Source organism: Apium graveolens, chromosome 2 (genome assembly GCF_009905375.1).
Source record: "Apium graveolens cultivar Ventura chromosome 2, ASM990537v1, whole genome shotgun sequence".
Classification (NCBI taxonomy): Eukaryota; Viridiplantae; Streptophyta; class Magnoliopsida; order Apiales; family Apiaceae; genus Apium; species Apium graveolens.
In genome coordinates this window covers 8886378-8949227 of record NC_133648.1, presented here as the reverse complement: position 1 = coordinate 8949227, position 62850 = coordinate 8886378, and the positions used below count along the sequence as shown (strand labels likewise).

Genomic DNA, 62850 nt, shown 5'->3' with positions numbered 1-62850 from the left:
TACCTCCTGTGGGACAGAGTCCCATATCTCCTCAGGAATGGCTGTGGACATGCCATTCCTGCTGCCAATCGGCACAGCTTAGCTCCATATTGAAGTTTTGGTAGTTCAAAAACATGTTGTATCTGACCATTGTGTTTTTGAAAGAAGAAGTATGAAGATAAGTGTGTGAGAAGAATTTGATGGAAAGACTGATGTGAAGTGGCTGCTTATATAGGCAAGAGAATGCCAGGAGACGCAAAGAAATTGAATGCTGACAGGTAGAATTAATTCTACCTCGTCTCCCTAGACTTTGAAAAAGAATAACATTCATTGGAAAGAGGAGACATGGTTTAAAGCGCACAAGAAACAAGTAACATTGGACTGTTCAGGTACAAATACCATTAACCCTAACCATAGTGACTATTAATCTTCCACTTCAACATATTCAATTATTAACTGAGGCTGTTATCAAATTTTATTCACAGATAAGTCAAGTAAAACATTAGACTGTAATATCAGAACTTAGACTTATATCAGAACTTAACAGTCATCAGAACATAATTTCTTAACTCGAAAAAGGAATGCCCATCTTAGTAAATCCTCATACAAGTTCTGAGTTATAAACTTCAGAACTTGATCATTAGAACGTGTAACTAGAACTTGTCCTCAGAATTTGTGCAAAGTGACACAGTGACTGTTTATCTAAAATAACATAGACCACCACAGTAATTTTCATCATTCATATGGAGTGATTAGTGTGTGCATTAAGCTAAATAACAGACAAAGAGTAAAGTCTGAGTCACTTCAGTACATCTTAGAAATAAGGCATAACTAAAATTTTGCTAAAGAGCTGTCATTGTCCTGAAACCTACTGATGAATGAGTTCATGCTTGAGTCCACCTCAACTGTTTTGTGCTAATTTTATGCATCTTTTGAAATTCTATTTTACAGTGGCTTCTCAGTGTAAGTGAGTCACGACTGTTTATCAGAATTTATGCTATTATCAGAGTATTTCTCCAGTAATCATAGAGTGTGAAAAGTCACCAAGAAAATATTTTGCTTTTCTAATGCATATTTACTTAATACCAGCAATGCACTTGGGTCGTCCCTTCCATATTTTTACTCTAGATCTCAAAGGAGTACCTGATTTTATTCTTTGATCTTTTTGCTTTTTCTTTTGATAAGTGAGGTTATCAGTACTTAGTACATTCAGCAGTTTTACTAGTATCAGAACTTAACAGATGAGTAGCATTATTCTAATTTGTGACTTAGTAATAAGATATACAAAGTAAACTTAACTAAGCTCAATTATCAGAATTTGCTAGTGTCATAAGATTTCCACTGAAATAATTACTTCTTACATGGAATCATTTGTTTATTGAAGACTACTAGGTCAGTATCTAGCACAGTTATCCTCATAGGATTGAATAGGTACTTGAACAGACATATCACTTATCAGAGTTTAGAAACATATATCAGACAACAGTCAGTATTTAAAGACATTTATCAATTAAGCACAGAATACACAATGAGATTAATTCTGTAAATACTGAGCATAAAGTCTGATAACACAGAACAAGACTAAGCAGATTTAGAGAAAGAACCTGAAACCATTCCAAGTTCATTTACCAATCTTGTAAAAGTAGCTTCACACAGTGGTTTTGTGAAGATATCTGCTAGTTGTTAATCTGTGGGAACAAAATGTAATTCCACTGTACCTTCATCCACATGTTCCCTGATGAAGTGGTACCTGATGCTGATGTGTTTTGTCATAGAGTGTTGAACTGGATTACCTGTCATAGCAATAGCACTTTGATTATCACAGTAAATAGGGATTTTGAAATATGTTAACCCATAATCCAGTAACTGATTCTTCATCCAAAGAATCTGTGCACAACAGCTTCCTGCAGCAATATACTCTGCTTCTGCAGTTGATGTGGAAATTGACTTTTGTTTCTTGTTGTACCAAGAAACCAATCTGCCTCCAAGAAATTGACAGCTTTCACTTGTGCTTTTCCTGTCAATTTTACAACCTGCAAAATCTGCATCTGAGTAACCTATTAGTTTAAAATCTGATTCTCTAGGATACCATAATTCCAGAGCAGCTGTTCCTTTAAGATACTTAAAGATTCTTTTTACAGCTGTTAAGTGAGGTTCTATTGGATCTGCTTGAAATCTTGCACAAAGACAGGTAGCATACATGATATCAGGTCTACTAGCAGTTAGATAGAGTAGAGAGCCAATCATACCTCTGTAGTCAGTAATATCTACTGATTTACCGGTATCCTTATCCAGTTTTGTTGCAGTGGCCATTGGAGTGGATGCACTTGAACAATCTTGCATTCCAAATTTCTTCAGCAAGTTTCTGGTGTACTTGGTTTGACAAATAAAAGTGTCTTCCTCATTCTGCTTGACTTGAAGGCCCAGAAAATAGCTAAGTTCCCCCATCATACTCATCTGATATCTTGACTGCATTAGTTTGGCAAACTTCTTGCAAAGTTTGTCATTTAATGATATCATCAACATAAATCTGGACCAGAAGTAAGTCTTTTCCATGGTTGAGGTAGAACAGTGTTTTGTCTATTGTCCCTCTATTGAATCCACTTTCCAGAAGAAACTGAGCTAAAGTCTCATACCATGCTCTAGGAGCTTGCTTAAGTCCATAAAGTGCTTTATCAAGCCTGTAGACATAATCTGGATGTTTGGTATCTACAAAACCTGGAGGTTGTTCAACATATACCTCTTCCTCCAATTCTCCATTGAGAAAAGCACTTTTCACATCCATTTGAAAGACAGTAAACTTTTTGTGAGCAGCATAAGCCAAGAATATCCTTATGGCTTCTAACCTAGCAACTGGTGCAAATGTTTCATCATAATCAATTCCCTCCTGTTGAGAATATCCTTTTGCAACCAGCCTTGCCTTATTCCTTGTAATTATGCCATCACTGTCAGTTTTATTTCTGAATACCCACTTTGTACCAACAACAGATCTATTCTTTGGTCTTGGCACTAGGGTCCAGACTTTGTTTCTTTCAAATTCATTCAACTCTTCCTGCATTGCTTGCACCCAATCAGCATCTTGAAGAGCTTCTTCCACTTTCTTTGGCTCAGTCTGAGAGAGAAAAGAATTGTAAAGACATTCATTTGAAGTACCTATTCTAGTTCTGACACCTGCATCAGGATTTCCAATTATCAAATCAGGTGTATGTAATTTTGTCCACTTCCTTGCAGATGGAAGGTTTTCTCTAGAACTGGATGCTCCCCCATGATCCATGCTATCTTCATTTTCATTTTCTGATGCTCCCCCTGAAACTATGCTCTCTGAGTTGGAGTCTTCAGTATTTAAATTTTCAGCACTATCAGAACTTGGCTTATCAGAACTTGACGAATCAGAATTTGAAGAGCCAGATGTATGTTCTGATGTTTCTTGAGATGTGGTAGGATCTTGAGTATGCTCCCCCTGCATCGGTGCATCTTCCCTTGGCGTAGCCACCACAGTTTCAATAACATCAGAGTTTATTCCATCAGAGTTTACAGTATCAGGACTTAGACTTTCAGGATTTTCAGTATCAGAATTTAAGTCTTCATTTTCAAATCTCAGCTGATCATGGTCAATGAAATCTTCAAGACCAGTAATCTTCTTGTCATCAAAAGAGACATTGATAGATTCCATGACTACTTTTGTTCTCAAATTATAGACTCTGAAGGCTTTTGTGGAAAGTGGATATCCAACAAAGATTCCTTCATCAGCTTTTAGATCAAACTTTGATAGCTGTTCAGTATGAGTCTTGAGAACAAAACACTTGCATCCAAATACATGAAGGTATTTCAGATTTGGCTTCTTTTTCTTCACCATCTCATATGGTGTTTTTCCATGCTTGTTAATGAGTGTTGCATTTTGAGTAAAACAAGCAGTCTGCACAGCTTCAGCCCAGAAATAGGTTGGAAGCTTTGCTTCTTCAAGCATTGTACGTGCAGCTTCAATGAGAGTTCTATTCTTCCTTTCAACAACTCCATTTTGCTGTGGAGTTCCAGGAGCAGAAAATTCCTGCTTTATTCCATGGCTTTTGCAGAACTCTTCCATTATCAAATTCTTGAACTCAGTGCCATTATCACTCCTTAAAACTTTCACAGAATCTTTGACCATTTTATCCAGATGTTTGACATGATCAATCAAGATTGATGCAGTTTCACTTTTTGTATGCAAGAAATACATCCATGTGTATCTGGTGAACTCATCCACTATGACCAACGCATACTTCTTCTTTGCAATAGACATGACATTTACTGGACCAAATAGATCAACATGTAGTAGATGATAAGGCTCAAGAATTGATGATTCAGTCTTGCTCTTGAATGAAGATTTTCTTTGTTTGGCTTTCTGACATGAATCACAAAGACCATCAGGAGCAAATACTGTGTTTGGCAATCCACTCACAAGATCTTTCTTGACCGGTTCATTTATATTGTTGAAATTTAAATGAGAGAGTTTCTTATGCCAATTCCAGCTTTCTTCAATTGATGCTCTACTCATCAGACAGATTGCAGAACCATCAGTACTTGTTGAAAGCTTAGCTTCATAAATGTTACCACGCCTGTATCCTTTCAGAACAACTTTGCCTTTAGATTTACTCACAATTTCACAGTGTTCTTCAAAGAAATCAACATGATAACCTCTGTCACAGATTTGACTTATACTCAGTAGGTTGTGTTTAAGTCCTGAGACCAGAGCTACTTGTATAATTATGACATTTCCAAGATTGATATTGCCATATCCCAATGTTTTTCCAATGTTGCCATCTCCATAAAAAACACTTGGGTCAGCTTTCTCCACAAAGTCTGATAGCAGGGCCTTATTTCCAGTCATATGTCCTGAACATCCACTGTCCAGAACTAGAATATTTTTCCTGTTGCCCTGCAATCACAAAGACCACTAATTATTAGTTTTAAGGACCCGGACTTGCTTGGATCCTTTGGCCTTATTAAGTTTGTTAACATTTGCAGCGGATTTAGCATCAGAGTTTATGTTAACATTTTTCTTATCAGAACTTAAACTATCAGACTTTGAATCAGAATTTACACTAGAAGGAACAATGGAAACTTTCTTCAAAGAAGGTTTTATTTGATAATAATCATAGTACAAGCTATGATATTCCTTACAAGTATAAATGGAATGCCATAAACTACCACAATGAAAACAAGGATTTTGTGGTTTGTATCTAACAGACTGACTCTTAACTCCTGACTTTGAAGGTAAGGAGTTAATATTCTTATTCTTCCTGCAAAAAGAAGCCAGATGGTTAGAACTTCCACAGTTATGACATGTTTTCCTAGAAGCATCAGGAACAGGTTTATAATTATTGTTTTTATTCACACCTTCCTTTCCATTCCTATTTTTCCTAGGTGATTTTACCTTGTTTGCATTCTTAACATCTTTCAGCTTATGCTTAAGCTGCTTCTTTGTCATTAAGCCTATGTTCACTTCAGCTGTCTTTTCCTGTTTTAGTTTGTCAGAAGTTAATTTCTTTGTAACTTCTGATTTTTCATTTTCAGACTTTACAGTTACAAACTTAACAGGTTTTAACTTTGGCTTTGCTTATCAACAGACTTAATTTCTTCAATTCCTTTATCATTCTTATCTTCTCCATAACCTAAGCCTTCTTTCCAGTTTCCACTACTTAGCAAATTTTGAGTTATTTTGCCAGAGTTAGTCCAAGTCCTAATAATTTCTCTTTCCTTTTCTAACTCAGTTTTTAGAGATTCATTTATTTTTAGCACTTCATCCCTAACATAAAAAGCATCATCTCTATCCTTCTGAGTTTGATGGAACATGACTAACTCTTTTTCTAAGAAATCATTTTTTTTCTTAAATGCAAGATTTTCAGAAGTTAATCTTTCACATGTTAAAGTTTGATCTCTATAACTAACAAACATGGTTTTAAGATATCTTCTCAACTCATTAATATCATCAGTATGAAAAGCATAAGTAGTCTGAGGTACCTTTGTTTCAGCAACTTCAGAACTGCTCTCAGCACTTTCTTTATCAGCATTTGCCATCAATGCATAGTTTTCCTCACTTTCAGAGTCTGAGGTGTCTGTCCAGCTTTTCTGCTTTGTGACAAGAGCCTTGCCTTTGTCACCCTTTACCTTCTTGTAATCAGGAGATATGTGGTCTTTCTCACCACAGTTATAGCATTTAACATTGGTGTAATCTCCTCTGTCAGACTTTCCTCCTCTGCCTTCAGATCTTCTGAAATTCTTCTTATCAGAACTTATGCCTTTCCTGGAAAACTTCTTTCTCTTCCTGAACTTCCTGTATGCAATCTTTGTGATTCCTTTCACCATAAGAGCACACAGCTTCATCATCTCCTCATCAGCATCAGTCTCAGGCAAGCTATCAGAATCTGAGTCATCATCACTCTCAGAACTTGATGACTCAGTATCAGACTTTATGAAAAGAGCTTTACCCTTGTCTTTCTTTGAGGAAGCTGCTTTGGGGAATTCTTCTTCAGCCTTAAGAGCAACTGTCCTTGACTTTCCTCCTTTCCTCTTGCTTCTTTGTTCCATCTCCAGCTCATGAGTCTTGAGCATTCCATAGATTTCGTCAAGAGTTGTTTCATCAAGATTGTAGTTGTCTCTTATTGTCGTTGCCTTCAAATCCCAGCATTCAGGAAGAGCTAACAGGAACTTAAGGTTTGAATCTTCAAGATAATACTCTTTATCAACCAATGACAAATCATTCAAAAGTTTGACAAATCTATCATATAAATCATTCAATGACTCATTAGTCTTTGAGTCAAAGTGTTCATACTCTTGAGTGAGTATTGTCTTCCTGTTCTTCTTAATTGTGTCAGTTCCCTGACACCTTATTTCCAGAGCATCCCATATCTCCTTAGCAGTCTTGCAGTTGATTACCCTGTTTGACATTACATTATCAATGGCACTATACAGTAAGTGTCGTACCTTAGCATCCTTAGCAATTGATGCTATGTCTTCAGCAGTATAATCACTCTTCTCCTTTGGTACGGTCTTTGCTGCTTCACCTGCAACTGCAACAGCGAGCTTGGTTGGTTTGTGAGGGCCTTCCTTGATTCTATCAAGGTATTCTGGATCTGTTGCTTCCAGGAACATGGTCATCCTTACCTTCCATATGGGATATTCAGATGGTCTCAGTATGGGAACTTTGATGGTCTCATACCGACTCTGAATTTGTGTTTTTGGTGGTTCCTCAGTTTTGGTAGGCTTAGTTGGAGTTTCTGTGTCCGACATGATTATGTTTGGATCTTTAACTGTATGTATGTTAACAGATAGGCTCTGATACCAATTGTTAGGTCACACACACACTGTAGAGGGGGTGAATACAGTGTATAGTACACTCAAATCGAACTTTAAGAACTTAAGTAACATAAAACAAACTTTATTGAAACAATAAACTCTGTTACAGTATGGAACTGTTACCTCTCAGTGATGAACAAATATCACGAGAGCTGCTAGGGTTACGATGAATAATCTTCTCTAATAATGATAACACTTATAGTGTAAACCCTATGTCTGTGTTTATATACTACACAGTTACAAGATAATCGCTAATTGATATGGAATATAATTCTGCTTCCTAAAATATATCAATCAGATATCTTTTCTTCCAAGTATTCCATTCTTTACAGAATTCCTTCTTCATGCATATCTCTTCTTATGTTTATCTTGATCTTCTTTCCTTTAATCAGCTACTGTCCTTATCTGATCGTCATTTAGCACTTAAGTTCTGATATCTATCTTCTGATGATTATCTCCTGATAACATAAGTACTGATATCCTTAAGTCCTGACTTCCAGTATAAGTACTGATCAACAGTTAAGTACTGATTTATCCTGTTCAAATAAGATCTGAAAGCTAAACATAAAACATATTAGCCATGACATTATCAAATATATCTAACATATCTGGCCACCAATAATTCTTCTTTAAATCTCTGTACATTTTGGTACTCCCTGGATGGATGGAATATCTTGAACTATGTGCCTCTTGTAAAATTTCATTTTTCAGCTCCGTCACTGGTGGAATCCAAATTCTTGAGGAAAACCTAATAATACCTTGATCATCTTGTTGCGTGCATGATTCCTCACCTACCAAACTATTTATATCTTGATCCATTACCTCTTTCTGGCATTTCTTTATTTTCTCCAATAACTCCGGTTGGAAAATCATACCGTACACTTTTGCTTTCCCAGGCTTGCAAATTCTAATCTCCAATTCCAATTTTTGAAATTCTTTATATATCTCTTCAGGTACGGATAATACATTTAACTTTTCCTTCCGACTTAATGCATCTGCTACAATGTTTGCCTTACCGGGATGATAATTAATCGAGCAATCATAATCCTTAATCAATTCTAACCATCTCCTTTGTCTCATATTAAGTTCCTTCTGGGTAAATATATATTTCAAACTTTTGTCATCCGTGAAAATCTCACATTTTTCTCCATACAAATAATGTTTCCAAATCTTCAAAGCGAAAACTATAGCTGCTAACTCCAAATCATGAGTAGGGTACTTCTGTTCGTGTGGTTTCAATTGCCTTGACGCATACGCAATCACCTTGTCGTGCTGCATAAGAACACATCCTAATCCTTTGTAAGAAGCATCGCTATAAATTACGAAATTCCCTTGATCGTCTGGAAGTGACAAAACAGGTGCTGTGATTAATCTCCGCTTCAATTCCTGAAAACTTCCTTCGCACTTGTCATTCCATATAAACTTTTCATTCTTTCGTGTAAGCTTTGTTAATGGTGTTGCAATTCTTGAGAAATTCTGAACGAATCGTCGATAATATCCTGCCAATCCCAAGAAACTTCTTACCTCAGTGGGTGTTCTCGGTCTTTCCCAATTCGTAATTGTCTCGATCTTTGCCGGGTCCACTTTGATCCCTTCGTTACTGACTATGTGTCCTAAGAACTGAACTTCCTGTAGCCAAAACTCACACTTCGACAATTTAGCATATAACTTCTTTTTCCTTAAAATCTCCAAAGCTGTCCTTAAATGTTCCGCATGATCCTCCTCCGTCTTTGAATAGATCAAAATATCGTCTATAAATACTATAACAAACTTGTCCAAATATTCCTTGAAAATTATGTTCATCAGGTCCATAAACGCTGCTGGGGCGTTGGTCAATCCAAAAGACATCACTAAAAACTCGTAATGTCCATACCTTGTTCTGAAAGCTGTCTTTGGTATATCTTCTGGTTTGATTTTCAGTTGATGATATCCCGATCTTAAATCGATTTTGGAGAAATACTTGGCTCCCTTCAATTGGTCAAACAAATCATCAATTCTGGGTAACGGATACTTATTCTTAATCGTCAACTTGTTGAGCTCTCTGTAGTCGATGCACAGTCTCATGCTTCCATCTTTCTTCTTGACAAATAATACCGGTGCACCCCATGGAGATACGCTGGGTCTGATTACTCCTTTCTCTAACAGCTCTTGTAATTGCTTTGCTAACTCTTTCATCTCAACGGGCGCCATTCTATACGGGGCCTTGGATACTGGTTCGGTTCCAGGTGCTAAGTCGATTGCAAATTTAATTTCTCTATCTGGAGGAAGTCCTGGTAACTCGTCGGGAAATACGTCTGGAAATTCCTTCACAACTGGAATATCTTCAAGTTTTGCTGGCTCCTGACTTCTGTCGATCACATATGCTACAAAATGCTCACATCCTTGTCGTAGTAACTTCTTGGCTTGAATCATTGTTAAGAACTTCTTTACCTGCTTCTGTCCCTTGAACGTTACTATTCTTTCGTCTGGCGTTTTCACCATTACTTTCTTATTTCGACAATCTATCTGTGCATCATGCTTAGATAACCAATCCATCCCTAATATAACGTCAAATTCTCCTAACTTAAACGGTATCAAATCTACACAAAATTTACTACCAGAAATCTCAATCTCACAATTCCCACAAACTTGGTTAACAGTTACACGTTCTTGATTTGCTAATTCCACCGTCATTATTTCATTTAAATACCCAACTAGACAATTTAACTTACTAACAAAATCTTGTGAAACAAACGATCGAGTTGCTCCCGAATCTATTAACACTTTGGCACAAAAAGAATTCACATTAAGCGTACCTGCCACGACATCCGTATCCTGGATCGCATCCTTCACCGACATGTCAAAAACTCTAGCCCTCGGAGTCTCATTCACTGTTGGGGTAGATCCCATAATCCTTAATGCATTACTGACTGGGGCTGGTGTCTTGCAATCCCTGGCCATATATCCTGGCTTCCCACATTTAAAGCATGTAAATCCAATGGCTGGAACCTTCACTGCTGGATTCCGGATAGGCTGATCCTTATTCGCTGGCTCTCTTGCTTGCTGATTTCGGCACTCCCTCGAGTAGTGCCCTTTCCGGTTGCATTTAAAACATACCACATTCAACTTGTTACAAACTCCTCCATGCTTCTTTCCACATACTTGACAATCTGGAAAAGTTAATCTCAACTGATTCGGCTGATTCACATTAGCTGGACGATTGCCCTGGCCTCCGTCTCCTGCATTTTGTCTCATGAAATTAAAATTTCTCCCTGGCTGAAACTTGCCCTTCTTAAAATTTAAAAACTTCCCTGTTTGTGACTGACCCTCACTTCCCTCAACTATCCTTTTCTTGTTTTCCTTTTCTTTCTGGAACATCTCACTCTCTGTCTCTGCGATCATAGCTTTCTGTACAACCCCGGCATAGGTATCCAATTCAAAAATAGCTACCTTCCCTCTGATCCATGGCTTCAAGCCTTGCTGGAATCTCTTAGCTTTCTTTCTATCAGTATCAACATACGACGGCACATACCTTGACAATTCCTCAAACTTTCCCTCATAATCTGTTACCGACATGTTCCCTTGCTTTAATTCTAAAAACTTCAGCTCCATTTGATCCTGAACAAACTGAGGAAAATACTTTTCTAAAAACAATTCCTTAAACCTTTCCCAAGTAATAACATCTGTGCTTTCCAATGTCTTCACCATCTCCCACCAATAGGTGGCCTCATTCTTCAAATAGTAACTTACAAATTCAACCTTCTGCTCCTCTTTCACTTTTACCAAGGCAAATGCCTTCTCTATTTCCTTTAACCACACATTTGCTTCAATTGGCTCTAAGGAACCCTTGAATTCTGGTGGGTTTACTGCCTGAAAAGTTTTGAAAGTTATCTGGGGATTGGTCTGTCTCTGCTGTTGTTGTGCCAGGTGAACTGTTTGTTGGGCCAAGATTTGAAGAATCTGGGCTATTACTGGGTCCATGGGTCCTGGGTTCACATTCTGGTTTGTCTCATCTTGGTTGTTATTGTTATTGTTGTTGGTTTCTTCATTCTGGGTGTTGGTGCGGGTATTTCTTCTGGGAAGCATTTTCTGTAAAGAATCAATCAATTTATTTAGTTTTTGAATCAAATCTTTGTATAAAAGAAAAGTTTTGTAAAATAGAAATATCTCTTTTTGAAAACAGTTGTAACTAAGTAAGTTGCATGCTTCTTTACAGAATATAAACAGTTATGGAAAACAGGGTACATGGTATCACAGGGTATACTGGTGCAATAAATAAGGTAAAGTAAAACAGGTGCGGTAAAGTAAATGACAGTGTTGGAAAGGAAAAGGTACTGATATATAGATCAAAAGTTTTAGGTAGTACAAGCGTAAAGACGCTTCGAAAGTAAAAGCAAAAAGGGTACAATAACCTACTCACTAGTCAACATCGCTAGTCTATAAATACAACTCAAAAGTCTACTGATACACACTACACACTACTGTCCATACTACATAACCATAACAACACTGCTCAACATCTCCATCTCAGAATCTCTAACTTATGGCAAATCTGGACCTCCTATCTCCTCAAGCTCCTCTAGAACCCACTTAGCCCACTCCACTAGGAAATCAGGGGTGATGTCCTCATGTGTAGCCTCAGCAATCCTCACAGCAGCTGCTCTACGAAACGCCTGGAGCCTCTCCCTAAGTCGCCTCTCACCACTCCCCATCTCTCTGGTACGCATGATATGCAATAACTCCTGGATCTGACCCTGTAGGAATCGCTGCTCCATAAGGCAAGCCTCAAACTGATGATATGGGACAGGATAGGAAGAGAACTGGAAAGGTACTCCTGTGACTGAATGACTAGTAAAGCCTGAATCAGCAGGTGGGGGTCCTCTGACAGGTGGCCTCAAGCCTGGAGGTGGAATAGCCTGCAATGGTACGGGCTGTAACACCGGTGGAGGTAGAATAACCAATGCTGGTGGAATCACAGGACGTGGATCCGATGCTGGTGCTCCAACTGAAGGCTCTGAGTGATCAGCTGATACGGGAATAAAAGAGCCGTCCATCTCTGCTATCTGAAATCATATCGTAATATAAGAATCTCGTACCACGACGCAAATTATACTAATACCGGCTATACCATAACACTCAACCTCTCGACGTTCTATCATCCTATACCTTACTTCTAATCCTATCCCTCTACCTATTCCCGTCAACCTAGGCTTGTGTCAGTGACTTATAACCTGTAGCTCTGATACCAAACCTGTGGCGCCCTCCAAACCCGGGTCAGAAGTTTGGGGTCCACACACACACCTTAATTATAACCTGTTTATACCAATAATATAGATAATAATAATATATGCAATGACCTTACTTACCAACCACTACGGACCGCAACAGGTTAAAGTATGCACACAAGCCAAACACACTAATATATTACAAACCGTTCAAATCCCAACTATTTCAAACTCAAACTGAGTATTAAACATTATTACAAACTTTTACAAACTTAAATTATTCCAAAAGAAGCCTACTAGCTCCGCTTTCTCAACCTGAACCCCTAGCTCTCGCGCTGGACTGGGGATCCTCTTTACCAATTGGTTCCTTTTTAACTGGAAAGAATATAAACAACATCGCACAAATGAGCTAACTAGCTCAGCAAGTCACAATGACAAAACTGAGAATAATGATCATCAGATGAATATGGTTATGATATCAAGTGAACAATGGATTATGATTTAGAATTGGATATTATACTTTTAATTTAAAAACCAAGGTTAGGCTGCTGATCAGTCACGCACTAACCCCGAGCAAGGCACACAACATTGCTCTAACTACTGGATCCAAGGCTCACATTGGCCTAACTTGACCATTATATGGTCTGACCACGAATCTGGTCCACAATTTTATAAAAACAATCCAATTCTAACATAATAACATAATATGCAATAATAAACAATAACCGAAATCATTAACAATAATAAATGTTTAACAATGAAAGGGTTTCAATCCTTGTAAGGATCAATAAGGCAATTTAAAAGCTTGGATGTTGGGTAATGAAAGAATTGGATAACAAAGGAATCAACATTTCAAGGTTTCAAGGATTTGGTCTTTCCAAGTATAAGATACCATGGGTTGAGTATATATAATAGTTCATTTCAGTGTTTGGTATTTAGTTTGTATGTATTTGTGGAGTAGTATCATAGATTTGTGATTCTTGTTTGGGTATACCATAATCAATGGATTAGAAAGAATATGATTCATGGCTCAAGAATGATAACTGAAATCAGGATTTAGGTTTCTGTGCTTCAAAGCACTTGCAATATCACAGGATTATCAAGTACTACAATATCTCGAGAAAGTTCAGAACACTTGCCTGATATTAGCTTACTACACTGCACTCGTTTCCAATCACAACCGTCTTACTCTTCAACTATCTGTTTCCCTTTCTTACGTCTTGCCTCTTCTGCTCACATATCATAAGCATCTATCAATAATTTACTCATGGAATTCTATTCAACACATACTTCTATCTACCCTTCATTTTACCCAAATCTGATTAACGGATTGAAAGTTATGCAATAATCAAGTAAACACCGAATATATAGACCGATAGTCAATTAACAAGTCACATATAGCACATAATACATCACGTAATCAATGATATATTACTTATAAAGAAGTCTCGGGTCATAAGTAGGCTTTCTGATATTTAAAATGATTTTTAAAACATTTTTCAAAATTAAAACGGGTCGTTGGATCAATTTCGGGTTAATAAACAGGGTTCGGTTGGCCCATTCTGGCTCCGAAATAATTTTAGAATAATTCTCGAGCCTTGGAAATAATTTAGAATAATATTTTAAAGCTCGAAACTATTTTTCAGAATTTTTAAATCATTTTTAAATAATTAAATCTAATTAAATAATTAATTAAAATCAATTAATAATTAATTAAATCAATTAATCAATTAATTTTCGAATTAATTGACCAATTAATCAATTATAAATTAACTAAAATTAATTAACTAATTAATTTAGATTTATTTGTGAATTAAAAATAATTTTTAGAATTAAAATAATAATTTTTAGAATTTTCAGAATTTAAAAATGAATTTTTATAATAAAAATAAATAGGAAATATGATTTTTAAACATTTTATAAACAGGAATCCTAAATTTGCAAAGTCTGGAAACTTCAGGGACCTAACTGCATCGTTTTCAAAAGTCCAGGGACCAAACTGCAATTTTTACACCCCGTCGCCGGAAATCACAGAGGTGGCCGGAGAACACGTTTCCGGCGTCCTCACCCCACCAACACCTCCAGATCACATCTACACAACACCAGGAATACAACCATGCAATCAATTCATCCTAACAATCCCTGAGTTGGCCGGAATTTGGCCGTGAAATTTCCCAGTTTCCGGCGAACATCGGAAAACTTTAAAACACAACTCCCTTCTCTAAAGACCTCGTTGGTTCATGAAACTTATACGATTAGATTGCAAATTTCACAGAGAACACAACCCACTATAACACAACATCAATCTATCACAGAATAAGAAACCCCCAAATTTCAATTAAGAACATTCATACGGGTTATAAACCCTAATTTTGAAATTCGAAAATTAAACCCACTTTTGAGCATGTTATTGAACTCCAAATCAGACGTATGACATATGAAAATCATCAGGAAAACAAGCTCTACAACATGCAATCATCAAATCATACTAACAATCATCCGAACAAAAATTCATATTTTTAATAAAATAAATTCGAAAATAAATAAATTTTTAGAAAAATAACCTTGATTTCTGCAGTGAAACAAAGCTCAGAATCTGATAGAACACTTCAAATCCTTCGTTTTGGTTACTCAAGCTTTGAAAACAGAGATCGGTAACGCCTTCGTTTTGCTGTTTGATTCTTAGAACAGTTTATGTAATTAGGGCTTTTCTCTGAAAATTATATAATTATCTGTCTGCAAATGATTTTGATACGAAATAAAATACGGTAAAAGGATATTTATAATTACGGAAAATTAGTATCCCGTTGGATCATTCCGGATATAAAACGGTACGTTTATTTGTAAAAATTGATCCAAACGGTATCGGTTTTTGGGATAATTATCCAAATCAGTACAATTTGTACTGCGGTCTTGGTCTCAGCGCCTGGTTACACGTATTACGAAGTGATAATTGGGATAGTTTAATAAAAAGCTCCCGTTTATCGAAAATACGGGTTTTATTAATTTACCGAAACGAATATTGTATCGAAAATATTGCGCCGGGACCCGCGCAGGACAAACCGTACGCCGGATCGAAAAAGTCGAAACATGGAATATGCTCGGAATATTACAATTAGGTTAGGAAGGAGTTCTCGAAAGAGTTTCGGGTTTCAAAAACGTAATAACGGGTGACGTCGGTTGGTTCCCGTTTTTATAAAATAGATTTTAATTACCCGGAAAAAGATTTTAGAAATTTCATATGATTCTTATAAATCCATAAACCAACATAAATATAATTAGGAAGATATGACAATTATCTATATTTTATTTTGGACATATAAAAATTAAAATACTCAATTAATATTATTTTTGAATATTCAAGTAAAGATAACAGTTAACAATTAGCTCACAGAATAGATACTGAACACACATAATAATTATATAATAGCAAAAATAATTACACGATATATCCCGGATATTACAATTTTGATGGATTTTGTAGTACATTTTTAATATTTTGAAATCTCACCAAATTACACGAGATTATGAAGGATTTCTAGAAAAATCACGAAATCATAAAAATTTTGTAAAACAATTTTATCAATTCCGTCAAAATCCATGAATACTTAAAATCAACGAAAAATTTATAAAATACATGAATTATTATCAATTCTTAAAAATTTCAATTGAATATACTCCTACGCCCACCGTATTGCTTTTTATAAGCACTAAAGCACATGACCTACATGGGTACATACATGCAAGGTACCCTAATTTCGGTCGGTTTTTGAAACCCTTGACGGATCGGATTCATTTAAAGCCGCAAACGAACAGAGTCGAGCTCAGTTTTGTCCAAACCAAGCCGAGTCGAACTTAATTTGTTTTTAAAATAAGCCGAACCGAGCTGAGTTTAATAATCTAGCGGAAAGTGATGTTTAAATTCGACTTGTTTATAAACGAGTCGAGCACGAGCCGAACACAAGTTTGTTCACGAACAACGAGTTGAGCTGAACTCGAGCCGAGTCGAGTTGTCCACTGATATTTTGGATATATTTTTCAATCGAATAACCTTAAATTATAATTTATAATTTTACAGGTTATATCGAGATCAACTACTAGTTTTACTTTAAAATTATATATGCACGCTCACACTTTACACTTATTTTTTAATCTAACTATATCATTTTATTTTTTAAGATGATTTTTAAAAATATATCTAATTTTATTTTTAACTATTGAGACATTCATAATTTTATAAATCGTACATTAATTCTTAAAATGACGATGATAAATTTATCATGTTTTGTTATTTTACTTAAATTTGATTTATATAAATTACAAGTTATTTAATTATATTTATGAAATATAAATAATTGGAGATGAATGTATCATGATAAAAAATTGATAGTTTATTTATGAAAAACTAAATGTTAAATTTAGAAAAATAAAAAAAAGTCTCTAAAATATTTAAATTATTAATTAATGATGAAAAATGTACATTAAAAATATTTAAGTAATTAGTCCAAACTAAACGAGCGGAGTCCGAGGCGAACATACAAAAAATTCAGCTCGACATGTTTATTTATCCAAGCTGACTTTCATGTTTCAGACCAACTCGTTTAAATAACGAACCGAGCCGAGTTCACTTAAACGAGCTGATCCCAAGTTTCGTTTACGAACAACTCTGTTGATTTACAGCCCTAAATTTTCTGGTCCAAAGACCCAGAACGGATCGAACATAGTCAATTCGGTCCTCCGTCCTTAAAATAAAAAAAAAACGGATCGAACATAGTCGATCCGGTCCTCGGTCCTTAAAATTAAAAAAAAAAATCGGTCTTTAGTCCAGTCCGACTCAAGACCTGAAAATATTCGGTCCAAACTTGAATTCATGTATATACTTATTTTACCTTAATCTTATGTCTTGAAAGGTTATATATAAGTATTTAACATTAACATACAACATATTTTAATGATCCAAATTAATAGGTGATAAATTAATGCAACAAAATAGATCAACGCTACACGCATAAAAAATTTAATGCAACATCATCATCATCAGACAATAGTATAACAAGCACTTTAAAATTTTCATGCAACATCAGTCGCATTTATGAACTCAGTTCAGAAAAAGCTAATTGCTAATGTCACACGCATATAAAGTGTAACTAACAAACTAATCAAATACAAAACATCAGAACTCCATGCAAAGCCTTTAATCTTTGATCATACGGCATGTAATTTAACTTACTTCGGAGACCAAAATCCATGGCCAGTCTGCCTATATATTTCAAATAACACTCCTACGCAACCTCAGACAAATTACCAAAAATCACATGTTCTTCACTGATCAAACTCATGTGACAAGCAATGCAGTTTCCCAGCTTCATCGTGTAAGAAGGGAGAAAATGTGAAGAGAATTGAAATTGTTCCATCAGGAGGTTACTTGTACAAGGGAGGGAAAAAGTTTCTAGAGAAGGCACTTGCAGGCTTCAATAGAAGCAGCCTGTGAATCTAACAATGCTTGCCCAGAAGGACTTGAAGTTACAATCCCCAGGGCAGCAGAAAGTACATGTTTCTGGAACATGTCATCCTCCATCTTCTTTAAAACCTCCTCGACCACTTTGAAGTCCAGTTTCCCTGCTAAAATTAATTTTCCCATAATCTCGCCAAAATTGTTTGGTGCTTTAGGCAAATCTATGCCAATATCATCCAGGTTGGAACCATAGAGAAGACATCCACTTTGTATGTCACTTGCAGTGAGCACCTTCTTTACAGACAAGTACTCAAGGAGCTTGGCAACTGGTTCCACACATGGTGGGATTTTCTCCAGTGCAAGAGCAATGGCCTCCTTGACTAACTCAGGGTGGTAACTAGGTGACTTCAGTTCCTCCACACATTGTAAGGCTTCATCCAGTATACGAACACTAAAGTACTCTTCCAGAAGAGAAATTGTTTTTCTCCTAAGCTCTTCCGGACTCAACCTTACAGATGGAGCTGTTTGTTTGGCAGCAACTGGTGGCACAGAAACAGTGCCAATATGTCCGACAAGGGAAGGGTCTTGACGTGGTAATTCAAAACCAAAACCATGATTAGCAGGGCGAACTTGTGGAGCACTACTGCCTTGCAACAACGCACTAGACCGGCCACTAATGAGTCCACTGCTACCTTGAGGTAGAAGTCTTGGGTTTGAAATGGCTGACTTGCCAATAAATGGTGGTTGAACCCGTCCAGCCGACTGACTGGAATCATTCCTCGGCATTGATCGAGATCTGGTAACCTCCCAGTCGTCATTATCCATTCCAGGCATACCCGGCATTTTTCTGGCCCCTGGCATTCCAGGCATCATACCTCCAGTACCAGGCCTATGGATGGGAAATCCGCCTGGGGCCATGCCTCCCTGAGCTGCAGAAGGCGCGCGACTATTTCTTATACTTGCAGTGGAGCCTGGGCGCAACTTCATAGTCTTCTCTGCTTCGTTATGAATCTCGGTTATGGTCTTAGCTTTGACCTATATTGAGAAGAATAACATTAAAAACTGACCTTCCAAGTAAAAAGCAATCACGTAAGGCCAAAAGGTGGATACTTACCTCTTCCCGTCTAGGAACCCAGTTATTCGAACGAAGATCTATAATATCGCGAACCATAAATCTCATCCGGGGGGCAAGCTGCGGGTTTGTTGAGAGGTCCTTCAACCGGATAAAGTAAATATCATTAATACGTCTTGATTTTGGGCTCTGGTCAAGTTGTTTACCAATAGTGTTGAAGAAATGACATATGGCCTCAACATTTTCCTCCTCCGGACAAATCTTATTGTCAGCACCTAGAAGCTCCTATATACAGAAACAAGAAAAAAGGAAGACTCGCTTTAGACACATGAATACCCGAAACATAACAGTATATTCATAATTATACAGGAAAGATTAAAAACCTGAACAATGTGGTGAACAATTTTTTCAGGGACCATCTTTTGCTTCAATAATTCTCCAATCAAGCGAATGTTTCCTAAAGTACGGAGCTTGATCATTCTCTCTTTATCTCTATGTTCCATTTCCTGTGCAGGAGCAGTCATTTCCCTCAATTCAGCCCTGAGATTTTCGGCGCCTTCGAAGGCCTCCTGACAATTATTCAATAAAACTCGCTTGAATGTTATCGGTCTCCCACCAGGTTCGTCAGATGGAAATGGGGGAAGCTTTTCGTTGAGATCAGAGCACAACTCCGCATACATGGGGCAAAAGGTTGGTTCCAATACTGCCTTGTCGAAAATCAAAGATATAACTCCCTGCATTCAAGAGACTCTCCATTACAAGCTTCATGATAGGACAATATAACTTGCTTAATACAAGTAAACAAGATCATCAACAAAAATGACAACTACAGGAGATGAGTAACCTTGAGAATATCAGCACTTGTGATTCCAGAATCGATAAGTTGACCTTTCAAAATATCAAACTTCTCTGGGGTCAGCTTGTTCAAAATCCTGCAAACAGTAACGTTAGCACACTTATATCACACTTCACACCAATACAACAATAAAAAGTAACTGAATGTCACATATAGAGAGAACCCAAAGTTATAGTGTAATATGTAGTAGTACATAATATACAAAAGTCAGCTCAAACCAGAGCCTCTAAATGGTAGTACATCAGGATTATGAATTTGCGAAGATTAAAAGATTAAAGAGAACTAACAAAACAATATTTAACATGTGAGCAGCACAGGAGGCCTTGGAGGTTGAAAAAACTAAACCGACAGATGTTAGATTAAATGGATCAAGACTTTGGGGGTGGGGGGCAGCAAATGGGGTATTTAGAAAGTGTCTTGCTGCTTCACTTTGATCAAACGTTGACCTTCTCAATTTAAAGACAATTTTCGTTTAATACTTGCTACAACAAGATCACAGACCGACCTAGATAGATTATCAGCAAAACAGAAAGTCCAGAAAATACGCAATGGCAGTGACAAAAACTCTTAAAATAAGAAAAATGATGGATGTTTACAAGGGTATTTAGCTGATTCCAGAATGATCAAACCTTTCACTTAATAGACAAGCCAAATTGATAATAAAAAGATCAACAGATATCTATAAGAGAGATGACAGAAGGAGAGGAGAGATACTAACAGAAACTAGTGCATCAAATATATGTAATAAACAGAACACTAACTTTAGCAAATTCAGACTTGCAGAGTATCAAGGAAAATGATAGTATATAAAACTAAATGAGGCAACCAGCCCCTTGCAAGAAATGAAGAACACAATTGTCGATGAAGATTACCCTTTCACAGTTTTCAGGACTCGGTCCTTCTCAGACAAATTGCCCCTTTGAACCGACCATGGAACCCCAGCTTTTACAAGAGTAGGAGGTGCTCCCTGGTAACAAAAAAAAACAGAAAAACCAAGAGAAGTCCTTAGTAAAAGGAACCTAGGCACAGACACTAAAACACAAAACAAAATGGTATAAAACTTATCCAAGTTGCAAAAGAATTCATCTTCACTAATACTCATGCAAACATGCACAGATTAATTCTTAAAGCAACATATCATATTCCAAAAGGCAAAGACTGTTAGTAAATTGAAAATATATTAGGTGCTAGGATATCAACCCCTAAATGTCATAAACCCTGTTAAGGACAACTCTTTTTTCCAACAAGGATTATATTAGATGTGTCTTTTCATCAGCCACTGGGGAATAAATATATCTCATACCAGCATTCTGAACCCTAAAATTCGAATGGAGGGGACAAACTAGCGATAGTACAATGCCTAGCGCTAATAGTAAAGGCTTGCATGTTTCTAATTTAGTAAACTACCGCCAATTGCCAAAGTCACCAAACTTAGACAACTTCTCCCCCAAAATTAAAGGCCCTACCTCAAATTCCGATGACAATCAACCGCTTACAAATTAAACTACACAGTAGAACCACCAAATTTATGCCTCTTGATTAGTTGACAAGTGGCAACTAACTTTGTGTCTCCACATTCCACCAGCCCATCTACCGAATCAATAAAGGTTTTATATCAACAACAAAATTTAAAAAAGGAAAAGTATATTTGGTTATTAGCTAGTTATTATCCCCATCATATATCTCATGAAAACTTTAATGAATTCATTCATAATGAGAAAGTTTTAGTTTATTCATTATGTTGATACCTTACGGTACACACACGCTTAATTTAAAGCCGAAGGACTAAATGGCAAAAAGATCCAGCAAAATTTTTAAATCATTCATCCTTTCCAGAATCACGCCCAATACAAATCTGAATCTTGTTCCACCAACACATCTTTAAAGAGTCAAAAGAAATCCTTAAAAAAATCACTTTCGTGCTCCCCATGCAAATTGGACCTTACCAAGAATTTACTGCTCAGTGTAAGCCTACTTGGGGGTCACTTCTATGATCTGAGTAGTCTCGACTGAATGAGTAAAATATTGCAATGATTTGGTCCAAAATTTTTAAGTGAACCATTCAGGTACTATCGGATTTATTTATGGTAGTTATTGTTGCATTCAGCCTAAAAAACATAACCATTCAAGCACCATGACAGAAGTTATGCTGTTTAAAGACAATTTATACATGCAAGTTTTGAAGTATGGGCAGACAAAATAGCTGGATAATACAGATTTGGAATACTCACCCCTTGGTTAGAAGAGTACTGTCCCCTACCATATTGTGAGTTCACCTGGTCTTGGCGGTTGTATTGATTTCCATCCTGCCTCGAGTCAAGTCGTCCACCAGATTCTCTGTCCCCAATCCAGGACCTCTCCTCGACAGATGAGGGAACTTGCACAGATCGACCACGCCAATCACGACTGTCTGGCTCAGAATAACGACTCTGAGGCTGGTTTAGCTGAACTGGTGCCTATAAAAGATAAGACAATAACTTTAACTTCAAATGTGTAAAAAAAATTAATGTTTTGGCTAATATAAAAAATGTAACACATAAGAAACTCTTCAACCAAATACAATCTCCGTGATGGCAATGACTTACATTACTTTCTCCATGACCCCAGTTCTGAGCTTCACCATAAAATTCTGCTTCAACTACTTGCTGAACTTTCAAAATCTCATCAGGAATGTTCACAACCTGGACCTGGAGTGGAAACAACAATCAGACAATAAGTTCAATTGTACATGTGTGCATAGGTATCAGCAGTACTTGGTTTCGGTTGAACGTTATCTTGTAACTTCAAAACCAAATGCATCTGGAATGGAGTAGGTTTAATATTTTTAACTGTTCCATACAGACATACTACGAAGAGGAGAAAATATCCTACTACCGAGACAAAGGAACAATATTCCATCTTAAACCAGTCAATTACAGATTGAGAAAGGACTTTAAAAACTAAACGGAAGGAGGATGCAAACACAGAGGTTAGAAGTAACTAAGAAATGTACCAATAGGCCTACAGAAATTCGTATCCTATCAAAAACTGTAAACACGTATAATGATCTAATCACGATAGACAGTTAAAATTATATATAGGGACAGACGTCCTACTCCAAAATATTTGAGTACATGAAATCATGACTTATCGTAATCATGACTTATCGTAAACCTTAGCAACACATGCAAGATGGTAAAAAAATTAAATGATAATACCTCCCTAAGCTGTAACAGCTGGTCCCTAGTAAAGCGAATCCGCTCACGGCCTTCAAATCGTAAATCACCGGTCTATAATCAAAAATATAAATAAAGAAAGAAAAAAAACAAGATTAGTCCCCAGTTTAGTCCAAACTCCAAACTGCAATTTGAGAAAATATGTCAATTTCATCTATCTCTACTATAATTTATAAAAACATCAAAAAACAGAGTAATGCAATCATTCTGAATGAAATAAATTCCATCCAATTATAGAAATCTAGATCAATTATAGGGTTTACACTATGTTCCAGAATCAATGAAGGGGAAAGTAAAGAATGTGAAATGAGTTATATTCTTTTCTTGCTAAATCTTTCCAAAACTGAGAACAAGATTTTGGAGATAAATATACAAGAATTTTCTTTCCATATCTTTAGAGATGTAATTTTTTTTCTTCAAATTCTTTTGGGAACAAGTCGAAGAAATCAAATCTTCAACTTTATTTTCTTTTCTCAAAAAAAAATATTCCGGAACACAGGGTTAATGTAAGTAGGTTCCTTTATGGGCATGATATGGCTACATATATGCCCACCTTTCACCTACGTATATATTTATGTCCTTATTTACAACAAGAACCAGACTTGGGCACCTGATAAGAATTAGGACATCAACAAAAATTTGAAACCAATTCTATTTATTTAGACTTCTTAAAGTAGGTTTGTTTGTGAAAACTCAAACCCTACTTCCCTGGTACCTCAATTACACCTAAATACAGCATATAACTAGTTTGCACAAAATTTAAAAGATTAATAAATTTCCCACAAACTTATCTCATTAGTTATCCTAGTATTGTTCCTTTGTGTGTTGCGTAATAGTACTTACTTTTATAGCTGTTTAAAAGCTTTAATTTTTTGTGCAGAGTGATATTGTTATCTATTTATCTGTCTTCGAAGTATCAATTGTTTGTTAACAAGTGAGCACATACATCACCTCAATGGAGAAGCGGAAATAGCAAATTTAATAATTACGGCATCATAAACATAACCAAACAACAAACAGCTCCAATCTTCATTTATATCAAAACCAATTTAGTACTAAACACTATAACTATGACCTATAAAATTCAAATCAGCTCCAAATTGCATTATAAGTGTATAACAACAATCAAAACACAAACACTAAACAAAAACATATTTAATTTAATCAATCGCAGCTGAATTACAATTCAGCTAAGTAAACAGCTGAACATCATCGAAAAACACAACAAATCCCAAACAAACATAGTAATTCAATCACTAGCAGCTGAATTACAATTAATTAATTAAACATCATTGAAACCAACAACTAAACAAGCTTACGAAAATAAACTTTTACCTAACAAATCGAAACACGGAACCGAAATTACAAATTAAACCTAGATCCGTTTATAAATTAAAGAAAAGATTGAACCTTGAGAGAGAAAGCGCCGCCATGAGGACGAAAGACAGGAAGATCAGCAGATGCGAAAACAGAAGAGGCCGAAGAATCGAAGCGAGAGCCGATTAATTTAGCACCGCGATTACCACCACCAGGTCTCAAACTCAACACCGTTTGATCAGCTTGCTGCATACCTATTAAGTGATTACTTTTGAATCGATCGGAAACGAATAGATGATAATAATTGTAAAGTTCAGAGTCGGCGATTAGATGCGCCTAATCTGAAACCCTAGGTATTCAGGGATAAATATGTAGAGAGATTGGGAGAGATTTGAGGGAGAGAGATAGGGAGAGAGAAAGTGTGTTGGGTTACTTTCTCTCCTCTGTGAATAGAAGAGAGGCGCAACGAGAGAATGACAAAACCCTTCTTATTTAGTGCTCTCCTCCGCACCGCACCCGCTGGCTTTCACTATCCAATTAATATTTTGATTTACTTGTTTAATTGATTTTAAGGCCCTTGAAGTTTGTTATTATTTAATTTTTATTTTTATATATTTGAGCGTTTAGGTGATACTATTTTCAAATATGTGCGATGCACGGATTTTTTGTTAATATTATATATTTTTTTTCAAAAAAATAAATTAAAATCGTAAATTTTCTCATTTAAATCTTTAAAATTATATAATTTCATAATAAATATATTACTACCAGTATATATTCATAATTTTTTTAATAAGATATATTAAAAAATAAAATGATACTTATTAAACGATGTAATTTTATTAATATTTCTACGTATTTTTAAAAAAATGGTAATATTTTAGTTAAAATTTAACTTTTAGTATGGATCACTAATATATGAATTATGCTTAGTCATGCTATTAACTTCATTTTATCTTCACTCAATAGTTTACATTATTGTGTTTTAATCTGAGATTTACATCGACAAAATTCAACTAAATATTTTAATTTTAATTTTAATTTTTTAAGTCGAGTTCAATATGATAATTTTATTTTAACACGAACAAATAGTATATATGATTTTGTTTTAATCAGTCGAATTATATTTTGATAAATTAACTTTTGATAGTATAAATATCTATAATATCTATATATTAATTAAATTGTATGATATAATAAATATTGTTATAAAAATTAATTAAATTAGTAGAATAAGTTGACTTCGGTATCAATTAGAATAATATAGACTTCAATATAAATTAGAATTTAAATTTGTAGAAGACTTGACTTTAATATCAAATATAATATTACAGATTTTAATATAAATTAGAATTGAAATTGTTACAAGAAACTAACTTCAATATCAATTAGAATGACCGACCGACCAATCTGCCAACCAAACTTTTAATGTTTCGTCCAATGAGAATAATATAGACATTAATATGAATTAGAATTTAAATTTGTAGAAATCAAGATTTTAATATCAAATATAATAATACAGAGTTCAATATGTATTATAATTTAAATTGGTAAAGGTAATTGCCTTCAATATCAATTAAATTAGAATGATCGATTGATCAACCAAATTTTTAATGTTTGGACTAATTATAATGTAGTATAGATGGATTTGTACCGGTGCTATGAACAACGGTAATCAGAACTAGTGGTCGGAGGTACGCGGCTTAACAGAGAATGGGGCGTTCAGGTAGAGGCTATCAGAATTTATTTCCAATCTAGGATTAATCGCGGTGCAGTTTGGTATGATTTGTGCGGTTTATTTATTCAAAAATTTAATATTTACATACAAATATAAAAAAAATAGTTAATAAAAAAGATAAAAATAATATATTTTTGATTAAAAAATATGTTGATAATTTGTAATATGTAGACTAGTATTTATAAAACAAAATTATAATAAACAAGAAATAAACCTATAATATATAAATATATTTATATGTGCATTATATATATATGTATATATAAATATTATATATATATATATATATATAAAATTGTGGTGCAGTGCGATTTGAACCGCCATGTCAAAAACGCAGTTTGTCAAAAACGCAGTTTGTCAAAAACTCAAACCGCAACTCCACCAAAAAAAATTAAAAACCGTATTTTGCGGTGTGGTGCGGGACAGTTTGTGCGGTTTGATGATCACTCCTAACGATGTCTCATATTTGGCCATTGTAAATTTAATTACTTGTTTGCATTACAATTATGTTAGTCGTCAAAGATTTAGATCCAAATAACATATAATTACTCGTTTAACAAAACACACAGGCCAAGTTTGTGCTATAATATAAAATAAAGTATAAAATGATATTTTTTTACTATAACCAACCGTACAACTAAATCTTTATTTGAAAAATATGTGCAATATATAAAGAAGATTACAATTAAAATATAATTTTACCCCTCAATTATATAACCATGTTAAATTGATATGGAAAAAGTACCTATTTTATAAAGATTTTAGATGTTCGATTTAACAAATTGTAATTTATGAACGTCGGTATCCCAAGTGATCTCACATGGAGAGTGTAGGTAAATAATGTGCACTTTACAATTAAGTTAAAAAATTGTACTGAAATTGAATTTTTATTATCATGTAATCAATTTTCATTATTAGTGTTCCCAAATAGATCATTGTTCGGCGAACTCGCGTAAACATTTTTGATAGTTTTCATGCATACACACCTGATAGTTTATTCATCCATAAACTTACAATGTTATAAGTACATAAATAATTATTAATTGATTCCTTGCATGACTTAAATATGTCTAGCACTTTTGAAAATGTCTATATTATTCTAAAATATTTAAACATGTTATTTGATTCATCTACACTTCAGGGAAAACTCGGATTTTAGAATTATTATTGTAGTTTACAATATTGAGTAAACATTAAAAAAAATTCATTAGTGAAATAACTATGTTTTGTATTTTTCGCTGACATTTATCATAGTGAATGCGTATAGAGTTATGTTCAACCAGATTATTTTATAAAAGATGATTGTTTTAGTCAAAATCATTTCATTTTATTATAAAATAGGTTTTTTACGTGAATTATGATATGACATGGTTCAATTTAACAAACTAACCAACTTAACTGGAGAATCAAATAAGCCGATAACAAACAATTTTATTTATCACAAACGATTTCAGGGTTCACAAATAATCTAAAATAATAGGTTCACAAATAATCTAAAATAATAGGTTCCTGATCAACATATCAATAACTTTCAACCATAATAGGTTCGGTCATGATGTTAGTTTAGAGGACAAAGGGTTTTGTTATGCCCAAAAATTGGTATAAACAATATTCAGATTAAGATTGATAAAATAAGCAAAATCGAAGGAAAAGCGCTTAAATCAAGGAAAAGATAAGATTAACTTTCCATAAAACGAAGGTGCGCCCTTAGAACGCGCCCCGTTGTTTGAATAACTGATTGGCGGTTATGGGTGTCAGGCCTTAAAGGCGCGCCCTCCAACAGGTGGAGGAGGCGCGTCCAGTTGTCGGAAAGGAAGAGAGGATTTTCTTAATTGGAACCTATATAGTGAGCCCTAGTCTCGAGGAACGCCGGCAGGCAAAATCAATACCGGAGAATCAGCCACGAGGCTTCGCAGCTCTGAAAGATCGCTTGGGGATTCGCTTGGGCGATGACGATTTGAGAATGGTGTTACTTGAATGGCAGAGAGAAGCTGATCACGGAGATGTGACGCCCCATGATACAACGCGTGTGCCCCTGAATTCCCAGGAAAATCGGGAGCGGCACCGCGATCCAACGCGTGTGCCCCTGAATTCCCAGGATAATCGGGAGCGGCACCGCGATCCAACGCGTGTGCCCCCGAATCCCCAGGAAAATCGGGAGCGGCACCGCGATCATGGACGTGGGTATGGAAACGATCGATGGAGAAGGCCTCAATAGAGGGGAAGAGGTGGAGGCCGAGGCAGATATTTAGACGGATATCGTCGTGACAATTACCGCAGACACCTCGATTCCCGCTGGAATAACCAAGCAGATGGCTATGACTATGTGGAACATGATGACCCCAGGAATATAGAAAACTATGACCGCGGTACGGTTCAAGGCCGCGGCCAAGGTGGAGAAGAGAATCAAAGGGGAAATCAGGGACGAAATCCTGAAATAATTATAATTCCTGAAGACGCCCAGAATACAAACCAGCAGCAAGCCCCTCCTGGGGGGAATCAAGTGGAAATACCTCCATTGCAACCCCAAGATTCACGGACTCAAATGCAGACCATTCCCGGCGTGGGAACTTTCAATGTAGGAGATCTGAAAAGGCTACTTAACCATCTCGAAGGCAGGGTGGCGGCTACAGCTGAAATCCCGTCCCCATTCTCGGCAGCAGTAAGGGATGCGCAATTGCCGGCCGGGTATCGCAACACTACCAGCGATCTCCGCTTCCACGGAAACTCAGATCCGGTGGAATTCCTGGGTCGTTTTAATATAGAGATGGATGTGTACCAAGTCCCGGACTTGGCTCGATGTCGTCTCTTGGCGGCAACCTTTAGAGAAAGCGCCCAGCAGTGGTTTCAAAAGCTCGGGCCAGGAGTGATCACCTCGTGGGATCAGATGAAGAATTTGTTCTTAACTAAGTTCCAAGCCGCGGTGAGATACGCTCCCTCTGTCACAACTCTTGCTAATGTTAGGCAAAGAGAAAATGAAAGTTTAACATCGTACTTCAAAAGGTTCAACGCCGAGTCTACTAGCGTGAGGGGGGCCTCAGACGAAGCCCTAAAAAGTTTCCTGCTCGCAGGATTAAGGGTTGGTTCAGATTTTTGGAAGCACTTGCAGGGGAAAGATTCGGCCACTCTCGCAGATGTTTTCACTTTGGCAGAATCCTTTAAAGCTATAGAACAATCTTTGGCAGATGTACAACCAACTTCACAGTCGAGTCAAAGAAACAAAGGAAGGAAGAGGGATAGGTCACCAAGCCCGAGATACCGAAGGAATAGTCGAAGCCCAGACCGGATAAATACAACAAGCACAAGGAGGGGATGGAGCCCTCCCTCAAACCATGACTACAAGACAAGCCGGTACACACCTTTGGTCGCATCTATCGACCATATCTATGAGGTAAACAGAAATAAAGGGCTATTTAGGAAACCTGAAGCTTTATCATCATGGCAAAGCAAAGACAAGAAAAAATATTATGAATACCATGAATCATCTGGACATAACACGCACGAGTGCCGACATTTAAAAGACGAAATCGAAGCGCTTATCAAGGAAGGATACCTCGGAGAATGGGTAGTCAAGGAAGTAAGGAAGCACAAGGATGACAGGACAAGGGAAGAGGAAAGACGAGCCCCGGAGGAAAATAAATTTATCAGAGATGGCAGTATCCGAACAATCTACGGGGGAGATCCCGGAATGGAATGCAGCAACCGAGCCTTGGTAAAATACGCTAGGGAAGCCCGGTTTAGGCCTCTCACAGATATTCATAGGGTGGAAACCCGGCCACCCAAAGTGTTTAAAGGGGAGTCCATGGATATCACTTTCAGAGAAACAGATGCCCGATGGGTACATCACCCACACAATGATGCGTTGGTTATTTCCATCCAAATCGGTACAAAGAATGTCCATAGAGCCTTCGTGGACAATGGAAGCTCCGCAAACATCCTCTATTACAGCACCTTCAAGAAGATGGGACTGCCTGATCAGGATATGTCGGGGGAAGACTCGTGGGTCTATGGTTTTTCAGGTGCAGGAGTTAGAGTCATGGGGTCAATTCGGCTCCCATGCACACTAGGGGAAAGCCCACTATCGGTAACAAAGATGCTCAAATTTAAAGTTCTGAATCAGGAATCATCCCACAACGTGTTATTGGGACGACCTTTTCTACGGGAGATGAGAGTCATCACTTCAATTCATCACCTAACAATCAAATTTCCAACGCCAAATGGAGTGGGAAGTATCAGGGGTTCCCAATATGATTCACGGGAGTGCTACAGGCAAGCAATGAAAGGGTTCAGAAAAGACTCCCACGCCGATGATACTCCGGACGTGGATCGAGAGAAAAGCATTGAGCAACCAACCGAGGAAATCCGAGTCCACTATTATGTTGAGCAAGAAGAAGAACATCCCTCTGAGTTGCCCTCGACAATATTGTACCTGGAAGACACAATCAGAATTGAGATGTTAGAAGAAGAAGAAGAGGCGATGTATACCATAGTCCAAGCAGATTTCCATGGGGAACGTTTAGAAGGAAGATTCGGTGTCTTGCAAAGCCTCGAACAGGGTGATGACCTTCCTCTTGCAGAAGCACCCCCGCCCGCAAAATATACTGAAAAAATTGATAACTCTACTGCGCAAGGCACACCTCCTGAAGGGAATGCACCCTCTCTACAAGGTCAGGAGAACTATAATCCCCTTGACTTGGATCCCCGGATACCAATGCCGACGGAAAAGATGGGGCCAGCAGAAGATACGATCGAGATCCCCGTTGATGAAAAAGACCCGAGTAAGGTTCTGAGAATAGGGTCCCAATTGACACCAAGGTTAAAGGAAGGTCTGACAATATTTCTGTTAAAAAACCTTGATGTATTTGCATGGAGCCATTCTGATATGGTGGGGATTGATCCAGAAATAATGTGCCATTGATTAAATATCGACCCCAAGCATAAAGGGGTTCGACAAAAACGAAGGGCCGTAAGTGGAGAAAGAGCTATAGCCCTAGCATAGGAAGTAGAAAGGCTCCTAGACGTCGGACTAATTCGAGAATCTTTCTACCCAGAATGGCTAGCAAATCCGGTATTGGTAAAAAAGCCCAACGGCAAATGGAGAACGTGCGTGGACTTCACCGACCTAAATAAAGCATGCCCAAAAGATAGTTTTCCCCTACCAAGAATTGATCAGTTGGTCGACGCCACGGCGGGGCATGCCCTGCTCAGCTTCATGGACGCATATTCCGGGTATAACCAGATCCTTATGTATGAGCCTGATCAGGAGCACACCTCTTTCATCACTGATAGAGGGCTCTACTGCTATATCGGAATGCCATTTGGTCTGATCAACGCCGGTGCCACTTACCAAAGGTTGGTAAACAAAATGTTCAAGAAGCAAATTGGGAAGACTATGGAAGTGTATGTGGATGACATGTTCGTGAAATCGAAAAGGGCGAAAGACCACATCACCGACTTAACCGAAATGTTCCATATCCTGAGAAAATATAGGATGAAACTAAACCCGCAGAAATGTGTGTTCGGCGTAGAATCGGGAAAATTCTTGGGATTCATGGTCAATAACCGGGGGATTGAGGCCAACCCGGCAAAAATAAAAGCTCTGCTAGACATGAAATCCCCCACCAGTGTCAAACAGGTACAGAGTCTAACAGGAAGGATTGCGGCCCTGAATCAATTTGTGTCAAAGTCGTCGGATAGGTGCAAAGAATTCTTCAAAGCAATCAAAGGGAGAGGGAAGGATTTTCTGTGGACCCCTAATTGTGAAGAAGCCTTTCTGAAAATCAAAGAACAACTGGGAAATCCGCCGATGTTGACCAAGCCAGAAGACGGAGAAACATTAATTCTATATTTGGCGGTGTCAGAATATTCCGTCAGTGCCGTCTTGGTAAAGGAAGAAGCAAGCTACCAGTGGCCTGTATACTATGTAAGCAAAAGGTTGTTGGATGCAGAAACCAGATATACCAACATGGAAAAATTAGTGTACGCTCTTATTCTTGCGGCACGAAAGCTAAGACCGTATTTTCAGGCTCACCGAATAGAAGTTCGCACCGCTTATCCGCTCCGGCAAATTCTACATAAACCCGAATCGCCGGGAAGAATGTTAAAATGGGCCATAGAGCTAGGGCAATTCGATTTCGAATATTGTCCACGCACGGCAATCAAAGGACAAGCGCTGGCCGATTTCATACTTGAGTTTGATGAAGAAATTGATGATAAGGCCATAGTACCGACAGAACCAACCTCGCAAGAAAGTCATCAGGACGAAAAGAAGCAGAAACTCCCCCACCCGTGGTGGACATTACATGTGGACGGGGCCGTAAACAACAGCGGGTCCGGTGCCGGGATAATCCTGATCACTCCGGAAGGGCACCGCTTGATGAGTGCTATTCATCTCAAATTTTATGCTACCAACAATGATGCTGAGTATGAAGCCTTGATTAACGGCCTGAAGTTAGCTCTGGAGGTAGGGGCCGTGAATTTGATAGTTCGAAGTGATTCCGAATTAGTTGTCAATCAAGTCAACGGAGGATTCCAAGCCCGAGGACCGCGGACAGAGCTGTATATGAGATGTGCAAGACGCCTACTGGGAAAATTTTCAAGTGCCAGACTGGAAAGCGTGCCACGAGAAGAGAATAGTAATGCGGACACTTTGGCCAAGATGGGGTCACAGATGGACAGCGTCCAACTTGGACAAATCCCCTTGGGAATCCAGGAAGTTCCAAGTGTCCCAAAGGTGGAGGTGTGTCAAATGCAAGAAATCCCAAAAGAAAGATGGATGACCCCCATCCATAACTATATTCAATCAGGGGCTGTACCGGAGGATAAACTACAGGCTCGACGTCTTCGGTACCAAGCTGCAAAGTATGTCGAGTATGACGGGGTACTATACAAGAGAGGATTTAACCAGCCACTGTTACGTTGTGTGGACAGGGAAGAAGGAAATTATATTCTCAGAGAGGTGCATGAAGGGATTTGTGGCAATCACTCGGGGGGTGATTCCTTAGCATTTAAAGTGCTCAAACAAGGGTACTACTGGCCGACTATGAGGGAAGATGCTTTCAATTTTGTCCGGGCCTATGATCGCTGCCAACGGTTTGCCAACTATTCCAACATCCCGATAACCACCATTACCTCATTAACAAGTCCCTGGCCTTTTGCCATGTGGGGGATTGATCTCATTGGAGAGCTACCCAAAGCAAAGGGGGGTGTGAAATACGCTGTGGTGGCTGTGGACTATTTCACCAAATGGGCAGAGGCCATGCCATTAGCCACAATCACGGCAAAAAAGATAAGGGATTTTGTGTTCAACTCCATAGTATGCAGGTTTGGTATTCCTTACAAGCTCATTTCAGACAATGGGAAACAATTTGATAGTAAGGAGTTAAGGAAGCTCTGTGAAGACCTAAAGATTAAAAAAGACTTCGCTGCGGTTTATCATCCGCAGAGTAATGGTCAGACAGAAGCCATAAACAAAATCATAAAGCATACCTTGAAGGCTAAGTTGGAAGAAAAGAAGGGAGACTGGCCAGAAGAAATGCCCATGATCCTCTGGTCTTACAATACGACTCCTAGAACGACTACAGGGGAAACCCCATTTCTACTAACTTATGGATATGAGGCCATGGTTCCCGTGGAGGTAGGAGCTGGATCCCTCCGGAGAGATGTCTTTGTTGAGGAAGATGCAGAAGTTAACCAGAGGCTTCACTTGGATTTGCTAGATGAAGCCAGAACGAACTCTCAATTAAAGCTTGTTGCATACTAGCAGAGGGTCGCAAGGTATTTCAATAAAAGGGTTAAATCTGTACCATTCAAGGTTGGGGATCTTGTGTTGCGAAAAGTTATGCCTAATACTAAGATAGCTCAACACGGGGTGCTTGGGGCTAATTGGGAAGGACCGTACAAGGTCAAAGCTATACTCTGGAAGGGAACCTATCGCCTAGAAGACCTGGATGGTAAACTTATTCCTCGAGCATGGAATGCAGAACATCTACGAAAGTATTATCAGTAGGGTGTGGATGTGCCCCCTTATTTTCTTATTTGATTCTCATGTAATAGGCTAGTAGCAAATAAATTCCTTCTAGCCTAGGGGGGTAGTACATGTGACTGCGAACCCTGGAACTAGCAGAAGGAAGAATTTTTTTTAAAATAACTTCCCCATAGAGCATAGTAGCCATGGGACCGGTGTAATTTGAACACTAGAGCGCATTATCAATCCAAAGGAAAAGTTACTTCAAATTGTTTTATCTGCCTAACATGAAATTACTCATTTGAAAAACATCCAAGACGCGCCCCATATTAAGGCGCACCCTGTCTAGTAATTGTTGATTCATAATCAAGATTAAATACAGTGTACGAGGGTGAAAGGAATAAGTGTTCATGGCCATCAAAATAAGCTAAGCTCCCTAGGTTAAGGCGCGCCCGTGGACTAATACTTGAGTAAAATATCGCAAAGGGATTACAAATAGGTGTTATTTGCAAATTCAAGAAATAAGGCGCGCCCTATAGTCACAAAATCCATGGGAACGTAAAAAGGTCAAGTGAAAAATCGAAGTGCCTTAACAAAGTTTTTATAAAAAAGATATTAAGCCATGCAGAAAGTCACGATGCAAAAAGGAAAAATAGCAACATAACAAGTCATACAACTTTGCACAGCATCAAAAGAGGGCTGGCTCCTCATAAGTATCTGAAATTTAAAGACTATGAATGATTAGGGCGCGCCTTGGGACTGGTCTGTTGGAGGAATAGATTGGAGGGGGACAGTTGGATCAACTTCAGGCGCGTCCTTGGAGAATTCCTCTTGAGGCGCGCCCTCTCTCTCTTCTTCTTCTTCTAATCCAAGCTCTATCCTCCTTGCCTTGATTTCAGCGGCATGCTCCTTTTTGAATTCCACCATCTCAACAACAGTCTCCTCCCCAAATTTCTCAAAGGAATAGTCAGGATCATTGGCCACAAAACCCACCCTGTAAAAATGAAAACCATTGGCAAATGCTTCATCAGTCATTTCCCTCTTCTCATCAGGCCAGCCTGTTTTCTGTTGCTCTTCGAGGTACTCTATCCTCAAGTTGGCACCAACAAGCTCATTATGGAGAGAGGTAGCCTTCTTGTTGGCAATCTCTAATTGAGAAGTGAGATTGGCCACCTCATCCTTGAGGAAAGAGATCTCAGAATCCTTAGCTTTGATGTCTTTGGCATGCAAGAAGTCTTTGTCTGTGAGGGTATTCTTTAGAATGTTGTTATCATCTTGCAGCCTCTCTAGGCGCGCCTTCTCCTCAAGTAATTTGTCCACCATTTGGGTGGAGTGGATGAACAGTTGGCAAGAAGCTTTTATAGAAGCACGGGCAGCATCTCCCAAATCCATAGCCTGCCACTGTTCCACTTCTTCATCTGAAACATGAAGGGCACCCATGGGGCCAAGAGCGCTGAAAGCAGTAGAAGAACCAGAAGGCGCGCCCTCTGTTCTGTGTCTCTTGGGCGCGCCCTGCTTTTCTGTAAGGTCAATTACGGGCCGTTTTTGAACAGGTGTTGTTTGAGGAATGGGAGCTAAAGTGGGGAAGGATGTCTGAGCTGCAGGGACATCTTTCTTCGACTTCGGCCTAGGCTTATCACCAGGGCGCGCCCCAAAGGATTTAGGGATTCTTGGAGGAGCTATTTCTGCACAAGACATAAAGACATATTAGTGAGACATGACAGTCAAACATGTTGAATAATGCAACATTGATAGAGACAACATTGATAAACATGAGTAAAATACTACGCCTAAAGTAACAGGGCGCGCCTTAAAGATGCAAGAAGAATAAATGAACGAAAGTTTTTCTATCCAGTATGGCAATGGAGAGTTAAAAACATAAAAAAAGGAGTAAGATGCGCCAATAGTGAAAAGGCGCGCCTTTATATTCTACAGTAAATGAACCTGAAGGATCTTGGTCTTGTAGGGAGCCATCCCCAGTTTCCTCTTCTTCTTCTTCAGCTTCTTCGCTGTCTAGGTCAATAACACGAGAAACAGGAGCACCCTTCCTAAATTTTACGAATTTGCACTTCATTCCTACTTGGTCAGAAAGGATCCCTACTCGCATCAAGTTGGGTCGAGTGACTAAGGTTTTCAAGTTCCACCTGTCAGAAGCCACTCTAAGGAGGGCTTCAGCTCGTTTTTTGGGCTCGCCTTTAAGGGGTTTTGAAGCTGGTCTGTCTGAAAAAGTATAAGGATGAGAAAAAAAAATGTATAAATAACACAAGGGAAAGGATGAAAGGGCGCGCCCTTACTTGGTGACTTGTTGAACCTTATCCTTATTCTAGGAACGTCATACAGGTAAAAAAAGTTCTCTTTCCAACCTTTCTCATGGCTAAGCTTGCCAGAAGAAAAACCCTTCTTGTTATGTTGCTTGTCCACCACTAGATAGTAGTACCCATGATCAGACTTTCTTAGATTGAAAAAATAAGCAACTTCTGCCATTGACGGTTGAGGAAAGCCCAAGTCCATATAGAGGATAAACAGAGCTAGGATAAACTTGTAGCTGTTGGGAGATAGTTGAAGTGGAGCAACATCATACAGTTCTATCACTTCCCTAAGGTAGGGATGTAAGGGCGCGCCTATACCCAAAGATACCAGCTTGGGGCTGGTCACCATTCTGGGAATTTTAAAGTTTTTCCCATAATTAAAGATATGGGGCCGCATCATGCTTAAAGGGCGCGCCCATATGCCCTCCATGTCATAAAATTCCATAAGCCATCCCAGTTGCTCATCTGAACAGGCTGAGGACAGGCCCACGCAGAAAAGCTTCCCATGCTCCTTCCTAAAACGCTTCTTCACAGCTTCAGTACATGGTTCAAATTCATCCCAGTCAAAATCTAATTCACTATCAGAAACTTCCCAGTGGTGGAAAGGGATTGGAGAAGGTTCGGGAGAGGTGGAAAATTGGAAGGAGTCCTCATCAAAGAAATTTTCTGGATCGCGAAGAGGGGACGCGTCCGCTTCAGGCGCGCCCTCAGAAACAGGGGACTTAGGCGCGCCCTCTGTGTGTTGGGGAGACGGGCTTGGGGATACGGTCCTGTAAGATACTTTAGAGGGTCCTGCTCCTACGTTGACGCCCCTCTCAATGCCCCTATATCTATCAGCGTTCAAACTCTCGAACCAGTCATCGTCGTCCAGCTCTGTCCTAGCTGGGATTGGAGATCTGTCCTTATGGACCAGCTTCTGCTTACCTTTCCTACGAGATAAAAGAATATTGTCTGTGGACGAATTATCTGAGGAATCTGCCATCAAGGTACCCTCTTTGGAATCCAGAAGAAGGCGCGCCACCCTATTCAAAAATTCAGGAGTGTGGTGGGCGTTTGGAGGTTGAGGATCGAAGTAAGTATTTGGGGGCGAATAAATCCCCAAATTGGTGAGAAAATTCTTGAAAGGGTGAAAAGGAGAGGACGCGCCCTCGTCTTCCAGCTGTCAAGAAAACCAAAAGAAATGTTGAGGGCGCGCCCAATACGAAAGAACGAGATAAGAAATAATGAAGGAAACAGAAAAGAAGGGGATAGACTTAAAAGGAGGGCGAGGCGAGCCATATACTAAGAAGGCGCGTCATATTCTATTAAACGATAATAAGTAAAAATATCTATAAAGACTAGCAAATTAGACGACAATGGCATGGCTAAAAAATAAAAAAAAAAGGGGACGCGCCTTGTATCAACACAGAGGCGCGCCTTACCATAGGGCATATACTTTTGGGGGATAGACGTTTGGGATTCCCAGAAACATAAAATTGAAAGTTAGACTCAATGATTTTGGATCTAGAACTACAAATCACGCATATACAATATACATACACAGATACATACATCATTTTGTGTAAACTATCAAGGACAGTTAAGGAAGTTGAAAGGACAAATGGGACATGCAATGTGATTTATGCAATGAAATTCAAAGAAGAAAGAAGCTTTATATACCTTTTCGAATGGAGAAGAGAATGATCAGAAAAAAGTAGAGAAATGGTGGCCGGGAGATAGGATTCCGAGCAGAAGAGCAGTACCGCCGATGGTAGAACTTTGAAAGGGAAAAGGGGTGAAGTAGGAGAGAAGGTAAAAGTAAAAAAGAAAATGACTGATGGTGACTTGTATTTATAGGAGAAAAGGACAGCTGTTAAAACTGTCATGTCAGTCACGATTCCCGAAGAATAGGGAAAACCGTTTCAGATTATTTCAAATTTTAAGACGCGCCCTCTTAAAGGCGCGCCTTATAAGGTTGGCACCAATCTAGAATGCATGGAAAATAAGGATATTGAGTATATAAAGGCCCTCTGATATTCAGGGCGCGCCCTGTAAAAAATGTGGGAAGATTTGTTTATACAGATTTTGATAAGGATGAGAAAAATTCCAATCCCATTTTCAATGACATATGGAATTTGGGGGGTAGTTGTTATGCCCAAAAATTGGTATAAACAATATTCAGATTAAGATTGATAAAATAAGCAAAATCGAAGGAAAAGCGCTTAAATCAAGGAAAAGATAAGATTAACTTTCCATAAAACGAAGGTGCGCCCTTAGAACGCGCCCCGTTGTTTGAATAACTGATTGACAGTTATGGGTGTCAGGCCTTAAAGGCGCGCCCTCCAACAGGTGGAGGAGGCGCGTCCAGTTGTCGGAAAGAAAGAGAGGATTTTCTTAATTGGAACCTGTATAGTGAGCCCTAGGGGCGCGCCTTGAGCAAGGAAGACTGTTTGGACGGGTGGTTTGGACATGATTGTTTTGGCAGACTTGCTTGATTTAGACAGAATTGGAGCGAGCCCTAAAGATGAATAGTTTAAGGCGCGCCCTATGATGTAGAATGATATAAGAAGAGACCAAAGGCTGGTGACACAGGGCGACGCCTACATGCAGAGATGTCAGGGCGCGCCCTCAACTTCTACTTGACATATAAATGTAACTTTTATGTGCTCCTTATATGGATTCTCTGGAAGACTCAAGGAAGATGAAGAATGTTATTACTAACCTATTTGATGCAGGTACTCTATTGAAGAACTCATTCCTGTAGCATATCTACAGGAAAGGCGGTGTCCGTGGTCAAAGACCTCCAGGGGTATGCCTGGACTGAAGGCCTCCTCCTGTAGTCAATGGGTGTCCTCATTGGGGATGTGGGGTGAAATCTGGTGTGTGCTTTGGGAGCTCTGTCTCTGTAGTCAACGGGTGTCCTCGTTGGGAGACTTCGGAGTATCCTGCACTTTGCACCCAAAAGCTTGGGATCACTTGTCCTGCAATCTGGTAGGGGCTCCTTATCGGGGGACAAGGATGCGTCCAACATTTGGGGTGAACCACGGCTATACCTGCGTCCACGGACTAGAGAAACAGCTGGTAGGGGAGGGTTATCCTTGGCCAGGGAGATGCCTTATCCGTGAAGTCTCGAAGCCGCGGACGAGCCTTGGGCCTTTATGGTTGGGCCTCATCGGCGGACATTCCTAAAGCTAGTAGAAGACGGTTTCCAGTGGGTTTCCCATTGGGCCTCGGGATAAGAAATCTAAGCCCATTAGGTTTCTTGTTCCCCAAGAACTACGTGGGCTTGATCCCCTATAAATAGGGGTACGTAGGCACATTGTAAAGAGAGAGAAGCGAGAGCGCAAAGGAGCCACCACTAACCCTAAGCAATCTCCGCCCCCAATAATCACCACCATCAAATACTGTTCATCTTTTCCGACGAATACTTTTCATCGGATCCACCGGTCGCTGTTCACTTTTCCGACGAAGAACTGCCATCACAGATCTTGTTTCCGGCTACTAACTTCAAGTTTTGTTGTTCCCAAATTCCTCCGTCAACAGGTTTAGGAGGCAAAATTGCAAGGGCCCCCAAAATTTGAAAATTCTGTAGTTACTGTAGATAAATAATTAATTGACATACGATAAAATAAAAGTGAAGATTTTTGTTAGTAATATGACACAACCACTTTGCACTCTTCGATCTTCACTCGCATTCAATCATTTGTATCACATTAAATTCACAACTTATTTCTCTCCTCAAGGAATTTATTCTCCTAAGTATCGCCATAACTCCACCAATCATTAAATCTATATATTTACCGAGAAAAATTAATTGTCTTAATATAAACCTAACTACGGATGACAACTATTGTTTTATACGATTTATACATAGAGACAAGTTGTAATTGAAAAATATAATTACTTTTAAATATTAACATCAACTTTTAAGGGTCTTGTTATATTATGTCGCCTAGAGCACCAAAAATTCAGGATTAGGCCTGAACCATAAATAAGGAAGAATATGAAACACTAACATAATAATAAAGTAAGGAAAATGTTAAAATAAGGGAAAGTTAATTGCCTCAATTAATTAGTATTCAATCTCTAACCATGTGTTAACTAAACTCTCTTTGAATCGTCTCTAGCTTACACGTATCTCAATAGGCTATATGATCTTCATTTATTAACTAGTATACTATTGTACAAGTCTACTTATCTCTATAAAATAAAAGAGACCATTTAAATTACGTAACAATAAGTTACTCGACTAATATTTAGCAAAAAAAAAAATTTACTCGGCGAATCTATTATCTATATAATACATCAATAAGAGGTTCATTGAGCAAATTTAATAATAAATACTCTAATTAATATCCACAAAATATTTATTTCAACCATTAATACTCATATATTATTACATAATTAATACTGAAATTTATATTTAACTCATTATTATATAATTAAATGTAATCATTAATACTTTCATTAAATATTATTTTTAACCATTAATATCTAATCATTTATACAACTATAGCAATACTTTTATTGTATACTTACTTTAAGTTAACATTTATTTATGACCAAAAATTAATATTGATATAACATTTTTTCATGCTTATTCACTCAATTAACACTTAAATATATTTATGTATACATACTAATATATAAACTGACATACATACATGCATGTGCATATGTAATAAAATTTGAGTTAATATTTTTTTGATATAAAATAATAATTATAATAATAAAATAAAATATTTATTTGTGTGAAACTTAATTACGAAATTATGTCGTTTAATGGGTGATGACATATATAACTAAAATAGGAAAAAGGTAGTCTTGCTGAATCCGTGACATAGGTGACCAAAATGTCGAGCAAACACGACAAATCAAATGTCGTATCAACTAAATATGCCACATCAGTTAGCCTAACTAGGGTTGAGCAAAATTTTTGAAAACCCGCTCAAACCGACCATTTCAAACCGTCCAAAATGAAAGTCGTGGTTTTATAATGGTTTGGGTTGGTTACGGTTTTCTTTTTGTAAAAATCGAAAAATATTGGTTGCTTTTGGTTTTGGTTTTTTTACTGACCGATATACCCGTACCGCGAAACCGATAATCAAACTTTCCGTTATAACCAAACCACCCTAAAATATTATAAATAATTTATTATATATATATATATTACAATATAAATAAAATATAATGAAGAAGTGAGATATTAAATTAATTACTAAATATATGTAATTGGATGAGCATCATACGTTGTCGTTAAGTCACTAACCCTAAAAAACCTCAATGCTCTGTGCATCTTATTTTACTTACATAGCGACTACTTCTCCTCAAATCTCAATATTAATCTCATCACTCTTTTTTCTACTAATTATTGAAGATCTAATTAACTCACAGGTTTGGTTTCATATCTTGATTATTCATCATCTATAATATATAAATTTTGATGTTTAGCTTACTTTCATAGCTTCATTGGTCAGTTATGAATTTGTCCAACTATGGATTGTTTGAGCTTTTCTGATTTTGGATATCATTTTTACATTATTTTTTGATTCATTGATCAATTATGGATTTGTAGGCTCAGTTTGCTTATTTGTTTCTCGTAATTATTTTTAGTTGGAGAATATGGCTCACGTGTTTGATAAAAGTTCTGTGAGGAAACACGTGTTTTAATTTAACTTTTTGGATATGTTATCAACATATTGTACCTTACTGATGTTTTTTGCTTAATAATGCAGAGAACCAATTATGTCCAATCCACCGATTATAATTGTTGAACCTGATATCAGTGAAGTTCCTCTGCCTATACCTCAGATTGTTACCGGAAATAATGCTGATGAAAACATGACGGAAACTCAACAAACTCAACCTCAAGGCCCGCAACCTCGACCTACCAAAAAAAGAGGACCAAGGTGAGATGTATGGAAAGTCTTTACTAAAGATGTAAAAAATCTGAATATTTCTACTTGCAATTTTTGTAAGAAGGTGTATGTTAGTGAGAACAAAAATGGGACTAGTAGTTTGTGGCACAACACAAACTTGTGTGTTAATGTTGGAAATATGTTGTGAACTTGATGATTTCATTAACAAAACACTTTAGTAGATTCAATTTAGTGAAAAATGTAGCGCGCGGCGGATAATCAGATATAGTCCCGACGGATGACTCAATATAGTCCCGACGGATGATGATTTGACATCCATCGAGTGAGTAGCTTATGTAACAATAAGTCATGTAGCACAATTCTGCAAACACCTTTGTATAGACTCTGTAGTAGCATATAAGTCATGTTGACTTTAACTAGATATGCAGAATAGGTTGATTAATTGTAAATATAAGATGTCTTGTAATTATGCATAAGTGAAATGAAGTCAAGTGTCAAATAGCTACCCGACGGATGGTCAACAAAGCTCCCGACGGATGATCAACAAGGCAACCCGACGGATAATAATCATGTACCCGACGAATGATCAATTCAAACATCTGTTGACAGTGACAACACATTCACATGTGTCGAGTGTTTGCAAAAGGAATGTGGCAGCCTATTCAGCTGGGTTTTTTAGAATAAAGAAGCATTACCGTTTACATGTTATTATGAAGATATTCAAAGATGCTGGAATAAAGTAGTGAGGCAGCATGGTATTAGACTTGATAGGTATTGTTTTATTATCTTGTCTTATTACTATGTAATCTTGGTAATATATAAACCAAGAGTAGCAAGTAGAACAACAATAAGAAGACTGAGCAAATACATTCTCAGATAAATAACTGAAAGCTGAATCCTGTAGCATTTCTCTATAAATTTAGTTGTTCATTCAAGCTTCACAGGATTCTCTTGATATATATATGGTGGATACATTCAAATCCACCAGAAAGTTTTTAACGACTTGTATTTTTAATTACTTGTGCTTTGATTTATCTAACTCTTCATTCCGCACTTTGCAAATCAAACACTTATATATTATTAAGTTAGAACCATTTTTCTTTAATCTTAAAAAGTAGCCAAAATTACATTCAACCCCCATTCTGTAATTCTTGTTGTATTGTCAGGGACTAACAATTGGTATCAGAGCAAGCTCTTGAACCACAAAGAGTTTAAAGATCACAACAATCAGCAAGATGAACAAGAAGGATGTTGGAGTCAAGATTTCTTTTCTGGACAAAGATAATTACCATCACTGGAAGGTAAAAATGCATCTTCATTTACTTTCTCAAGATGAGGCCTATATGGATTGCATAGAGAGAGGTCCTCACGTACCAATAAGAGCTGCAACTGGAAATGAGCCATCAGTTCCCAAGCCAAGGCATGAATGGTCAGATCCTGATATTGAACAAGTCAGGAAAGACAAGAAGGCCATGAATATTTTATTCAATAGAGTTGATGGTGACATGTTTAACAACATCATCAATTGCAAGACAGCCAAGGAGGTTTGGGACACCATTCAAATAATATGTGATGGCACTGAACAAGTTAGAGAAAATAAGATGCAGTTACTGATTCAACAATATGAGCATTTCCACTATGAAGAAGGTGAAACTCTTACTGATATCTTTAGTAGATTTCAAAAGCTACTAAATGCTCTGAAGCTGCATGGAAGAGTCTATCAAACCAAATACTCTAACCTCAAATTCCTGAGATCCCTTCCAAAAGAATGGAAACCAATGACAGTCTTCTTGAGAAATTCACAAGAATACAAGGAGTTTACACTAGAGAGACTGTATGGCATTCTAAAGACTTATGAGTTTGAAATAGAGCAAGATGAAAGAATGGAGAAAGGGAGAAAGAAAGGAGGGTCCATTGCACTGGTTGCCGAGTTAGAGAAAGAGAAGGAGATGAAGATAGAAGTTGTTGAGTCTACTTCAAAGATCTGTGAAAACAAGGGCAAGGGGATGGTAGCAGAAAATGAAGATTCTTTGAGCCAAGATGATATGGATGATATTGATGAACATCTTACATTTCTTTCCAGAAGATTTTCCAAGCTCAAGTTCAAGAAGAACTTTGGAGCAGCTAATCCAAATAGAAACATGGTGGATAAATCAAAATTCAAATATTTCAAATGTGGCTTAGCAGGGCACTTTGCAGTGAGTGTAGAAAGTCAGATTCCAGCAAGAAAAAGTTTGAGACTGTGGATTATAAATAGAAGTATTTTAAGTTGCTCAAACAAAGGGAAAAGGCTTTTATTACACAAGAAAGTGACTGGGCAACAGATGGTCTGGATGAGGATGAAAATGTCAGCTATGTCAATCTAGCCCTAATGGCCAAGTCTGATGAAACAGAGACAAGTTCTTCAAGTAATCAGGTAATCACCACTAACCTTGCACATTTATCTAAAGTTGAGTGTAATGATGCAATAAATGACATGTCTACAGAATTATATCATTTGCGTGTTACACTTAAGTCCCTCACTAAGGAAAATGCTAAAATCAAAGAAAATAATTTGTTTTTAAGTGAGAGGAATAATGTGCTAGAGTCTCAGTTTATTGAATTTGAAAAATTGAGAATAGAATGTAAGATTGCTAAGGATGAATTAATTGAGTCCTTGAAGAAAGTAGAAATTTTGGAGAAGCAGCTTGATCGTGAATAGGAGGTGATTAAGGCATGGAAATCATCTAGAGATGTCCATGCTCAAATCACCAAAGTTCAAGGTATTGAGTCTTTCTGTGATGCAGCCTGGAAAAAGAGTAAAGAGAAGCTAGAATCCAATTTGGTTAAGGATTGCTAACAGATGTGGACTCAACGGATGATGAGAGTCATCTGTCGGATAATCAAAAAGGTTATCCGTCGAGTGACATAAATCCTCATTTGTCGGTTGTAAGCAAACATGTAAGTAAAGCCAAACTTGCCAAGTTAAATGAAAAATATGGATCAGTTTCCAAATACTTTATTTCAGGAGAATCTAGTTAAGTGAATAAGGGGAAGAAAGTGAATGTTGGTCATCAGTCCATCAAATAATTGAATGACAGACTAGAAAAGATTGAGGTTAAAACAGAGGCTAAAAAGAAAAACAATAGAAATGAGAAAGTAGGAATTAACAAACATAACAACTACACACCTGGTAAGTATGCTCCTAGAAAAATATGTGTTAATTGTGGTAGTGTTAATCATCTGTCTGTTAATTGCAAACTTGTCATGCCTACTTCCATGACTGTACCACCTTCTTTTCCCAACATGAGTGCTATGCCTTTGAATGCTATGTCTACACAGAATATGAATACACAATTTGCTAATATGCCATTTGCACCTAATCCTTATTATGTTGCATTTAATATGCCTCAAATGCCATTTAGCATGCCCTACTGGAATAACATGTTTGCAAATAGCTTGTCATTTCCTGTTAATCAAAATGTGCATAATAATTCTGTTTTAATAAATGGTTTCAAAGGTCCAACTCAGATGACTAAGGATGAATCTGATATCCCCAAGTTAAATGAGATCAAACCTAAGAAATAAAAGAAGAAAGCTAACAAGGCAGGACCCAAGGAAACTTAGGTACCAAAATCAACTTGATTTGATTTTAAATGTGTGCAGGGAAATAGAAAGAATCAGTGGTACTTGGATAGTGGTTGTTCAAGACACATGACTGGAGATTCTACCCTGCTCACGGAGTTTAAGGAAAGAGCTGGCCCAAGTATTACTTTTGGAGATGACACCAAGGGTTATACTGTGGGATATGCCTTGATTTCAAAAGACAATGTCATCACAAGTTTTATGGATAATAGAGGATGTGCAGGAGAAATGGAAACAAATGCACCTTTTACCGGTTTAGATAGTATGCGGTTTTAAAGTTAGATAGGTCAAAGGCATATGAAGATGATATGATGACAAAAGAATTACATGATAACAAGTCTGAATTGGAGATGTATTTCTTGGATAGATTTGACACAAAAGTGAAGGAGCTGGATGTACTTCTATGGTGGAAGGTAAATGCTCAGAAATATCCTACTCTTTCAAAAATGGCACGTGATTTATTGGTTGTTCCAGTATCAACAGTTTTATCAGAATCTGCATTCTCTAATGATAGTAGAGTAATTTATAAATTCCGGACAAGTTTGCTCCCAAAAATAGTAGAAACATTAATTTGCTCTCAGGGTTGGTTAAAACCCCCAAAGCAGCCTATTCAACTCCGTGAAATGCTTGTGGATTTGGAAAAGTATGAAGAAATAGCGAAAGGTAAATAATTATAGTAACTTTTTCTACTTCCTGCCACTTTTCCATTTTCAATACATGTATGATTTATTTATTTGAGATGCATATGTAATGGTTTCTACTTAATTATTATAGATTTGGATGAAGATGTGGAAGCCGATAAACAGAATGTTTGATCACTTCTATTTTATATAGTGATTTTTGTTTGGTATTGTCAACTCTTAAAATTATAAATATGCATTTAATCAATAAAGTTTTAAAATTGTTCTGTTGTATGCACTTACATTTCTTTACACTATATTTTCAGGTAGTATACTCATATGAGCAGAGGACAATGACACCAAAAGTTGATCATTTTAGTTTTTAGCATTCCAAATTTAATCTTGTGCAAGTGATTAAGAACTTGTTTATTTTTAATTTATTGTACTTCTTTACAGATTAATTATTTTATGAACAAACATTATGTAATGTCATCACTTCCGTTTTTAGTATTTTTCTTTTGCTAGCTGCTTGAAGAAATATTAATATGGTTTATTTTAGTGGTTTAAAACCAAAACCAACCAAAACAGACCATTATAGTTTGGGTGGTTCGATTTTATCTTAAACGGTTATGGTTACGGTAATGGTTACGTAAAATGTATAACCGATAAATTTGGTTTGGATGATTATGATCTCCAAATCTGACCATTTCACCCGATACTCACCCCTAAGCGTAACTTTGTGTCGATCAAATCTAGATATCGTATCAACTTTCATACGCGAACATCAATAACATATTTCATACGCTAAACAAAGTCCATTTATTAGAGGTTATGGCTTACACGTGAAATACAGAGTGTTTACTCCAGTAAGGGATAACCATGTACATTTGATATGTCACTGAATCTCACGTCCATCCTAATACATTTGTCTATATTTATCATTTGAGTATTCAAATTATCCGAAAAAGCTACGAGTACAATAAATGGTAAAAAAACACTAACTTTGTTTATTCAATGACTCGTAACAACAAGTTACCAAGTATAAGCATAAATATGGACAAGAAAGAGAATAAACGAGGAACAACCCGGAGAGAGGTCGTTGGAAGCGACTATGACGAAAAAATAAGATGAAAATGCGGTTGAGGAGGGATGGGTATATATCTCTATGTATATTAACATCAAATAAATACACCATCGTGGTTAGCGAATTAGATGGTTATTTAGGGCCAACAAACCGATAACATGTATATTGGTCAAGGTGTACCAAAAAATGGGTATATCTAGGGGTATGCATTCGGTTCGATTAACCGAAAACTAAATCACATAACCGAAAAATTTTCAGTTTGGTTAGCCAAATATTAAATTTTGGTTCGGTTTTCAGTAGTAAATTTTTTGAATTTTGGTTTTTTGTTTTTTAACCGCGGTTAACCGGAAAATTGAAATATATAACCGAATTTATAAGATAATTATATAAATATTTATAATATTAAGTTAACACACTGGTGTAATTTTAATATTTACAAACACATGGACAATAGTTACTAACATATTCTAGAGTCAAGGAGATGGACACTGAAGTGTGAAGCAGCACCAGAGTATATGAGCTTAGGATTTGAAGGACATAAGCCTGAGTAAATTTATGTTTTAATATGTAAACTTTGCAACTTTTATTCATGTTTTAATATGTAAACTTATGAAGTGCATTCTCTTTTAAATTTCTGAATTTGATAACAGTAACTACTAACTTGCTTGTGGTAAGCTTCAATTTTAAGAATGTTTTTTCTGCAAATCTGGTAGTTTTCTTTAATTTCGATTTCAAAATTCGGTTTTTTGTAATAATCGAAAATTTAAATTCGGTTCGGTTCGGTTACAAACCGAATATATTTCGGTTCTGTTTTCGGTAGTAATTTTTTCAAAATTCGGTTTCGGTCAACCGAAAATAATAGGTTCGGTTCGGTTTTAACCGAGTGCACACCCCTAGGTATATCAGTTACATTCTCTTATTTTATAAATAATTGTCCGTACATTTAAATTATTTCAAACTTTATCATTACAAACATATTGTTGTTTATCATCAATCTCAATTATTTTCGTCACACCCTATCAATATATTTCATCATACAGTTTACAGTCATGTCTCATATATCACATTAAAACTAATAATTAGATCCACTTTTAAAATATACGAATTAAATACTAAAAAATATATCAACTAAAAAATGAATATATTAAGCATGTATTTTAATCATTCATACATCTTATTAAATGAAATATATATACCCAAGTCATACTTTAAATGTTATATTTGTATGGGACAAATAAATTTAAATTCATAAAAAGATAATAAAATAAGGAAATTTCATTTATGTATGATTACATGTACAATACAAATTTTTAGTGACATTAAGTGTTGTATAACTCATCAATCACATGTTTAGCACACAAAATAATTATGACCACGTTTCTAAAATACAAACACATCGAATAATTTTTGAACAAATTAATACTTTATACATATTTAGAGGATGCCCATGTATCGCACTGACTAAAAATTAAATTGTGTCTAAGTAGTGACCAAGACCAATTAATGCACTATTCTCTTTCTCAAGTGAAGCTACTTACTTCTTTGAAATGTATCGAAGAAATGAATATATATATATATATATATACGATTTAGTTTATATTATTCATAAAATATATGATAATACCGGTTTATATCGGTGTTTGGTTGGGTCCTTACACGCCCCGACATGCGTAAAAGATTAATGTCAACTAAAACAGATAATCTTGGTAAGATTTCTGTATCAAATAAAACCACGAGGCGCCTACCATGTCTAGAGATACATGGAAGGGGAAATTTATTAAGGTTAAGAATAAAAATTTAAGAAAACTAAAAATTCAAATAACAATTATAAAGCAAAATTTTATTTGAAAAAACTACTATATTCTGCAGTATTTGAAACAACCACATACATTTATATAACAACTTCCTTCAATCACTCTCAGTGGACAAAAAAATATAACTAAATATATTGTTTCAGATTAATGTCAAACTAGCGTAAAAGCCCGTGTAAGGCACGGGACTGTATTTATATTAAAATATTATCTCGAACGAAATTGCGCCATAAAAAAGTTAATTTTTGAATTCGTTAAATGATTATTTTAACTTTATATTATATTCATACAACAATTATGTAATAATGAATAATATACTTTTATAAATTTAATTATATTTCATCAAAATTTAAATAAATGAATATGCAATGAAAATGAGATGACATAAAAGTCATCACTCTATTTTCTTATTTTTTTTCCTTTTCGAAAATATAGACAACTTAAATGGTAAAAAATTATTTTTATCATTAAGTTCGATTATCGCGCAACCCCGATAATTTTGATATTAGATACTAAATTTAAAGTAGACAAACCTCTAACTACTAAATAAATTAAAGCGATTTTTTCTTAAATACCCAAGTTGCAGAAAATATTTACAAAAATACGGATCAACCTCATATGCAACCCGCGTCCGTATTTTTGCAAATATTTTGCTAAAAATGGTATTTTTGGTAAATTATAAGAAAAATAATTGTAGTTTGTTTATAGGGATATGCATCGGGTCACTTCGAGATCAAGAAGTGCTATTCGAACCCCAAACCTATCCTGCACCCCGAACGGAGATTCTATTCTTTACAATCCTCACCCGAATGGGGAATCATGTCGGAATTCTGGATATAACAAAAGATAATAATCATATATTTTTATTTTGTTTTTAAAAAATAATCTACTAATTCGTATTATACAGAAACATCAGTAATATCTCATATTTTTAAAATCAATATCTCATATTTTTTTAAATCAAATCATATTAAAATTGATTTACAATATAAAGAAATGATAAATTAAAATTCACTCATATATTTTAAATTATAATGTTAAAAAATGACCAACAAAATTTTAGATTATTTTAAGAATAAAATAATATTTTATCAATAATTAATTTAATGTAATATATAAATATGTCATTATGTATAAATATTTACAAATAATCGGGGTCGGGGAAATGGGTCGGGAGACACTAATCCTAGACTCCGCTCGATTCCCGAAATTTTATAAAACCTTCCTTGTTGCTAGGCCCGCCCTCGAGAACTTCTCGAAATCCCTAACCCGAACAGGCTGGGATCGACCGGGGTCAGGAGGGACGGTGCTAATTCACATCCCTATATATTTCGTTGAGTTTAAAAAAATGAAGAGCGAAAAGAGAGAGCAGAATCATTAATAATTTGTCTTAGTTCACAATTGTTAACACTTTGTTTGCCCGGGTAAATTAATAAGAGTGTAAACTATTTTTGAACTAATAAAAAACTAACATTCTCTCTTAGAAGATAATAAAAAATGAAGTAAACTAAGAAAAATATCATGAGAAAAATAAATTTTCCAAAATGAGGGTGTTAAAAATGAATATTGTCTAATTTAATTAAACCTTCAGCACTAATTTTCTTATTTTAGAAATATACTTAATAACAAGTAATAAAATGCACTACATTTAATATATTATTTATATTAAATCAAATATTTATATTTTATTTTTTTGTGTCACTGCTCGACTAATCCAATTCATTGTTCTAAAACTCAAACGTTTTAGTCAAGATATCGACCGAGTACACATAATTGAACTTATTCACGAGCTGATTTTTCTTTAGTCGAATAAAACCCGATTTTGAGTCTAGCTCGTGTCAAACTTGTATCTACTCAGATTAAATATTAAGAAGTCTAAAATAAATCAAAGGGGGAAAAATATTGAACCAACATAATTACCTAATTATTTAAGAGTTTTACAAAATTTACTTACTCATCTCGCCGTGTAATTTATATATGTCCAATTTTGTACAAAATTAACATTTTTACATTCATAATGAAATTGTAATTAATATTTTTCTGTTATCTAGGAGTATGTATATAATAATGATAAGAATAAGAGTAATACATATTGTTTCGACTGGTTTCATCTTTAAAAATAAAATATTTTTTTATATGATACATATCCATACCAAGGGTATCTCCAACCACATCTTTATATACCATATTACATCATTTCTCACTCTATATATGAAGTTACGGGCTCCAATGATAAATTGTCATATCTTTATGAATAAAGGAAAGCACCGTGCAACTCCAAATTTGGAGTTACATTGTAGATATGAAGATATTGGTTTTATAATAAACCCTCTCACATATTTCTATATCATGTAGGTCCAACTCTCTGTGCATTTTAAAATTATTTAATTATTGTACATAGTGATTAAATAGATTTAGAGTAAAATTTGAAGTAATGATTGGAGATGAAATAGAAATATAAGTAAAAAAAGGTGAAATTCGAAGATAAAGTAATTTTAAAATCGAGGAATGCTTGGAGATGACCAGATGAATTAGTTTTTAAAGTTAAAATTTTAATATATTTAATTTTTTAGATTTGAGTACTCATTCCAAGTACTCCAGGATTGAACCGAATACTTTTAACTCTATAAGCACACAAGTCAAACCGAATAAAACGGAATTATGATTTTTTGAAAATAAATCCAAAAAAAGTATAAGAATGTTTAATTTTATAAAATATATTTTAAAATTATAATTGATATATATATATATGTATGTATGTGTGTGTGTCTAACTACAAAATTTAAATTGCAGCTATATAATTGTATAAATTATAATTTAATTTACTCAAAAGTTAAAATTAAAAAAAGAACAAAATAATTTTTTTTAAATAAAACTTTTAAAATAAAATCAAAATTCATTATAGCACCATGGTTCCAAGATAAAATTCAATCACAAGTTCGATTCTCGATACCAACACAATTTCAATATATTTTTTGCTTAAATTACAAAGTGATGCCATTTATGAAATTCTAGAATAAAACTACAAAAACTTAAAAAGCTTACTCACATAAATAATATAAATCAATATTTTATTCACTCAAAAGTTAAAGTAATAAAAATAGAATTTGATAAAAGGCGAGGATGTTGCTTATCTAATAAGAATTTTTATTTGCACAAAAAAAGTTATGTAGCATTACGTAGGAGGTAGTGGGTTCGATTACTATTGGATACATCAATTCTAAATATTTATAACAAAAATTGTGTAAGTATGACAATTTTATATTTTTTCAACATAAAAACTCAAAATCGTGATTTCACGGCCATTAAAATGGCACTTGGAGATGGCCTAATGAATTACTTTTTAAAATTAACTTTTAATATATTTGATTTTTTTGATCTGATTACTCAATCCAAGTATTTCTGGATTAAACTGAATATTTTTGACCCGATAAGCACACAAGTCAAACTGAATTAACTGAAATTACGATTTTTTGAAAACAAATAAAAAAAGTATAAAAATTTTAATTATATATATATATATCATAACAATTACAACATAATTGATGTATATGTGTGTATGTGTATGCGTGCACGTTTGTGTAACTATAAAATTTACATTACAACTATATAATTGTACTTAAAAAACATTTTATTCACTCAAAAATTAAAGTAATAAAAAATAGAATTTGATAAAAGGAGAAGACATGACTATTTAATAAGAATTTTAGTTTAGACTCAAAAATTTATGTAAGATAGTACTGACATGAGTAGGAGGCAACTTTAACTAAAAGAACACCAATTCATGTTGTATGGGTTATAAAGCCAGTTATTTGTCTAAAATTTTAACATCTACCCATTTGATAGTAATAAAGAAAATAGTTAAAAATTGGAAAATAAGTAGACACATATTTTTAAAATATAAATCATCAAATAAGTTTGTAAAATATGTTTAAAACACAAATGAGGTCCATATTCTCCATTTGTAAAATATTTAAATAGTAAAATAGTTTTTTAAAATCATGATTTCCCATTTAAAAAAGAAAGTTGGGTCCAAAATAATCTTGAAAAAAATTGGAACATTTTTCTCTTTATAGAGGATAAATGAAAAAAAAATCAATTTTAGACAAAAATAACTAATTTTATACAGAAATAACCAAATTTTAGAAAAAAGATTGGTCTTGAGCAATAAAAGTTTAATAATACCATATATGTTAATTTTTTTGTTGTCTTATCTATGTTATTTATCAATCAATCTATGAATCTATCTATGTATCTATATTATAATATTAATACAAAACAATTAAAATTTTGTTAATAATCTGTTTGGTTATTCCATTTAGAGTCAAAACATAATTTATCAAATAATATTAATCATTTAGCATGACATATTATTAAATTACCATCGTCTAGATTACTTAGCTAATGATTAACAAACAAAATCATTTGTTCAAATTAATTATCATGACATAGTTTTGCTTAATTAACTGAGATTAGTTCAGTTAATTGAAATCGAACCGATTAACCGAAATTATTTTGAGTTGATTAACTGTATTATAAAATTCTGATTTGTTTTTTCGTACTAAAATTTCCATATTTCGGTTATTAATATTTTTATATTGTTAAATATTAATATTGGTATTCACATCAAAAATCTTATAATTGTTAACGGACCAAGCCATTTTTAGGCCCAATTACATATATTATTAACCCATTTCCATTTCTCTTGTAAAGAAGCATGTTACTCCCAATTTGATCTTTTTTATTTATCATCTTTTAGTAACTTTTTGCTAAATATTTGATAACATTTTTGCTTTAGGAAGTAGAGATACTTCTTTCAAAACAGAGGACCATTTATAAAATTTACAACTCGGTCCTATAATTCTTGTCTTTATTTTTTTGCCATCTAATTAATTGAATTTGACTATAAATTAATTTTATTTTAAATAATTTTAAATTTTAAAATACAACATATTATAGACTATATACTTTTTAAAATTATAATTTTTATAATTGTTCTTATCTATATAATACATGTAACTTGTGATTAAAGTTCAATTTATGGGACAATAAAAATCAAACATATCAAAAGTTATGGGATTGAACGAGTAAAAGTTATTTTACTTTTATAGTTATGAAGAGAATGGAGAATACATTATGAGGGGATACTTAAATTTTTTAATGATATAATTGTAAAATATTTAATTAAAATATTTGTGTAAATTTTAGTACAAATTATTGAACTGAAAAGTAAAAAGTATACAAGGGAAAAATGTACAAGTACCAGTCATGTTCGGACCCACATCTCATCCCCAACCGGGACCCACTTTAGTCATTAAACATGCAAATCTGCCACGCGTTAGTCTCTCAACTAAACACCTCAACACATTCACTTTCCTCACAAGTCGCAACATTATCTCCGCCGCCTTTCAAACGCTAAATACCCAAACTACCCCTACAAAACACCAGAAAACCACAGAAACATCCCGAGATTTCTACACCCTTCAAGCCCTTTTTCGTAACTTAACCCCCTCTAGAACCCTCGCGCTCTCTCTCAACTAATCTCTCTCTCTCTCACAGTTTCTCCGATGTTCCAGTCTCTTCTCAAACACAACTCCCCTCCTATAAAACCAAACACACATCAAACCCCACACCACATAAAAAAAAACACACACTGAAAACACACACAAAAATCTCTCTAGTGACACAAAAATCTCTCTAGCTTTATAAAAACATGGCGACCAAAGGCAAGGCGATAGGTATCGATCTGGGCACAACCTACAGCTGCGTAGGCGTCTGGCAAAACGACCGTGTCGAAATCATCGCAAACGATCAAGGCAACCGCACTACACCATCCTACGTAGCATTTACAGACACTGAGCGTCTCGTAGGAGACGCAGCCAAGAATCAAGTCGCAATGAACCCATCAAACACAGTCTTCGACGCTAAGCGTCTCATTGGTCGAAGATTCAACGATCCTTCTGTGCAATCTGACATGAAGCTTTGGCCATTTAAAGTGATTCCAGGGCCTGGTGAGAAGCCGATGATAGTTGTCAACTATAAAGGCGAGTCGAAACAGTTTGCTGCTGAGGAGATATCGTCGATGGTGTTGATCAAAATGCGAGAAATTGCTGAGGCGTTTTTGGGACATAGTGTTAATGATGCTGTTGTTACTGTGCCTGCTTATTTTAATGATTCGCAGAGGCAAGCTACTAAAGATGCGGGAGTAATTGCGGGATTAAATGTTATGAGAATTATTAATGAGCCTACTGCTGCTGCGATTGCTTATGGACTTGATAAGAAGTCGAGTAATCGCGGTGAGCAGAATGTGTTGATTTTTGATCTTGGTGGTGGGACTTTTGATGTTTCGTTGTTGACGATTGAGGAGGGGATTTTTGAGGTCAAGGCTACTGCTGGTGATACGCATTTGGGAGGTGAGGATTTTGATAATAGGCTTGTGAATCATTTTGTTACGGAGTTTAGGAGGAAGAATAAGAAGGATATTAGTGGGAATGCGAGGGCTTTGAGGAGGTTGAGGACGGCTTGTGAGAGAGCGAAGAGGACTCTATCGTCGACTGCTCAGACGACGATAGAGATTGATTCGTTGTATGAAGGGGTAGATTTTTATACTACGATTACGAGAGCTAGGTTTGAGGAGTTGAATATGGATTTGTTTAAGAAGTGTATGGATCCTGTGGAGAAGTGTTTGAGGGACTCCAAAATTGATAAGGCTCAGGTTCATGAGGTTGTTTTGGTTGGGGGCTCTACGAGAATCCCCAAAGTTCAGCAGCTGTTGCAGGACTTCTTTAATGGGAAGGAGCTTTGTAAGAGCATTAATCCTGATGAGGCCGTGGCTTATGGTGCAGCTGTGCAGGCCGCGATTTTGTCTGGTGAAGCGAATGAGAAGGTACAGGACTTGTTGTTGCTTGATGTTACTCCGTTGAGTCTTGGCCTTGAGACTGCTGGTGGTGTGATGACTGTTTTAATTCCGCGGAATACTACGATTCCTACGAAGAAAGAGCAGATATTCTCGACTTATTCGGATAATCAGCCGGGGGTTTTGATCCAGGTTTATGAAGGGGAGCGTGCGAGGACTAGAGATAATAATCTTCTTGGGAAATTTGAGCTTACTGGAATTCCTCCTGCGCCTAGAGGTGTGCCTCAGATCAATGTTGTGTTTGATATTGATGCTAATGGGATATTGAATGTTTCGGCTGAGGATAAGACTGCTGGTGTGAAGAACAAGATTACGATTACTAATGACAAGGGAAGGTTGAGTAAGGATGAGATTGAGAAGCTTGTGAAAGAAGCTGAGAAGTACAAAGCTGAGGATGAGGAGGTTAAGAAGAAGGTGGAGGCCAAGAATGCTTTGGAGAATTACGCGTATAATATGAGGAACACTGTAAAGGATGAGAAGATTGCTGGGAAGTTGGATGCAGCTGACAAGGAGAAGATTGAGTCTGCTGTGAATGAAGCAATAGATTGGTTGGAGAAGAATCAGTTGGCAGAAGTGGATGAGCTTGAAGACAAGTTGAAGGAACTCGAAGGACTCTGTAATCCGATTATCGCGAGGTTGTATCAGGGCAGTGGAGGTGATGTTCCGATGGGCGGTGCTGGTGATATGCCTGGTGGTGGCTATGGTGGTGGTTCTGGTGGCTCTACTGGTGCTGGGCCAAAGATTGAGGAAGTTGACTAGATGGCTTGAAGAGGAGCAATGTGGAAGCCTTTGTGTTTTGTGTCCTAGTGCTATGTTAGTATGTTCTGCTTTTGGGTCTAATTCGTAAAATGTACTATGTTTTAGAGTATATGTCCTGCTTTTGGGTCTAGTTCATAAAATGTAGTTAGTTAATGTAATGTTTGTAACGAGTTTCAGTTGATAATCCAATAAGAAAGTTTGTTTTAGAGTTCAGATGCTGTGCTTTTGTTTTACCAGTTGCTCCATCAATCTAGCCACAACTTCAAGTTATTTCAATTAATTGATGTTTGCTATAATGAGTTTGTTACTAGACATGAATGAAGATGAAGTCCATCGAGTTTTACAGTAGTTTGTTACTGCCGATTGAGTTTGCTATTCATTTCCAGTAGAGAACAAGTTCTTGAAGAGAAGAGAGGCAACAGTTATCAATCTAGCCACAACTTCAACTATCCCTAGGGGCCTTTCAACACATTGTAACTTAAAGTAGTGATGATCAATTAGCCTTTCACTCTTTACTATAACATGAACTATTTCATAGAATTTGTTAAGTTAAAATGTTAAAAACGGAAGACAGATGAACAAGTCTTCACAACAGCCTGGAAGAAGAAAGTCCTTTAAACACAGAGGCATAGAGAGGTTTCCCAATTCTTTCTTTCCATATCAAACAAATAATTTATCGTTTTGTGAACTTGCATATCTAATATTTAATTCTCATTTTATACTCTTTGCATTTCAAATTAACAGGTCTTCTTATCCTTAATGCTTATTTAAGTAGCTAACTCATATCAATGATTGCGCACGGTGCTTGATTCTTATTTGTTATAGATATGCCTTAGGAAGCGAGGACACGGGTGCTGGAGGACGAGTGCGGGGATAACGGAATTCGACAAATATAATAATGTAGCAAGGATGGCAGAAGAAAAATTCTTCACAACAGCCTGGGAGAAGAAGTCCTTAACCACAGTTGTCACTAACTGACAGAGCCGGCTATAACCACAGTTGTCCTCATCGTGCAAACAATAAGTTGAAATTATATTAGTCTTTTCTATATATGAAATCATATTAGTCTTTTTCTATATATGCGGCCTATTTTTATGAGTTCGCATGGGGCCTTTTATTAGTTGGAGCCGGCCTGTAACTGAAGTCAACTTACTTGTTATAGATTGTTTGTTTCATCTTGTTCACCCTTGCACTCGAACAGGGACACTCTATATATAAGTTTCCTGGTTTATTCATCTTCAACAAATAAGTAGCTCCCAAAGGACAGAGAACAGAGACTACGGATAACGATGAGTAGAAGAAGTGCTTTGAAATCAGCCACAAAACTTGTTTCAATACTATCTACATCACAAACACTCATTAAACCAGCCTTGTCAACACATCCTGGCCTAAAACAGTACAATCTTTCCTCCAGAGATGTATGCACTCCTGATATTTATATCCCTATGGTTCTTTTCTTCCCCTGTCCATCAGCCTCTGCGCGTAGCAGAGTAAACAAAATCAACCATGCTGAGCGTTTGAAACGTTCCTTGGCTCAAACCTTGACTGCTTACTATCCATTTGCAGGCAGGTTGTCAAGTTCCGGAACTTATGTCAATTGCAATGACCATGGTGTGGAATTTGTTGAAGCGCGAGTTGGCTGCAACATGTCCGAAATCCTGGAAAATCCACCTAATTACAGCTACGACAATGACGACAGTCTAGGCCTACTCTTCCGACCAGGCTCCCTGTGGGATGGATTGAACATAAATAATAACAATTCCAGCCCTTTAATGGTTGTTCAGCTCAACCATTTTGACTGCGGAGGACTAGCAATGGCTGTCAGCGTAACACACAGAATTATAGACGGTTGTGGTCTATCCGCTTTTCTTGCACACTGGGCAGCCGTGTCTAGCCAATCAGGCAAACAAGTTCAGCCTCATTATGCTTCCTGGCCCTCTGTTGATTCTGTTATATCGCCAGCAGAAATCATCTCTTTAAAAAAGAGTTGGATTACTAGAAGGTTTGTGTTCCAGAACTCAAGCTTAGCGAGCATCAAGGCACTGGTTGCTAAGCAGGGACTCGTCGAGAATCCCACAAGAGTTGAAGTTTTGACATCACTCCTTTACAAATCTTCAATAGCTGCTTCGCATTCTGGTTCTAGTTCCTCGGTTCTAATCCAGCCAGCAAATATGCGGTCTAGACTAATGGTCCCCGAAACTGCTGTTGGAAATTTCTACTGGAGGTATTTTGTAGAGGTGAACAATGAGGGCGAGGCGCAATTGCATTCATTAAACCATCAAATCAAGAAAGGGAAAATGGAATTGAGGAACATGGACTTGAGCACTATGGATGATGCTGAAATATTGGGCTTAACAGTCATGGAATATATGAAGAAAAACTACAAGATCTATGTTTGCAGCAGCTTATGCAATTTTCCTTTCGATAAGGTAGATTTCGGGTGGGGAAAACCGATAAAAGCGTGCCTTGCTGATGGTGGCTTCTCTAATAGCTTTGTTCTGATGGATACCCCTGCTGGAGATGGTATTGAAGCAATGGTTTGTTTGGATGAACAAACAATGTCAAAATTTGAAAGTGATGAGGAGATTCTAAATGCTACGTCAACTTTTTTGTAGCAGGTCCATTGCTTACTACTTGCAAGGATACACTATTTTTACAATTTTACTAGGATCTTGTATTAAATTCGAATAATTATTAAATTTAGCGATAAATTGTATACTTCTTTTGATTTTTAGTTCAGCACAGCAAGAGGACTCCACTTAAAACTTACAACGAAACAGAGCATCAATGCAGCAGCTTCTGACTGTGATTCGACGTTTACTCCCTCAATCTTGATTCATTTAGCAAATGTGCGGTCACAGTGAATGATCCCCATGACCGCTGTAGGGAATCATTACTGGAGATATATGACTGAGGTGAAGAACGAGAGTGAGGCAAGTTCGATGAGACATATAAGGACGGGAAAGATGGAGCTAAGGGGGCAACGGAAGCTAGTAAAATGAACAATGCAGAAAATTTGATTGCACCTGCATTGGATTACACTAAAAAAAGGTTACAAGCTATACATATGTTGCAGCTTGTGCAATTTTTAGTTTGACAAAGTGGACTTTGGATGGGGAAGACCAAGTGAAGTATGCATTGATGAAGGAGCGTGGCTAATCACCTTATCTTGACCGATACAGCAGATGTTATTGAAGCAATGGTCGGTCTGGAGGAAGATCAGATGTCAATGTAATAGTTATGATAATCTTATAATCTTATCATCTTCCCTGACATGACAATCATGTGTTAGGGACGTTTATCCCTTTTTTTTTTTACTTTTTTTTTCATCAATGCACACTACTTTCTGGCCTTTGGATCGTTTACTTCCTGACCATTGGATTTACGATCCAACAACCAGGATTTAAAAATAAAATATCCCCTGTCCGCGCCTATGTTCCGTGGAACGAAGGGCTTCTGCGTATATTAAGCGCGGAACGACTATCGATGCTTATACACGTAACATTTTTTCCACGGGTCAAAAAACAACATCGAGAAGCGAATGAATGAATGTCTTTTTTGATGCTTATGTAGGGTCTTGCACGGGGTTGAAAGAATTTGTTGATGGTGCATAAAAAGCTTTAGAAAGACAATTCATGCGTGAGAAAGAAAATGATTATAATTCACGTCAAAAAATTCGTTGCATGCAAATGAAGACCGCCTTGGAGCACCATGCCGCTTCCATTTATACCAAAGATATGTTTAAAAGATTTCAAGACCAATTGGTTGAGGCTGCAAAGTATTTTGTGGAGAATGATAAAGATCTTACCTTAGAAGATGTGGAGGATACGTACTACAAATGTACTATTGACCATTATTGGTTGAGTTTAAAAGAACCACTTATCTTGTTACCTTCAACACGTTGTCATTAAGGGGTTCTTGCATATGTAGAATGTTTGAGCATTCGGGCATGCCGTGTTGATAAAGAGGTGTATGACCTAATTACCGGAACATTTTTGTGAAACGGAGGTGGACTAGGGATGTCAATAGAGTTTATGGTGTGTTGCCATATCACATGCCCGGAGATGATGCCCCATCCCATGATTTGACTCCAACGGAAAGATTTAATCACATGACTTTTCTCACTATGGGGTTTAGTCATAGTTGCATGACATCGAAGGAACGCTATGAGTATGCCGTAAGAGTTATTAATCGAGAGACCAAAATTATTGAGAAAATGCCCGTTGATGGGGTGGAAGGTGTTGGAAGTGAATTTGATACCAAAATAACTCAAGAAAGTGGAGAGAAGTTGCATGAAACTATTCTTGACCCCGTTGTTTCAAAAATTATAGGGCGCAAAAAAGAGCACTGAATTAAAAGTTCCGTTGAGGAACTTGCAAGGAAAAAAAGGAAATGCAGACATTGCAACATTGAGGGACATGATGCTAGAAAATGTTTACTGAAAATGGAAGAATTGAGAAAAAGTTAAAGTGGCCAATTGTAATTCAAATTTTATATAACACTCTCTTATATATTGTTTTGTCATGCTTTACACTTATATTGGTTTTAGTAGTTCTACCTCATTTTACCAACATGCATTTCTCGTTATATGTAGGTGAAATGGGAAATAGTTCGGATGACAAGTCGGTGTCTCACGTTAGCAACTCATTCTCGGACTCGGACTCCGAATTGGAGGATTGTATGTCACCAACATTTAGCGAGTTGGATGTAATCGCTCGTGAATAGAGCGAGGAACTAACACAGTTTAACGAAGCACCTCCCCAAGCGGAGGAAGAAGACCCGGAGTTGTACCCTCCCGAAGAAGAGCATACCGTTCAAGGGTTTGGGCCGAAGCATGCCATTGGTTAACCCTTTCTTGAAAGTTTGAAAGAGCCTGGAGCAATATGCCGCCTTAATTTCTCCCCATTTTGAACTTGGGTAAGGAGTCCCCCGATGGCCCATGGAGACTATTCGAATGGGATGGCGGTAAACTTGTGAAATATGATAGGATCGCGGATATATGTAAGTTGAAGTCTCGTGAGGGTGCCACCCGGGACCAAGTACTTATTGAATACATCAATGGTAGGGTGTCCCACCTACGTGGTGATAATACCACCACATGGGCTTGGAAGCGTGCACCATGATGCAAATTTACTCTCTACGACGGGTCGAGCACCATTCCGGTCACCATATGGAATGATCACAAAACCCATACCGAAGTCACTGAAGGTGGGCTCCGCGAAGGTTGTGTTGTTGTGCTCTGTTGGGTTACATGCATTGTGAGGGCCGACGCCCCCCCCCGGGGGTCTCAACGCACCGACTATCGGGAGACTTCTCTAACTTTTTAGAGATATTTAGTTAGTTAGGGTAGCTCGTACGATAATTCTCTTTATTTAAGTATTTTGTTGTATTTTGATGTAATGTTGTTAAACTAGACAAGTTATGCATTTATTTGGATTTAAATTACGACGATTATGTAATTTCTAATTTATCATTGATCCATTACTTGAAAACTTATTATGTCGAAACACAACTTTATTTATGTGATATGAAGTGGAATGAAAATTTATTTTGTGATATTTATGCTTGTCATGCATGGGAATTTACATGCAAAGTTGAAAAAATGACCATATATTCGTCATTATAGTAAAATAATGCTTAAATTTTGAAAGTCATAAGCAACGATGTTCTAATCAATATTTTATTCCATAATGCAGTTCATAGAGTTGAAATACATCATTTTTTTTACAGAT

At 36.6% G+C, this 62850-nt stretch overlaps 3 protein-coding genes and 1 non-coding gene across 4 annotated transcripts; 2 read left to right on the top strand and 2 right to left on the bottom strand.

Annotated features, from left to right (window-relative positions):
- Positions 1-17527: 17527 nt before the first annotated feature.
- On the bottom strand, positions 17528-24941 carry LOC141706882 (eukaryotic translation initiation factor). The gene is made up of 9 exons (XM_074509761.1): positions 24527-24941; positions 23099-23170; positions 22487-22588; positions 22133-22357; positions 20774-20868; positions 19890-19977; positions 19429-19779; positions 19088-19330; positions 17528-19008 (listed from the first exon to the last, which is right to left on the bottom strand). Exons 1-9 carry the CDS (start codon positions 24683-24685, stop codon positions 17968-17970), a joined length of 2376 nt encoding a protein of 791 aa, XP_074365862.1. The 5' UTR covers positions 24686-24941; the 3' UTR covers positions 17528-17967.
- On the bottom strand, positions 23619-23724 carry LOC141709974 (small nucleolar RNA snoR103). The gene has a single exon (XR_012570521.1). It is a non-coding gene; the product is annotated as a small nucleolar RNA snoR103 (small nucleolar RNA).
- A 30124-nt stretch (positions 24942-55065) lies between the features above and the next one.
- On the top strand, positions 55066-57331 carry LOC141706881 (heat shock 70 kDa protein). Its single transcript, XM_074509760.1, has one exon. It carries the CDS (start codon positions 55157-55159, stop codon positions 57116-57118), a length of 1962 nt encoding a protein of 653 aa, XP_074365861.1. The 5' UTR covers positions 55066-55156; the 3' UTR covers positions 57119-57331.
- Positions 57332-58259: 928 nt separating this feature from the next.
- LOC141706880 (diaboline synthase-like) lies at positions 58260-60417 on the top strand. Its single transcript, XM_074509759.1, has 2 exons — positions 58260-59736; positions 59854-60417. The coding sequence occupies exon 1, from the start codon at positions 58408-58410 to the stop codon at positions 59731-59733; it is 1326 nt and encodes a 441-aa protein (XP_074365860.1). The 5' UTR covers positions 58260-58407; the 3' UTR covers positions 59734-59736; positions 59854-60417.
- The last annotated feature ends 2433 nt before the right edge of the window (positions 60418-62850 follow it).

Excerpts from the sequence above, each read along its gene's own strand:
- LOC141706882 (XM_074509761.1), bottom strand. The coding sequence starts at position 24,685 with ATGCAGCAAGCTGATCAAACGGTGTTGAGTTTGAGACCTGGTGGTGGT. Across the intron at positions 20,869-22,132 it reads AGTACTCTTCTAACCAAGGG|GGAGCACCTCCTACTCTTGT; the intron begins GTGAGTATTCCA and ends TTTTGTTACCAG. Across the intron at positions 19,009-19,087 it reads GGGTTCCTAGACGGGAAGAG|GTCAAAGCTAAGACCATAAC; the intron begins GTAAGTATCCAC and ends TTCTCAATATAG.
- LOC141706881 (XM_074509760.1), top strand. The coding sequence starts at position 55,157 with ATGGCGACCAAAGGCAAGGCGATAGGTATCGATCTGGGCACAACCTAC.
- LOC141706880 (XM_074509759.1), top strand. The coding sequence starts at position 58,408 with ATGAGTAGAAGAAGTGCTTTGAAATCAGCCACAAAACTTGTTTCAATA.